Source organism: Toxotes jaculatrix, chromosome 21 (assembly GCF_017976425.1).
Source record: "Toxotes jaculatrix isolate fToxJac2 chromosome 21, fToxJac2.pri, whole genome shotgun sequence".
NCBI classification, from domain to species: domain Eukaryota; kingdom Metazoa; phylum Chordata; class Actinopteri; family Toxotidae; genus Toxotes; species Toxotes jaculatrix.
In genome coordinates this window covers 9,755,963-9,828,051 of record NC_054414.1, presented here as the reverse complement: position 1 = coordinate 9,828,051, position 72,089 = coordinate 9,755,963, and the positions used below count along the sequence as shown (strand labels likewise).

At 43.4% G+C, this 72,089-nt stretch overlaps 1 protein-coding gene across 1 annotated transcript; it reads left to right on the top strand.

The window, feature by feature from the left end:
- The first annotated feature begins 37,901 nt into the window (after positions 1 to 37,901).
- On the top strand, positions 37,902 to 66,487 carry LOC121175444 (ankyrin repeat and fibronectin type-III domain-containing protein 1). The gene is made up of 15 exons (XM_041029212.1): positions 37,902 to 37,942; positions 50,285 to 50,504; positions 50,795 to 51,002; positions 54,090 to 54,287; positions 55,080 to 55,193; positions 55,341 to 55,438; positions 56,623 to 56,713; positions 59,865 to 59,972; positions 62,434 to 62,533; positions 62,874 to 63,006; positions 63,241 to 63,360; positions 63,583 to 63,798; positions 64,873 to 65,039; positions 65,225 to 65,375; positions 66,311 to 66,487. The coding sequence occupies exons 2-15, from the start codon at positions 50,301 to 50,303 to the stop codon at positions 66,485 to 66,487; spliced, it is 2,085 nt and encodes a 694-aa protein (XP_040885146.1). The 5' UTR covers positions 37,902 to 37,942; positions 50,285 to 50,300.
- Positions 66,488 to 72,089: the final 5,602 nt, after the last annotated feature.

Genomic DNA, 72,089 nt, shown 5'->3' with positions numbered 1-72,089 from the left:
GGCACATAAGCTCCCATTAATACAGGAATGAGTTGAATTTAGCTCCGTCTGCCTGCACGGCTGGCCTGGCCAGCCCCCCTGGCTTTCCATGAAGTGTGGGGTGCAACACTTACTGAAAAGCTCTGCGCTGCGCTCCGGCATGCCACACCCTCCTGACACCCCCAGCGCTCTCCTTTGTTCTCTAACTATAGCTGCAGCCGTGCCAAGGCCCCCCGACTTAAATATTCCACTATAAAACAAGTGATAATGAACATGAAAAGCGCCCAGTGCTGGTAGTTGACTGAGCCGCTAAGCACATGCAGCCGTGTGCATACACGCATACGCAATCAGTGTTACATGTATGTGCACGCGAAAAGATACCTTAAAGGTATACACATACATACACACACACTTGTGCTACGCAGGTGTAGAATCAAAAAGGAAAAAGGAATGTGTGGAGAGAGGGGATGAGAGGTGTAGAGACCTGGGAGTGGAAAATGATTGATCCGTTTTAAGGGTCCTATAAATCCACCAGCTGATGTGGGTATAAATGGGGGCACGGATGTCTTTCCTACCTGGCAACCCATCTCACCATCACAACAGGGATATTTATACTGTCCATCCTACCGTAAGACCTTGACAAACCCTTCACATGTCAGGACCTACCACGGACTTTCCTAGTGACAGTTATGGTCCAGGTCCTTGGTGCTTTGTTAGTTAATGTGAAGCGTGTTTGTTGGTAAAAAAAATAATGTGCTGATTCATGAATGTTACTATTATTGTCTGTGTGTTTGGGTGTGAGTATGGCTATTGATGAGTGGCAGGGGCTTTTACAGTAAACTGTATGTAACTGACTGTGGAGCGTCTGTACTGAGGGAGCCTCCATGTAAAGGTTGCCTGTCTCTGGAGCTCCCTGGAGTGCCCAGGCAGCCAGGCACCTTTGACCAGGGCTAGGCCCCCTCAGGCCTTCGCACACGCACACACACACACCTCTCTGTGTGCCCCCCACTCTCCCTTGGGTGAGATGAGCCCACCAAGGCCCCTCCTGGAGCTGTTCCCCCAGCAGCCCTGGATCTCCACCTCCCTTACCAACCGCTCCACACAGACGTGGCCAAAAGCCAGAGGACGCCACTGTCGGGATCAGGGGTTGAGGGTGGTGGAAGATATGTGTGTGTATGCATGCATGCATGCATGCATGTGTGTGTAAGTGTGCACGTGCTTATATATGTGCATGTGCGAGTGTGTTTTTGCGTGTGTATATGCCTAGAAGGGGGGTCTATCCCCAGACACAAGTTGCTCAGTTTTTTGGAAAGTCTCTGGCCCACCCAAGAGGAAAGAGTAGGAGGAGGAGGTGGTGGGGGGGAGGGGACCGAGGCCTTGGGGGAACAAAGCCTTATTTCAAACTTGCCGAAAACAGGGGTCTTTATGCTGTGATGCTGGGGCCCCCTCCTATGTAGGGAGATGTTATCGCAAAGATGCAATATCCACCTCGGCATAAGGCTGGGGGGGCAGTTGCATAGGCCTCCAGTGTTACACTAAGTACCCTGGGGCACTGACCTCACTAATGAAGTCTCCCTTGGCTGCTGCTACCCACTACTGTACCCTCCTTTGTCTTTCACACGGGGATCTCTCACTCTGTTTGTCTGTCTGCCTCTCTGTCAGCCTGCCTGGCTGGCTGCTAAACAGCTGTGTGTGTGTGTTTGTGCGTGTGTGTGACCGTTGGTCATATTTTGTCTACTTTGACAGTTTGCCTATAGAGCTTATTGTTACTCTGTTTTGTCCTCGCATGGTGATGTTTGTTTGTTTTCTCTGCCATCTTGAATTGCTCCACGGTTTTTCTCTTTGAGTCTGAACTGTCTTTTTTTGCAGTTCGTCTATCTGCATGGCTGTCTCCATAGCTTGCTTTGAAGTGTCTTCCTGATTTACTGTCCGGCTGTCTCATATAGTCCTTTTGACTTTGAAGCTTTTAGTTATCTAACCATCGAAGCCTCCACTTTTAAGCTCACTATGACTTTTATATGTGGCTTTGAGTTGCATTTAAAGATGTTACACCAAGCTCTTCAGGGAATCCACAAGTGGGAAAAGGGAAATTTGATTTTGCAAGATGGGGATCGGGAGAAAAGCACAATTAAAGTGGACGCCCCACATTCCTGTGTGGAGCCAGTGGCCTGGGGATAGGATTTGCTCAGTTTTCCTGACAGCTTTGGAAATCCCACCACTCCATGGCTTGATCCTCGTCTCAACTTGCATCTTCTGTCCCAACCCAAAATTTAAGGAGGGAAAATGATATTTATTTAGACGAGAGACAGAAGTGAGCTGTAAGGAGTTTGTGCAAGCTGCAGAGACACTGAGGACTTGGAAGCTGTCAGCTTGGTTTCACTGTAACATTAATAATTCTGATGTTTCCATACAAAGTCTGTATTTAACATACATCAGGGAATCATATGAGGGACAGGCGTTAGCAGTCACCTATTTCTAAACCTGAGCCATCTTATTGTAAACTTATTAATGATAAAATACAAACTGTGCTATAACACTATTTTAAATTATCTGGATGTTTTATCCTGGTGGGCTTTATACAGTCATCATATAGGACTGATCCTGCAGCCTCCTGTTGATGCTGTTAAGCTGTCACTGGTCTCTGAATCCACCAATCAGTCAAGGGGTGTGGCACCCCTTCTTTGAGGCACCGAGCAAAGAGAGTAGGTCTCTCTGCAATTCCACAATGCCCAGCCCCTAGAGAGCCAAAGTGGAAAGTTTGCTTTAGCACCCGCTGAGTTAGAAGATGAAAGAGCTTTGGGATGACATGGGTCTATGGTTGGGGGGATGAGGGGGAGCACTGAGCACGGGGGAAGCTTATATCTCTTTATCCCGTCTGGCGTGCTGTGGCTATGCTCGACCCACATCAGCTGTCCACTTTTCTCTGGCTGCCAGTCTCCGTGCAGTCCAAAGCTGGCCTGTCTGCTGATGGATTACCTGGGCGAATGAGTGTACCCCTTCATCCCCCTTTTGCTCTGAATATACAGCTCACCCTACCCCGCCTAAAAGTCCTTACCTGAGCACCCCTGCATGGCCCTGGGGTGCAGTTATAAAAAGATGAAGGGGTCTGGGGCTTGGGTGGGGTGGGGCTGGACTAGGGCATTGGCAGGGGTTTGTGGGGGACTGCTGTAGTGGTGTTTATGGGGGCTAGCCAGGATTAGTTGGCGGCTGGTGGTTATTGATTCAATTTCAGATGCTTTTTTATCTGCAAGCCTCCTGAGGCCAGCGCACATGCTAGTTTCCTCCAATGGGCCCTAATCCCTGCTGGTTATAAAAGGAATATGCCTTTGGTGGTGGAGGAGATGCTCTGAATGCCTGCGCTGCAGCAGAGGAGGCATCTGTCATGTGTGTGTTTGGTTGAGCCGGCACTGGGATCAGGGGGGCTCGGCATGCTGGCTGCAGGTTTTAGCTGGTGCTGAGAGCTAGAGTAGAGAGTGAGTTGGCGTACTTTTGGTATGCACTCACAATTTGTGCTGCTCTTGGTATCCGTCTCTCCAACATTAACATGCATGCATGTTGTAAGTTTAACGTGCAGCTTAGGAGATCCGTGAACCACATTTTTACCTCAGCCTCACAAATGTGTGATTCAGTGATGTTATTAAATTGTGATTAAAGTAAAAAAAGTGGACTGGGATGCTAGAGACTGCTTGTTATAAAAGATAATTCCATAAAATATCTTCTCAATCTTATTGTGAAAGTACAAATAGCCTCATATCTTGACCAAAGTAGGAGAATGAGTAAAAAGACTGACAATGAGTGACAGGTACCAGAAGAGAGTGAGGGGCAGACACCAGAGGTTAATGAGAAGACCAGCAGAGGCTGACGGATGATGAAAGAGTGATTCAGCTCTTTTTTTCCTCCCCTCCCTCACTTGTGTGTTTATTCTGAGATTGTCATTTGTCATTGGTGGAGGGCCTTTCTTTCTCTCCCGCGACAGCCAGCTCCAAATCATGCGCAGACAGATGGAGAGGCCAGCAACTCAAATAGAGATGGGGCTGGGAGGGGGGGCCAAGGCCAGCATCCCATGTTTGATGTCTCTCCCCTGGGCCTCATCCGCTCTGTCACCCCCCTGGATGGTGCTGACAGATGGAACTTCGAGACACTAACCCACTGGGGACAGTGACACAGAAGTATGAAACAGAAGGAGGGATGAGTGTGAGAGATGAATGGCTTGATGAATGCAAGTTGATGTACGAAACAATGTGAAAGGCAACAGAATCTCACCATTCTAGCCTTTCATCATGCATGATGCGCAACTCAAGTTTCATGTACCTCCGTAACTATTGTGTTAATCAATAACACATTTTCACTTACAGAAGTAATTGTCAAGGAAGAATGTCACTGAACTCAGAGGTTCCCTGTCTTGTCCAGCAGGTACCACTGTATTATTGGTTTATTTCTGGCCTCCTAATGGGAATGATTTATACTTAAAATGCAGTTAAAAGACTGAGGTAAATAACAAGGTAAATAACAAATGTAATAGAAAACCATCAGTGCTACAGAGATTTAAGAATACGATTCTTAATCACTGGTCTAACCAGTTCTGTTTTGCCTCATTACCGTTGACTACCCATTCCTGGTGCACTTCTGATCATTTGAAATATGTTAGTATGCAGCATACAATGTATAATTTGTCATTTGTGTAGGCAGCAATGGAGCCACAACAAATGGGTGTTGATGCATGCTGCAGTGTCAGTTGTTGCTGTTATACAGAGTTGATAGTTCTACAGGTAACCACTAGAGGCTGACAAACTGCTGTGACCAGCCACAGTTTGCCCCAGCTATTGGTGACTATTGTATGTTGCAGTGCCACGCAAATTAATAGCAAAAAAGATAATCCAGATAAATAATGAGCATCCATTCTCATGCAAACAAACTGCTCACAAGCTTAAAGCAAGATGTAAAGTGAAAAGCCCTAATTTCCACTCTGGACCAATTTCAGGCTTGACTGTCAGTCTGTTTGTCTGACTCTCTAGGAAGACAAAAGACATCCACAGATACACATGTATAGCTGCGTAGCTCTACAGTCATGAGGAGGATGTCAGTCATATCATTTATTTTTCTCCATTTTACTACTCTGCTCAGAACAATGAACAGGATTTCCTGAATTCGCAGTAAGGGATGATGTAAGGTGATTGCATTCATCAAATCAACTTACTTATCCACGGTAGCTGCCAGAAGCCAGAACTCAGCTCTGTTCAGTTTTCACCTTCCATTCATGTCTGTGGTGCCAAAGAAGTGCCAGCATCATGCCAGTATGAATGGATAATTGTTGTTGTGTCTACCTCTTGCCCAATACGGAATTTGAGAAGCTGGATGCTGTACAGGGGACAGTGGCGGTGCCAGCTATCTGGGGCTTTCACCTGCCACCCTGCCCATGAGGCAGGCAGGAGACCTGGATGTTAGGGGTCTGAGGTACTGGGGCCAGCTGCCTGGAACAAACTTCAATTCAGCCATTCTCATTTCCACCTGTGTAGTTGCAGGAACCAAACAGGTTTTGGTTTCCTCTGTGGCTTAGATGTCAAGGAATCACACGCAGAGAAACTTGATGTGTGAAATTTTCTGCCTTTTAGTAGACGGTAGATGTTTTTGGGAACAGATGCACAATTAAGATAAGAATTTCACGTTATCTCAGCATAAATATTGATGTTTTCTCATTCAAACAGAACTGAACAGTCCCTGAGTTCCTGCCTCTAACAGCCTTCCCTCTCACAACTACCATGCAACCCAGAATCTGCTTCTTTTGTTTTTCTATGAACTTAAATTGTTTTTTTCAGTGACAGCTACAAGAAAACCCAGCAAGATGCTTAGAGAATAGGAAAGTCATGGGACTGGCATCTTAAATAAATTTGGGGAAATATTTAGGTACCGCTGTACATGCACACACTCAAACAACTTGCTCAGCTGACCTTGATATTGGCCTGAAATTCTATAGGCCAGCCCTATGTTTCCCACGTTTTTAAGCTTTATTTTGTATTATATATTTTAGTCTGTTTTGCTTTCCTGTGCACATTGAAATGCTCATATTTGCCCATCATCACCGTCAACAGATTATACAGATTATATCTGTTAAGAGTTGACATGTTTGCATTACTCAAGTAAAGAGAAGGTAAAGCCTGTACCTTTTATGTACTGCACCATGTATCGATTGGATGAAATGGGTGGGGGATGTACTCCTCAGTGAAAGAAAGACTGTGCCCCTATCCATGTGGTGGAAATCAGGATGCCTGGCAGCTGTGTTCATGCTGGGGCCAAGGGGCAGGTCAAGTTTAGCTTCCCTGGCCTTTGCAGCCTGGAGCTCATTTAGCCCCCCTGTATTATGTACTGTATTTATCTGGCCTTTCTGATTGCTGCTGCAAGCCCAGAGGAATGTAGAGCACTTATGTACAGTTGTCATTGCAGTCTCATTCCAGAAACTGCATTCAATGGGGACATGTAGGGGTGTGTGTGCATGTCCCTGTGTATGTGTTTACATGTCACATCCACTTTGACAAGAGCATTGAGTTAAAGGGTGCTGTACTCTTTTAAATTGAAGTCTCAGACCAGCAATTTGTTTTTCTTCTTAGTAGGTGAATTTCTGAGAGGAAACACAGAGCAGTCAGAAAAATCTCGAGATATGGCGAGAAAGTTTTTACATCTGACTGTGGTGGAAAAGTTGGTGTGTTGATAAAAGCAAAATGCGATAAAATGCAATTGCAATAGCAAATGCTTCATGACGTACATGAAGCATGTGACTTAAACGTCCGCTGAGGCTTCCGCTTCACTGAAGAGACTGAAAATAGCAACAGACGAAAACCTCAGATGTGGAGTGATAAGCACTCTGTTCCTCAGACACATGAAACTTATTAATACGCAAAACAAACGTTTTACTGATTTGAATTATGATTGAATTATTACATCTCACTGTGCCCCACTTCTTTTGCAATAGTTTGAGGGCACCCAACTGGAAAATTAGCACCACCAGCTGTTCATCTGGACAAACCAACTGCTATTATTTGCAGAACAGTAGTGAATGGAAACACACATTAATTAGTATTTTATTTTGTTTTAAACTTTCACTACATTTGGATGGAAACCTAGCTAATGGCTCCCTCTGTTTCTCCCATTCCTCTGTCTCTCATCCATCAAGATTTTCCCATGTCTCCTTTACTTTCTCTGTCTTTCCATTATGCCAGGCTTGTTTAAACCAGGACCTGTTTTCCATAGTCATAGTCAGCTAGACCCTTGTCTAGCCTATAAACATTCCTTGTTTTGAAAGTCATGGACCAGACATGAATAAATGAAAGTGTTTGCATCTCATGTAATGGGAAAAACTCCCAGCTATTACAGCCGTTCTCTTGCACTTCTTTAATTTTCTTCAAACCTTAACATTAGAGAGCTTATAAACAGTAAATTCAGTTATTTACATTAAATCAGAAACAAACATAGACACAAATGCATGTGAGATCAACTAGATCTAGACATACAGTAAGTTGTTAGGATGTATATTGAATGAACTTTATTAATTCCCCCTGCAAGAGGTGATGGTTGTAGTGCTGGGTGAAGCAGGTATGGATGGCAAGGGAGTGAAAAGAGAGAAAAAAGAGAGTGAAGAAGTTATTACATTTCCTCTTTACCTCAACCTTTACACATGTACCCCAGTCCCTCGCCCGGGCAATATGCAGTAAGTAGTACTCCAGTGATGATGCAAGAGCAGGCTTGGATGCCCCCTTTCCCTCCTCCCCTCTTCTGCCCTCCCTTTCCTCGCCTCACTCTTTCCTCTCTCCCAGCCCCCCCTTAAATCCCTCCCCCTGAACTGACATGGCACCCACCAGGCCGGGGACCAGGCTGGGGATTCTGAGGTGGCGCCCAGACTCAGATTATTTACAAGAGCTGTAGCACTGCAGAGACTGTGGTATTTCTTCTTTCAAATGCCTGGGATGGAAAGGCATGTTATGGGGGAACACAGAAGGATCTATTAGGCCCTTTACTCTGCCTGACTCTGTGTCTTCCTTCTTTCTGTTGCTCTCTCCACTCAGTCTGTTTTCTGCAGCGTAGGAGGACTTGTCACACTGACACAGTCTGAGTCACTCACGCAGTCTCACATACTTGTAATCATGAAAAACACTCATATGCTTTTTATTTAAACACACTCCAACAACTTAATAGTTTCTGTTTTGAGATCAAGATGGAACATGAGGAATAAGAGCACATGAGATGCCTTCTTGTCTGAAACATATCAATCTAGACCACCACGCGGGGTCATTACCATTGACCACGAGATACCAGTGCTTCCACAGCTCCTGGTATCACTTGTTTAGCCCTTTGTGACAAAGCAAAATCTTCTCTAGACTCTTTGACTGCTAGTGGGCTAGACACCTGAGCCAGCTTCTGCAGGGAATGGTGAGTGTGGTATGGTAGTGGGGTGCAAATAGGGGAAATTGCATGGATGTGATCCGGCATTGATGCCATGTTCCACATGCCCAGAATAGCCAGCCGTTCACGGATATCTCAGTACGCACAAACACTGTAAATTAGAGGCCTGCAGGTGGCAAAAAGGGTTATGAAGGGAATGGGGTTGGGGGGTGGAGTGGGGGCACTGGGGTTTGGAGGGAGAGGGTTGTTGGGATTTGAGGCTAACTGTGGGGTGGGGGTTGTTTCTGGGGGAGTGTGAGGCAGTGTAGAGTCAGCAGGGGTCAGGTTTGCTGTCTTGAGTATCAGCATCCGGACACGGACGCCAAAACAGCACAAACTGGAGAAACGATTAAATGAAAGAGAGAGGGGGAGAGATGGAGAAACCTCCAGTGTGGGTCACGCTGTTTCACGGCTACTGTAGCCCCCCGGAGAGATGAAGACATGGCAAAAAGGGGAAAGGAAGGGGGGCTGGAGAATGAGACAGCAAAGAGGAAGGAGAAAGGCTTGGCGTCAGTCGGGGGTTAGGGAGGGGTGTGTTATGACATGGAAATCCCAGCCTGTTGGTCATGCTGGCCTGTGTGGGGCTTTGAGCGGCGGGAAGGCCTCAGAGTCCAGCCTGGCTGCCTCCTACCTGGCGCTGGTTGGAGCCAGGATACAAGGAATGAACCTGTCACTGACTCCTGCTTGTAAACAAACCAAATACCGTGGGAAAGATGAGGTGTGAAGCAGAGGATGCTGCTGTCTCCATGCCCTGTCTCTCTCTCTCTCCCTCTTGCGCTCGCTCATCAACCCCCAACTTTTTCCTCTTGTGTCAGCGAGAAATCAAATACCACCCCCTTCCTTCACTGATGGCCTGAACTCATGAACTTTCTGAAAACCATGTGCCGTTTTATTTGTTTGCCACGTGAACCTTTGAGTTGAGCCAAAAGCTGGAGTTCAGCTCAATGTCTGAAAGAGGCCCCCAAAAAGACTCTTCAATTCAAGAGCTCATTAACCACACAAAAACATCCAATTGTTGGCTGCCGGTCCTAATGATACATTTATGGATATTAATAACTAATACAGTTTCTGTAATTCCCACATTTCACCTTGTGTCCCACAGTTTTAGATGTTTCCTTCCCTGGTGGAGATAAATATAGATTCTGTCCTCAATTCATCATGTTTGAGTTTTAGAGTTCCAGCTACTACTTTACTCTTTTAATAATAAACCAGCATACCAGAGTAGGCAATATTGTGGGTCTTAATGGCAACCACAGGCTTTGCATATGAGAGATAGAGAGCATGGCCATCGGCAGCCAGGCAGGCAGGTGGACATTTTTAACCTTGACATTTTTGGAGAGATACCATTACAAGTTAGTCCAAGACTTCCCATTGCCAACCCAGCCATGAAACCCACTCTCAATGTTCTTTCCAGTTTTGGATACATGTCTTTCCCCCCCCTCCTCCTCCTCATCCTCCTCTCCCTGACAGGTCTCACAAACACAGCCTGTCATTTTTAATAAATGCTTGAAACTAAGCACTGGTTTTTGTCCTGGAGGATCTAGAAATGACTAAGCAATGGCTGGTTGCAAATACTCTCTGGAGAGGCCCTAGGGTGAGGGAATGGAGCTGGAAGGAGGAGCTGGCCCCCGAGACGCCTGCAAGCCGTCGGGATACACACTGGCCTGGCCACAAAAATGAGCCTCTGGCCAGTGTTGGCCGCCCCTCTGGCTTTGCACAAATACACTCTCACTGACACACGCACACACCAGTGGAAAAGTGTGACTGGAGGTGGCTGAGGAGTGTGTAGAGAGGAAGAAAGATGATGGGAGAATTTGGGAATAGGGGGCAGAAGCAGAGGGTTGGGGTGTTGTAAATTCATTCATATTTCTCCCCCTCCCTGTACGAGCAAGCCAAACCTCACTGGGTGAATCAGTGTTCCTCGTAAACAAGCCGCAAGCACACAATGGCGCCTCCAATTCTAGCGAGTCAGAGAGAGAAATGGGTGCAATGAGAAAATAAAAGAGACGACAAGAGTGACAGTGAAAGAAAGCATGCCAACCTCCGCACTGAGCAGAACATCCAACAAAACAAAAATAAATAAAACAGCAGTTAAGTAAAGAAGTTGTCCAGGATAATATGAGGAGGCTTGGACAAGCTGGTGCAAAGTCTGCAGCGGGATCATAAATGATCCTGATCCCTATCGATAAAGGCTGTGGATATCATGTCTGCACTGGGGGCTCTCCTCTTAGCCAACAGTCACCTTCAATCTCAGATTGTCTTTAGTGTTTTGCCAGTATTCATTATTTCCAGAAAACCACTTTTCCAGCAATCACATTTTTTTATTTGCAGCCCATTTTTTTTATGTGATGTCCATATATTTTGCGGCTTTACAACGCACTGCAATTGTACTGACTTTGCTGTGGTCAAAAACACTTTCTCACATGTGACAAGAGTCACATATGTTACATATGCTCATGAGAATCCAATTAAGCAGAATAAACATACACTGAAATTGCATGTGCGATGTCGTTGTGCAGTGTATTGCAACACTGAATGTATATTTCATGAGCCAAACGTCATACACCCTTCTTACCATCGTATTTTAGTCCTCGAGCTCTACCATGATTGCACACAAAAGCAACAGGGCTCTCTCAGGACTAATGTATTCAGATTACAGGCAATTATGGCTTATTACCATTTTGTGGGGGAAGCGGGGCTCATTTGCAGTATTTGTTCAGTGAATGTCTAATAGCGGGAAGGGGAGGGAGCCTTGTGTTTCCTGCTGTGTGAGCTGTGATACTGCAGGAGAACTGTAGCGTAGCACAAATATTAACGACTCATTTCCCCCTCACCTGGAAGACGAAAGTGGAGCTAATCCAGATACATCAGTGCTAATAGCCCAAATAAATCACTTGTAAGCTCACTTTGTGGCTTGCTGTCTTTTGGAGGAACAGATATGGAAAATCAAGCCATGGTCTGTTACTCATGAAAGGACCAGAATTTTCTTATGTTTGAACTTCTTTTAAACTATCTCTTTGTTGCTACAACGTATAAACTCTGATTAAACATATAAGTTTTTGTTCTGAGTGGTAATGGTTTACAGGAAGGCTCGGTTCTCGATATGTCAACAAACGCCGCGCCATCAGCTTTTGTGTCACATTCCTTTGGCACGACTTCCATGTTCCTTTGCTGCAATTACACACACATGCTCAAATAGACCCCTGTTCCCCACCCTTTTGCTTCTGATTCTTTTTGTTGTTAGTGCAGTGATTCTGCAAGCAATCACAGTGCTGTTGTGTCTCTTTGGTGGTGAGTGGTGAGGCTAAAGAAGGTCAATATTTAGATTTTAAACTACCATGGCTGTGTGCTATTTACACAAGGAATGCTGTCATCTTAGATATTCAGATTTGTGAAATCATTGCTCCAATCAAATGTTAAATATCTGGCTGCAGGGGCTAACTTTATTGCTTGCCCAGTTAAGTGTAAGAGCAGCCAAATCAATGTCACTCTGGTCCAATTCACCAAAAAAACTAGCCAAACAGCATTTAAGTGTTAATTGGCTTTTGGAAACTTAGGCACCAAGAGGTTTTGAGACAGATTTCTTCCACTGACGAGAGCTTCGTCATTTCCTTTAATATTGAGAAGCTTTATCGGGAAGAAAGAGGCCATGCTGCTGTTGTGGAGCCGTTTTTGGTGTAGATCCTAAATGAGCGTAGAAAAATTCTGGCCGGACGGGATCAGCAAACTTCCCCTTTTACCTCTACGTCAGTGCCGCTAATTTGCCTTTACCGCCTTACCAAAAAACTGCCAAATGACAGTCACTGCCTGGCTAATACACCATGTTGTCAAACTCAGCATCCTTCCAGCGAAATCTTTTGCCACACCAAATGTGAAGCATGAAAGGGTTGCTGTGTAGCGCTCTTCCTTTCCTCTGGACTCTCCATTTCTGCTGCTGTGTGATGGAGTCTGTGGCAGTATATTTAGGTGTACGGTTTGGGACAGGAAGAGGGGAAGCGCTGAGGTTATATGATTGGTTCATTATGGTCATATATATGGCCATATATTTATATATACTTTGTTATGTATGTCATTACATGTACACTAGTGAGTGTTTGTTTGTTTGCGTCCATGTGCTTGTGTGTCTGTATGTGTGTGTGTATGTGTGTGTGTGTGTGTGTGTGTGTGTGTGTGTGTGTGTGTGTGTGTGTGTGTGTGTGGCTGAGTAAAGAGGGCTCAGTGTTTGGACCACCCTGCGAGCTGGGCTGAGTGACAGCATGGGCCTCAAGACTCTCGCAGTGCACACACTCACACGGACGCACACACACACACACACACACACACTCAAGCACATACAGTACTCAAACACACACGTCAGCGAGCTCATTTTTCAACATGTTTTCTACTCTATTAATGTCTCATGACCAAATACATATCATGCTCCAAAGCAAACATGGTGTATTAAAATGGAATAAATCACTTTGGGATCAGGAGAGAACACACTCTCTCTGGTACAACACCGTACCACCCAGTAGTATCACAGCGAATATACACCAATCTACCTGCTGTTTTAACCCTACACCTCTACACTATATTTCTCAACACCTGGTTTGAAAAAACAGGTCACACATTATTAAGGTGCTTTAAAAAATAATATTTTCTCTCCCACTGAAAAAGTGAGAAATGAAGTAAAAGCAGTGACGACAAAAAAGCTGAGTCGAAATGAATTGTTACTTATTTTCAGACTGTTTTGACTGTGATTTCCCATTAGTCACCACTTGTTTCTCTTTATTACGGTGTTTCACTTGTAATGAATGGAGGCACGAGTCCAGCCATCGACCACAATGAAGTGCTATCGTTGCCAGCAGTCATTTCTTATTAGCTGTTGGACTAGTGTCTGTGGCCCGACCCCCTGTTATCATGTAGAACATGCACACATGGTTTTTCTATACCCTTGAAGACGCTGTACAGACAAATATTTATTTCATGGAAACTTACACAAGTGGAATACATCAGTTCATCAAACAACCATAAATAATTCCCTGAAAGAAACTCAAAATAAATGTCATAACTGATGCAGCCGGCTGAAATCAAAGCAGAGTCAGAGGTGTATCTTCAAGTATCGCCTCTTGGCATTTAATGAAGCTGATTCCTGAGTGGACTTCTATGAACCTTTTGGTGCAGTCAGTTGGTCACTTAAGGACACCATTCTCACCAAAGCTTTATTCTGTGGATGTCTGGGTAGGAAAAAGGTTTTAAACGTTAATACACGTATTTTAGTAGTCAATAGTCTCTGACAATGACATCATTGAAGAGTCATGAGCTGTCATACAAAGATAGTTATCTGGTAGTTATCAAAAGAAAGAACATTATTAACAAAAAATCAAACAGAACATCTTCAAATCAGAGCAAACATCTGTTCCTTTCATTCTAGCGCAGTTTAATATCTGCAAACCACAAAAATAATTACAATTCCCAACACAATAAATGTTTTGTTTGACCTTTGAACCTCTCATTTAAGACATTTTTGCTATTAGACAGACAGATAACTGTACTAATACTGATACTGATACTGAGCCTCAGTCTCAGTCTCAGTCTCAGTGCTTGCAGTTTAATAATATTATTGCATAGCGGAAGTCCTAAAAATAAAACTGCTGACTGGCAGCTAATCTAGCGACCAGCCACCTCAAATGAGAGGCCAGCCTCGGTCAATGAGAAGCGGATGGGAACTTTCTCTTATTACAATCGTACAGTAGGTCCTTGCTATCGCTATTGCTGTCCATCTAGATCAGCAAACACGTAAATGACAATACAGTAAAAAAGCACCCAAGCTTGACTAACAATGTCATAATTCATACTTTGGTGCTGGGTAAGGACTTTACAAATCTTTGATTAACCCTTCACATTAGTGAAGCATTTCATTTTTAAATATGTGTATTTTAGTCACGTGTGCTGCAGCAGTCTGTTTCTGGTGTCTCTCTTTTTTTCTAAAAGATCGTACAGTACGTTTTGTAGACACACAACATTTTATATAAATATTTCTCTCCTTCTCATCTCAATACACTTTAAGTCCCAGTAATTAAAAAGAGATCTGAATACTTATTATGGCATTTTGATGGATGTATGACTCAATCTGAAAACAGCTTTGCAAAGTGCAGCAGAGTGGGCTGCTGTTCGCGGTAGCAGAAAGGGAAGGGAGGAGAGACGTTGGCTCGCTGGTTGGCTGGCGGACTGGCAATGGACATCAAAGAGGACGAAGCCAGCGCTGAGCTGAGCTCTCTTCAATGATTAAAAGCAGGGGCCACAGTAACGTCTGGATGGGCCATTTAAAACTAATGAGGGAAAATAAATAGAGCCATGGCCATTGGCATGTGTAGGTGGAGTGAATATATGTGTGTGTGTGTGTGTTTCCATTTGTGTCTGTGTGTATGTCAGTCTGATTGTCGAGCAACAAATAACACGTGTGTGAAAGTTACTGTTAGTACAGGAACGTCATGACTTATGTGAATTGCGTGAATCCCGTTAAATCTAGAATTTGACACAAAATGCGGACAGGAGAGATCAGCCTCCTCACTGATGTGTCACCGCCTGTGGATTTGTTCCCAACCCCTGACTTGATCTGTAGAGTCATATGCTGATAATCACCGTCGTCAGATCTTACATCAAAATCGGTCCACCCTGTGTGGCTGTGAGCGTCTGTTTATAGTAATGTGTGTGGTACAGTATGCCCTGGAGGATGTAGGCAGGAGGTATTTGATTTTTATGAATGAGTCATGTCAGTGCGTATCATTTGTCCTTTCCTCACACTGTTGTGACATGCACAGATAGGAACATGCGCACGGAGTGAGGCAGATGACAGTAAGTGGAAGTGAAGGGCTGACACAGACACATCAATTTACAAGAAAATACGGGCCTGACAACAAAACCATGCGTTCTGATTCATACCAGGTGAAAGTTGTTGTTGCTGGTGTCTATAAGTAAACTGTGTGCGTCATGAGTGACATCAGTACCGGATGCATTGCAGGCATCTGTTAGTCATCGTAATTGCCTTCATTTACTTTTCAATACGAAATGCAATTCTTATTTTTCTTCCGTTTCTTTCCCAATCTACCAATTTTTTTTTTCACTATTCTGCTTCTGTTTCTTTTACTACGTTTTTCAGTTTCTTCTACAATATTTTATTCTTGCCTGTCAGTCTTATTTTCTAATTTGCAGTTCTCTTTTTCTTTGTCTTCTTTTTCCCTTGTTGTCATCATCTTTTCCATGTTCAAAGCACGGCTTAAGCAAAGGCACAGACTGCAGAGCTCCTACAACAAGCCACAGTTTGCTTTGTTGATAATCCAAGTGCTTGGCTGGATGATAGTACAAAAAGCCAGCCCATCTTAACGGATTCCAGGCCTCTTTCACAATGTGACTTTTTTATTATTACAAGTTGCATTTAGCGTCAGAGTGGAGTTATTTCTCAATCCAGTGCTCTTCCAAGATCTAATGGGCAATTATCTGTGGAGGAGAAGTTAATGGGTGTCCCATTTCACAAAGTCCTCAGTTATTTATGTCAATGAGCGCCATTGTGTGGAAACGTGGCAGACCCGTGCTAACCGCTTGACTTGTTTAGATTTTCTCTATGGAATCCCACACCCATTGTAAGCCAGCGCTAACCACAAGGCCAGTGTGTGTGTGCGTGCATCTGTATGTCAGTGTGTGTTAGGTCCAGTCTGGGATGTACAATACCTGTGTGTGTGTGTGTGTGTGTGTGTGTGTGTGTGTGTGTGTGTGTGTATGTGTTTATGTGAGTGTGTATAGACCAATGTAACATGTACATAAGTGCAGAGACATGATGAAAGTATATACTGACAGACAAATACGCACCCACACATTGGCCACCCCAGTACACACAAATCCATATAAACAGACATCCCACCTCCCACATACACCACACACACACACACACACACACACACACACTTACCACAGACACTTACACAAGCACAGCCGTAGGCCGACCACCACATACTCAGACACCCCCCCTCCCCTACATACACGTGCACATACATGCACATATCAAGAGACCCACAGCCACATATGCAGGCATACCCCCCAATACACACACACAGAACCAGAGACCCACCACCAACATTAACACCCACAGGCTCAGGCTTGGTGACATCATGGCTTGGATGACAGCACGTCTTCCAGCCCCATTAGTCTGATTGTAGGTGGCTCCGCCGCAGTGATTTATGGGTAAATATCCATAGTCTCTCTCTCTGCTGCGTTGATTTATGAGCCATGTTTTGGTCCCTTTGGTCCCCAGACCACAAGACTTGGGAGGGGGAATCCTGTACAAATAATGACATTGTAAAACTGGAGACATTTAGACAGAGGGATAGAAGACCCACCCTGTCACTCTCTCATCACCCAGTGCTGTTGACATGTTTTGATTGGTCAGTGAAATCAGGAAGCACAACACATGCACGTGTGATGCCAACTAAAGCGTTCTCTTTCAGTCATCTTGTAGTTGTCCCTCTTTGTGTACACCTGCACATGTACCTGTCTGACTTGCCATCTCCCTTTTCATATTTCTTCCTGGTGAGCCATCCTGTCTTTCTGTCCATTTGTTCTTCTGTTGATGTAATATATCTGTCTGTCAGTCCCCCTCGTCCCTTGTCATCTGTTTTCTCACCCTCTTTTTTTTTCCTGTGCCTCAGAAGTGTCTGAGTTTTTAAGAGCCCTATTAATCCTGTCTAACACCAGAGTGGAAAACCGATTAATGCAAGAAAGAAAGAAAGGAAGAAAGACAGAGAGAAAGAAAGACAGACCACACTGTTTACATCCTTTGTAAGCTCCACATCATTCTTGCGTTTTTTGTTTGACATTTATTGAGCACATTACTGTTTGTATTCTGTTTGCACAGTAAATTATTTGAACACTTTGGCTTAAGAAACATTTGTATAAACCCAGAAATACCTATTGGTGATTTTTGAAATTTTTTTTTTTTTATGTCGGGATATAATTATACCAAGAAGCACTGTTCTGTACATGCATACTTAATTTCAACCTAACTGGCTTCTTTTTACCACTGTTCCTTTCTTTCTCCCGTTTGACTCCAGCTTATTTCTTTTTGAACTGTTTCCTTTTTCTTTTTACCTCCCCCTCTTTTTCACCTTCTTGTCCTTCTTTTTCTTTCTGCCAACCCAGATGCGTAGGCCCTTAGTTGAGTGCTATGAGATGTTGTTTCTAATTGGGTTGTGCTTTGTTACCACAGCATTCAGAGCGTTGCCCTCAGTCCAAACAAATCTGGGAATCCATTAAGCAGTAGAAATGCTCTGACCTCGATGATGTAACAGCTACCAAAAGGAACAGCAGATAGCCGTAAATGTCATCAAGGTCACAGTTTGGCTAATTTACTGGCCAATAATTGTTTGTTGGGCGCAGTGTTGGAGGAGTTGTATCTCAAAACTGCTTCATTTTTTTAGTCTAAATAGCACAGTCGAACATCTAACACTTGTCTGTAAGTTACTGTATATTTCAGAATATTCACAATGAATCACACTTTTGGTCTAACCGTAGTTAAATGACTACAACTTCACCTAAATAGTTGTAATTATTATTATTATAAGTAGTAGTAATATTGTTGTTATTTGGAGGCTTGCCAGTGCAAAGTGTGTTACCTGATGCCAGCTGTCACACTCTTATCCCAGGAGCCTGTGTAAGAAGGATACACTGAAAGGCCACTAGGAACCCACTGAGAGACCTTCAAGGAGGTTGCTAAATATGTATGTGGAGACGTGCGTGTGTGTGAGTGTGTATTTGCATGCATCGGGCCGTGTGTGTAATTGTGTGTGAGATATAATTAGAAAATCTTCTCCTGACTGACAGGTGTTCGGACGACCTGCTGCGGCCCCCTCAGAGGTGCATGCTGGGTGCTTGCATCTCCTCTAGTCTCAGCCCTGGGCAGGTGGATTTTATTGTTTAGGAAAGCAAGGGTGGGCGGAGGGATGGATGGACATAAGTAGGAATGGGAGGGTAAAAAAAGAAAGCATGACAGTATTTCCTGTGTATCCTTTCAGAGCAATGCCAGCATGTTTGACATTTCCACCAGCTATGAGTAATGTTCTCTATACCAGTCTGTGCTCAGGCTGCACAGTACTCACTGGACAATGAGGTGGCAGAGATTTGTGTGTGCCCACAGCCAGACAACATGCAGTGAGTCAGAATACATCATACACTCACATATGGTCTGTCATACATACACATATACACACAGAGCCTTACCCACAGCAGTCACCCACTGTCACGCTAAAGGTCACCAGCCACTAAGCACAATGTGGATTTCATTGCTAAATTGATTTATACTGACGCGCACCAGAGCTAAAAGGTCTGAGTGTGTGGGCTGTTACTGTAAGAAGAAGCATGATTTGCTTGCTGGTGGTAACCAATGCTCTCCACATGTGCTGCCTGGATGCAGGTCTTCGTGTGTCTAACGCTCCTTTTAAACTCAACATGTGGGTCAAGAACTCGTCATTACGTGCCCAGCAGCCAGCACAGACAGTGCACCTTTAGGTCACTGCCTGACAGCAGGCACCTGGTGAAAACACTTTACAGCATAAGCATGTTGTGATCCATTTGCCATTGTGAAAATACTCTACTAGAATTTTATTCCCTCTGCACAGCTGCTAGATGTTGCTACAACTTAGATGTTGCTCATTTACATCTTTTGTTGCTAAAGGTGTGTGTTTTACCAGTTTCATCTCTGCATCTGTACTCTGACGCAGAAATGTTACTCATGCTGCAGTGGGTGTAATCGCTTTTGTTGTGGGAAAAGAATTCTGCTTCGATCTAATATCAATTTGACAGATCATTTACATGTTGAAATGATTGAACTCATCCACTCTCACTGTGCCTTTGACGGTCAGAAGTATAGTTCAGAACAAATCTTTTGGCTTTTCATGAGATTATCAACATATATTTAAACAATGACATATTGGAATCATGTTAAAATATTACTTTTTATTATCAGCCACTGTTTGCTGAGGACTAACTGCCAAATTTTTGTTCTTGCATACTTTATATAAATGCTCATCATTCTAACAACTATACCAGTGGTGTGAGATTCCATTCAAAGTAAACCTTATAGTACATGGATAATTTAATATACACAAAAAGCTAATTTGGGCAGTTCGTCAGCTTTAGACACATGTACATGAAAGACAGTAATTAGCCCCACTGAGCTGTGGCAAAGTGTGCAAATAGCTAATTAGCTAAGTGTTTATTTACTGCTGACTCTAGATCTTGGTGGGTTACAAAACAGTTCTGTAGTCTCAATTTTTTTCTATATATACTGAGCATAAAACCAAGACCAACCCAAACAAACAAAAAAAAAATTACATATAAAAAGTCATCTGAGCCACAGAAATGTGTGTGTATAGAGATGTTTTAAATGCTTGTCCATTTAAAGCACTTAATGTCAAATTCTCTAAGTGTGCTGTTGCACCAGCTTAAGTGCTCTAAGTTGCATAAGGTGGTCCCCAGAGTAACAACAAGGAAGTGCACCTGCTATGAGGTCCTCTCACCTCCATCTGTCCATGTCTCTCATCTGCACAACTTCTTCTTCCCCTCCTGTAAACCTTCCCCCTCCTTCCCGCCGATCATTCTCTTCAGGCTACTGCGTCTATAATGAGCATTTCCTCCTACCCCCCGCCACCCCCCCCACCACCACCACCCACCCCCCGTCTCTCCTGTCCTCCCCTTCTCACTGTGTGCAGAATTGGAGAAGCTTATCGCCTAGCAACCACAATTAAAGTACAACAAGTCAGTGGCGGTAGCAGCCACCATCGGAGCAAGCTTCGCAAAACCTTCGTGTGACCAACAGCTTTGGATAGAAAGAGAGTAAAATAGAGAGTTAGACAGGCAGGGAGGGAAACAGAGCTAAAGATCAGAAGTTGGACAGGTGAACAGCAATTAGAGCTGTCGCTGAAACACCACAGTGAGGACTCTGGGCTTTGGAAGCAAGAGGGAAAAAGAAGACAGGGAGAGTGGAGTAACGTTCTCCGACTGGGTTCACTGGGTTGCACTCCACAGGTATGTGTGAGTGCTGGAATTAATGGATGCAAAGTGAAGGTATTTAGCAGATATAATGGTGTTTTTGTGTGTGTTAGTGCTTGTGTTGTTTTGGGTTTTTTTTTAATTTGCTCATGAGTCAGTATTTGAAGAAACACATGTTAAGGGGATTATGCTTTTGAGGGATTTGGCAAGAATACAGCATATATTGTCACCGTAATTTCAAAGCTGTGAGGGAATGCCAAGTTGGTGTTTTTTTTTTTTTTTGGTACCTGCTGTAAAGGCATGCATTCACTCACACACCTGCTTCCATTTACACACACTCTAAGAAAGATGCGAACTTACCTAAGCCTGTGGGTAAAACTGAAATCTGATGAATGATTTGAGTTTGACTAACTAAATGATTGATTCTTACATATTTATTATTATTGGACAAATTAAATCCCTTCCATGTCACTCTTTTTTAAAATTTTGTTTGCACAACACATATCCCTACTTATCTTTGTAACACCAAAAATTTAAGCTGTTGTCGTCTACTGTACAGCTTGACAGAAACATGTCCTACACTTATCATTTAATGCCATGTAACTGTCTTCCATGCGTTCCCCCCATCATTAAGATAATTGAGTAAGGTGTTAGGAAAAGCTCTGTTAGTCATCAGGTGTGATATTTCGTGCTACCATTATCTATGGAAACATGCTTTTTGTTTTGTCTCAGGTTAGTATAAAGACTGAGTACTGCTACAGAAATTATGCAAGATTCGTGATGAGGGAAAGGTTTTGTATGAGCGGCGAAGGTTACACATGAGCCATTAGTCCTGATTTGAATTTTCCTCCTATTCTAGTCTGATTGTTAGCTGTGCTTTGAAAGGGTAGAGGTGGATGGAGGCGAGAGAGTGCAGATGACAAGGTGAACAAACACCGTGAACCAAGTTTGTGAGAAGCTGGTGTATGTACGAACAAAACACTGTCAATTAATGATCAGATCCAGAGAAACGGATTGATGGGCGATGAAAGTCACATGGCAACAGAAGCTGTCATTGTTATAATACAGGTTACTTTCAATGGATGCACTGTGAACTAGAAATGTACAATTTTCTAGAAAACCTAATGGATTTTCAATTTGGACCTGACTGGGAAAAACTTAAAATCTCATATACATACATATACTTGTTTTTGACTCATATGTTTTCTGTATGTAATTGATATTGATATTTGAAGAAGGAGAAAGTTATTGTAACTGATTATTTGGCATAGTAATGTTGTTAAGCCACAATTGTCTGGCTTAGATTGCTCTGAAATAGTTATGAAACACCATACAAGCACCGCCACCTCACCCACAGACCTACCTTTCAAATGAAGAACACCCACCTGCTCCTGGCAGGGTGGCACTACTTGAGGGCACTGTGGGGGAGCTGGAAGGTGGAAGGTCAGTCACTCTGTATGCCAAATCCTGTCCCCACCAGGAGGATGAAACCCGTATGCAAACGTATACACACAGTGAAGTCAATCGCTGGTCAAAATGTCACTGCACTGCACACATAAAAGCACGTGCACACACACACACACACACTCCAAACGTCAGAGTAGAGGTGTCACTTGCTGGTCAAAATGTCACTGTGCCTCTCACATAAAAGCACACTCACACACGCATGCACACACACTCGTGCTCAAAACAGCAGTTCCCTCTGATGTTTGGTTTGAGATTCAAAAGGAGGGAATGCCTTTTTCTCACTTCTTTTTCAGCATGCACTCACACTCGCACTGTCCCACTCAAATACTTTGACGGTCATGGAAGTCACAGAAAAGCATTAGACACATGTAATGCCTGCACCCACGTCCCCCAGTAACAGAGCTTAAATGTGAGGGGATTTGGACGTTGTGGCCACAGTCAGTTGCAGGTCATGTGACACTTGTCATACACAGTCATTACAAATAGCTGTAAAGTGATAATGCATTTTTCCAAGCTTCAGAAAACACAAACAAAAATACAGAGGCCTGAAAACGTTTGCATGATGAGCAGCTTTCCTTTTAATGAATGTTCACCATCTTGAAATCCAGGCATCCAGGCCTGAGCCACTATCTCACAGAGGGTTCTGGGCTGACCAAGCTGGGGCCACATAATGTAATAGCAACCTGTCTACAGTAAACCAATGCATTCAGCGACAGGATTTAATCAGGAAAATAGATTCAGTCAATCTACTCTTTAGAAGGTTTATGTGATTCTGTATCACATTGCATTTACTTTTGTTTAGCATGAGTTTAAGATGGATTTCATGAATTAAAGCCAATTTGCACCTCTTATAAATTACTCACCTGGATTATATTTTTGGGTTAAATGAGCCAACCAGTCACTACCTCTAGACAAGTACTCACTCTAGTTTATAGCACAGAGAATACTTACATCAGATTTTCATCAGATTTACTGGTAAGTGCATGCAATGGGGTACACTAAGTTACAAGTAGATAATGTTGTCAAATGACTGACAGCAGTGGTTTGGCCCAGTCACAAAGAGGTTCAGGCGCTTCTTTGCGTCCCAAGGTGCTGCTGGTGATGGAGCATGGTGGGGGGTGGCCCCTCATTTAAGTAGCTTGAATTAGCCTCCGTGGCAAAGATGAAAATGCAAAACAGCAACACAGTTTCACTCCAAAAATGTCTCCAGCCTCAGGCCAGTTGCGGGTGTGCGCTTGTATTTATCTATGTGTGTGTATGTGTTGGGTGTCCATGTGTGTTACGTGCCCACTTCTGTCTGTCTCAGCATGTGTCACCTCTGAGAGCTATACACCTCCAGAAGTTGTGGACAACAGGGGGATACCATGTGTATGTGTGTGTGTGCTCTTGTGTGTTTTTGTGTCTGTGTGTGTGTGTGCACGTTGTGCATGTGTGCCTCTGCCGGAAGGATGTATTCAAACGTCCCCTGTTGAGCAGCGCTGGCAGGAAAGTATTATTTTTGCACTTGAGTTTGTGAACTCAGTTGACTTCATCATCAGGGAAATGGCTTTTACTGGTACACTCGTCTCATGCTCACTTTCTCATTCAGTGCATTCACATGCACACAGACATCACATTTTGATGAATGCATGTGAATAAAGTAAATCCACTGGATAATTGTTTGTAATTGTAGCTAGGGAGCAAATTATTTTTCACTGGAGACAAGGTTATTACCCATGTAATTGTCTCTTACAGGGTCACATTGATCATTTGATTGGTGCTGCCTTGAAGGTAAATGTCCAGATTAGCGGGCACATTGAGAATACTTTAACTGTGGGTCACCTCAACTGTAATAAACCAAACTCAATAAAGGGAGAAAGCAGGAAATCTCTGTCTTTTTGTTTGTGTAACTGGATTGTTTTTCATGTTAATCAACTTGCCGAGTTGGGCAGTGCGTTTTGCAGACCCTTAACTAAATGTTTCTTGTTAGAGGCTCACACAGAATTTTCTGCCTGTAATAACTTCTCATTATTATTATTATTATTATACTAATTAGAGATTGTTTTTTTTCCTTAATTCAAATCTCAGTTGTTTACCAGATATGCAGTGCCCGCCAGTCTTATTGTGGGACATTTTTAGGTGGCTGGAAAAAGCCATCTGAGGCTTTTTGTTCAGCCGAGCCTACATGGGTGTAAATAAATACAAGAAGAATTGTGTCATACGTGTACATGTATACTGCATATGTCCTGTGACCAATCCCAAGTTAAGCCATGAATTGACTGTATGTTTTTCTTTTCATTATTTACAGAGTCTGGGTTCTGCTGACCGGAAGGAGAATCAGCACAAGAAGTAAGTCCCACCTGTTCACCCTCCTATACATCCTCCCATCCATCCTTTCTTTCTTCTCTTTTGTCTATATTTAATTTCCCCTCCTAATTTTAGTTTAGGAAAAGAGACCAAAGATGTGGACATGACTGAAAATCACTGGCTCCCAGAGAGTTTGTGTAATGCCACACTTGGCTGCAAAAACAACTAAACTCATTGTTCCATTAAGTTTGTTTTGGTTGTTTTTTTGTTGCAACAGCAAATTGCAAGTTTCCTAATTCTAATCTTGAGTTATGTAAGACAAATACAGTATGTTGCCATGAAAATCGAACCCATTAATTGGCTTACTTACCTCATTAGCTTAACTGATTGTGTCTAATGTGTCATTGTGGTTAGAGAAGAACACCAGGTAGCTCAGTTTTCAGTAGTTTTTCAAGGTAACCCAAGTTCTTAAAGAGTTTGACCTGATTCATCTGTGTTTAGACGCCAGCGAATTCCAATGTGTGTGTGCATGTGTTTGAAAAGCAAGTTAAGTCTGTCTAAGCCTGACCCATAATCTGTTCCATAACAGTAATACTTCTCAGTCATTCCAGTTTTTTTCAGCATGGCACTTTTTGCATTGGTCAGAATAGGAATCTGCTTTCATTTGCCACATGGGACAAAAGCACTCCCAGGCATTGTTCTACTGAAAATCAGTTCTGTGAAATCGTGACAGAAGTTTGGTTCCTCTGTGGAGGTAAAAAGGAATTTGTTTGTCTTGTCTGTGCCCCCGGGTGCTTCTGGGTGCCTCTAGAAAGTGATACCTTGACCATGACACATTTTGTGGATTTGTGAGTCACACCTAGGACCTTCTTGCTATGTGAGATTAACTTCAACAAAACACACTAATAGATGAAGATTGCTTGGTCAATATAACAGCAAGAGAGGATGAGGTCTTTATTTGAGATATATCTTTATTTCCTCCATTCTATATTTAGTTTAGTGAGAGGCTTCTCTGTTTGCTAATCTGCTAGTAGCCGTTAATGCAAAGGTACAAACAAGCCACTGAGAGTATATACTCTCAGCCTCTCAGTGACTATTAGCTTTACTAATTTTACTATTTGTGCTTGTCAGTAACATCTCTTATTGTAGTATGCTGGGGCCAATAATAGGATCAGATACATACAAAGCCTTTTAAAGGAAAATGTGTCTTTTTTTTGCACATCTGGGATCACAGTGTAAAAAATATATAAACTAATCCAACATTTGAGGTGCATTGCATATCACTCTGAAGTCACGATGGGCGCATTGTGAAAGACAAGTGGGGCGGGAACTTAAACAAAAATAGCTGTATATTTTAGTTGCTCAGCAACCAAAACCATGGACACCCATACTTATCTTCACCACGTATCTATCTCCTGTTTGTTTCTTCCTAACAGCAGTGCAGAGTTTTCTTGTGTGAATTGTTTATCTCAGTCCAGGACATTTCAGGATGCCTCACCTCAGAGCAGTTAGCCAGTTAACCAATTAGAAGATTTTATGTTAGGTGTCTGCCTTTTAAAGCTACACTATTGCTTTGAATTGAAGCTTCTTTCAAATCAATAGTGTAATCTTGATTATTTTCCCCTTGAGTGCATTCAAGTTGTCTCAGACACCCAGGTACCCTTTAAACCGTCGATTGTTTAACTTCGTGCAAGCCCTCTCAGATGTGATCATATGTTTTCTTGAGTAAAATACAGCTCTCAGCTGTGCATTTAATCTGTCTGTGCTCACATGGTTTCATAGCAACAGGCCTTTCCCAACAAAACGTGGAGGCTCGTATGAGTGTGTATGCGCAACATGTGAGATTTGTGTGTGTGTCTGTGTGTGTTGTCCTAAACCCAGCTGCATTTTTGGGGACGTGGATCTTTAACAAACAAAAAATAGAAAAACGTAATCAGTCTGAGTCAAAGTAATAGTGAAAATCACAACGGTTGGACACTGTCCGTGTGGGTGTGAGTGCGCACACTGTGTGTTTGTCCAGTAATCACTAACAGTGGGACATGTTCTCCATCATAGATTTATCATATACGTATCTGAAGTATCTGATATGCCAGGTGTGCTGGCACAGTGAGTGCTCAGTGTGCCATAATGGGAGACATCGGTTGCCAGGAGACAAGCATCTGTACTGAAGACCCAGTGGAGTCATCATGGGATGTCAAGTAATGAGAGTCGGCCAGAGAAGGAGCGAAAGAGGAGTGTTCAGTATACTCAGCCACACGTTGATTTATGGCAGCAGAAACGTGAACAAGTATAAGTGAGCGGATACAGTGGGGTAAACAGCAAACAGGATGCACACACACACATATAGTTTTCATCTCAGAATCAGTGTGTGTGTGTGTGTTTGCCTCTATGACTGAGTATTAGTGCATGTTCTGTAATATCCCATCTGTATTATCTCCTCCACCACTTTATTAACAATCACTTCCGCTCTGTCCTGGCTCTTATTCTGCCTTTTGTTCTGCGTTCCGTAGGTATATCCTATCTTTAATATGTCAAATACATTTAGTTATGCTCAGCCTCAAAATGTCAACAGAGTGATTTTATATGGTTGCTTAAATTCCATAAAAGATTCAGTCATTTCCTGCATCCTATTGCGGATGAAATGATGCCAGTGCTCATTTGTGCCCCTGTCAGGCTATTTCCCTTATTGCTATCAAGGACTTGATTTGCTTCTCTTCTTAGTAATGAAGGAATATTGCTGGTTCATTGTTCCATTTTGTTCCTTTGCAACTTTCATTTATTGTGCCTTAGCAGGAAATCGCTGGATCATTCACAAATGACATGTCTAAATAAATTTTCATCAAGACAGAGATTTTTTGATTATCGTTTTATATCTTTCTTGCTGTTGTTGTCGTTTATGAATTTATTTTGTCAGTTTTCATCATTTAAATTAACATTTAAACTAAACAGCTTGCTAGTTGTTCATTGCTCCAGCTTTGAAATAGCTTTAAGACCAAAGCTGACTTTACTTTTGAAGTTGTGGCTCTTAAACTCTCTCTCTCTCTTTGGAATTAAGACCTTTGTAAACACACTGGGGACACCCCTTAAAAAGCAGCTCAAAACCCGTAAGTTAAAGTTGCCTTTGAATAGTTATGTAATTACATCTGCGGTTTTGCACTTGTTTTATTTCTCATGATCACCTCATCAGCACTGTGCTGTAGTAAAGGCAAACTTTTCTTTCCTAACTTTATCTCATCTCTCTCACTTCGTCTTTCCTGCTCATGCTGGGTGCAGACGGTACAGGAAGGAAGGAATAATGGAAGGATGGGGTACTGTCTTTGGAAGCGAGGGGATGCTTTTCTTTTTTCATGGAGCAAGGGATTTAGGTACGGATGTCAGGGAAGAGAGAACTTGATTAGACTAATTTATTCACGGGAGCAGACCATGTAATTGTTCTCATATGGGGGTGACGTAGGTGTGTGTGTGTGTGTGTATGTGTATGTGAGATAGAACAACTTAAAGTGAGTAATAGGGGATATTTGTTCACCAACTATGTGCCTTGCTATGTTTTGTATATCTATACATCTATATTCTAGTTCAGTGTAATTTATTAGTTGCTTTACGGTAAAATACCTAGAAACCTGCAGAGGCATCTGGGAAATGTTGTCTACATTATATATTATCCATAGTGTTGAATAAAGTGAACCTGCAGACACTTCCAAAGAGATGAAGAATAACTTTCCCAGCAGTTAAAGGAAAACATATTCACACTGCTTGAAAAAAAAACTTTTAACGCATTAGTGGATTTAATGGATCAGTTTATCAATCAATCAGTAAAATTAATCACTGAATCAAGTGTTTCTTTGTCTAATATTAGATTGAATATTTATGCAAGAAAAGGCGTCTCTGGAAAGAGGTATACATCCGTCATTTTCTAAAAATCTTTAGTATATTTTCAAAATTTGTCATGAAAACCCCTTAGCTTCGAAGCATAAGACTTATCTTGTCTTCTTTTAACACCTCACATCACCACCCTGATATTTCATGACCCCCTGCATTGCTGAGCTAACACTCAGACTCTCACCTCAGTTCCTTCAGTTCCCCTCACTCTTTTTACTGCGCCCCAGACCCTGTTGCTGTTGTTTTACTGCCACGCTCCCCACAGTTGAAGGACTTTGCCTCCCAGCAGTCGCTGCTTGTTGCCGTGGTTACAGGTGCCGCAGGATTTAATTCACGGCCCGGTGCTGATGACATCACAGGTTTTATTAATTTCATTCAGCTTACGGTACAGACTGGCCTGAATGGGGCTGATCAAACACAGTGTCTCATGTCTCCGGTCAGAGGACAAGAGATGAGAGAGAAAAAAGAAGAAGGAATTAGTCATTTAAACTATGAATATCTTGAACATGTTGAAACTGTCCTTTGCAAACTAATTCAGACTCTTTGAAACCCTGGTGTGATGCCATTAAAAGTAATTTTGTATAAGAAGAGAATTAACATATATTCAGAAGAGAAATTGTAATTTTAATCACTCTCAATAAATTTAGTCAGCTTTTCCCTTGTGTCTTTCTGTCCCTGCTTTTTGCATCAGCTGGAAATAAAGAGAAAGTGACAAACAGAGAGAAAAGAGATTGCACAGATACAGAGAGAAGACCCACCGCACTACTCTATCTCATCCCCCAGAGGAACAATCCAAGGCAAATTCTAGCAGAACGATAATAAGGACTGAGGGTTTCTGTTGTCTGACCGACGTGAAACACATTCCTTCATTTTTCCAGCCGTTTTTTTTCCTTTTCACCTCATTTTTTTTCCAGAGGTCTAAAATCCCAGTGTAAATACATATTGAGGGGTATTTACAATAGTGGTAATGGTGGTAGGAGAGGGAGCTAACTCAGCGGGCCCGACGGAGACTGCTGCTGGCTCACTAACTGAGTGTGTGACTATTTGTACAGTTGATCTAGTGTGTTTGCGTGCATGCATGTTCTCAACAGCAGAGTGTGTGTTTGTACCCATGCTGTTGATCCAGTGTGTGTTTCACAACATGAAAAGTGTACACTTGTGTGAATGTTAGCGGCATTTATGCCTCTATCCATGTGTGTGTGTGCTTATTTGATGTGGTTTGGCTGCAGAGATGTTGGGTTGTTTGAGAACTTCCCAAGAGCAGGCTGCCAGGCCAAAGAACTGAGCAGGCAGAGACAGCCATTGTTTTGGTAAGGCATCCTGGCCATAATTGTGTGTGTGCATGCATAAGTGTGTGTGTGTTTGTACGAGAGAGAGAGATGCAAAGGGAGAAAGAGAGCTTAATTTGGAGTACTTGAACACAGTTATTCTGTGAAGCATAGCCTTTTCCATTCTGACTTAAAATGCAAAAACATGCACACACACACACACACACGCACACATGTAACAACATAACATACAAACACTCCATCTTCACAACCACATGAGCTGAGGGAGTTCTCGGGGAAAATGTCTTTCTATTATGTTGCACAACAAGTTGAATCCTTTACCAAACCTCTCCCTCCAGTTTGAAACCACACATCAAAATTTGATCAGTTTTCCCAAAAACATCTCAACACTCTGGAGTTTGCTGGCTTACAATATTACAAATATGATTTCAGGATTATATTGATCTTGGTACAAACAAGTCAACTCAGCATTTCAACCGCAATCACCATTCTAAGGTCCCATGTAGATATTTTGGATTTAAGTTTGCTGTTTTTCCTCACCAAGTGATTCCACAGCATTGTCCTCCACTTAACCTAAAAAATGTTACTGGTGCTGCTCAGCAGGATCCATGGTGGTGGCCAGCTTCAGTTTCTGCGTTTACTGCAGTTCTAAATTCCCATTACAGTAGCAAGTAAGACGAACCTCCATCTCTCTCCCAAATGAGACAATCTGCAAAGGATTCAACATGGCATCATGGCACCATTACTTCCTGCCCTTAGCCTCAGCAAGACCATAACAAATGCTACATAAAGGCCTTCCTCGTAAACCGTCAAGTGAGAAATGTGTGTTTACAACATTACAACATTTTTTAGTGCTCCCTGAAATGACATTAAAACCTCCTCAGCAACATTAAACTGAAGTCCCAGTCCGAATATAATGCAGGTTCAAACCACCTCATTTTTGCTGTGTGAATGGGGTATTTGTTTGTATGGATGTGGATGTGAATGTGTATTTCCTAGCTTCTACTGCCCAACACCAACTACTTAACCTTAACGCTTTCCCGCACCTCAACCGAGTCCGAGCAACTTAAACCGTGAACCCAAGGTTTAACCATTAATTAGCTTTTTAAATGGTGACTGGAAAAATTTTCAATTTGGGGAATTTTCCTCAACTTCCTAACCTTAAGTTAGAATCTTAGGTTCTCATAAGTATAGAAATGTGAGCAACACGCACACATCTCTCTCCCTCCTCGAGGTTCCCTTCTCCTTTCCAGCATAAATAATCCCCTCAGTCTGCTGGCTCAACCCTGATTGGAATCTCGACGCCGTGCTCAATTGTGGGTTGATGGGGGAACGCGGGGTGCCCTGTGTGTGCATGTGTGTGTGTGTGTCTGTGTTTAAAGCTGTTTCAAGGCCATAAACATAATACCAGAGGGGTGTCCACCTCTGTCAGGCCAGGCCTCTAAAAGCCTCAGTTTAGAACTAAGGCTGGCACACAGATCCACAACCGTGGACTCACATAAGCTGTTCAGACTCATTCACTTAAATGATAGCACATTTACTGCAAATTACAAAGAGATGTGCTCAGACTGGCACACATGCACACTCTCATATTCACTGCTTTGCCTTCCATTCACCCTTTAGCCAAGCAAACATTGAGGCATGAACCCTTACAGGCCAACAATAGTGCTGCAATACTAAGTATACCAATACAGGGGGTTAAGAGCCAGGCTCCACAAGGTTTTATCAGCTTTTCTGTGTCCTAGAGGAGGCCAGCTGGAGTCTTATGTGGAGTTTTATGTGGAGATTCGGTGGTGAATTATGAGATTGTGTGCAGAATTATTAGTGGGTTACAATGTCATGTGATGTGCTGTGGTGACTGGTGACTGTTGTAAGGATAGTGTAAATTTCTGACAGTAGAAGGTTTGAGTTTATTCAGATAAATTCAGGTTTATTCAGATAAATTCAGCTCCCCAGACACCTGGACATTATACTGTCGCTGGCCTATTAATAAACCTATGAGTCAATGCCTCTGCTCATCTTGGATTTTGGGAAGTACGGGACATTATAGTGTGTGTGCCGTCACACTGTAGGTGTGTCGTGCTGGCACTATATTGTACACAGTGCTGTATGTTCAGTTGGGTGTTACCGTATCTCCCGAGGGTGATAGTTAGTAAATTACCCCACATCTGTTCCCTGCAAATTACATTCACATTATTATCTCATCCCACCTAACCGAAAGCGAGTGGAAAGAGAAAACTGTCTGTGGCACAGCTCACATTGCCCCTCCTCTCTTAGTGGTATGGTACTCCAGCTACAGACTCTAATAGTTCGCTGGCTTCCATGCGTTTGTCAGCTCAATTCAAGATTAATTTGAGTGCAGATCCATCATCGGTTTGTCTCACTGTGTTGAGTCAGCCTTATGCCACACATCAAACACAGAGGGGGGACACAGAGGGAATGGTATCAAACCCAACACCACTGGGGAGCCAACCAAAGTGAAAAAAAAAAGGCATCAAATTCCTGCCTCATTTTTGTCTCCCTGACAAATTCTGTATGTGCCGACTCCATGGAAAACAGGAGTGAGAGAGTAATAAAAGGGAGACATTTGAAAAAATAAAAGAAGATGAAACGATGAGTGTGACTCAGAGACGTGCAAATGAAGGGATGGAGGGAAAGGAGAGCAGAGAAAGAAATATCTCTGTTTACCATGGTGGGTGGATGGGCAGCATATGAAGAGATGCGTGTAGGGTGATAACAGAGTCCCTTCCTTTGGCAAGCAGCAAAATGATTAGATCATGAGCACTTGAAGTTGAGACTTATTGTTAAGATTTATTTGTCAAGGCAGTGAGCTGGCTGTTAAATGTCTCCCCTCTCCTTTGGTCCCATATGGGCTCTAGAAGAATTATCCTGCCTCATCAACATATTTGCTCGGTGTTGACTTGCTTTTAGTCATGCACTGTATAGTTTTGATGCATTATTTTCACTGTTTTATTGTAAGAAGAAGCAAGCCAAATTCATTTGACTCCAGAGTGCATGAGGTATTGTGCAACAGACTGCTGTGATATTGCTGCTCATTTATTGACCCCCACTGCTACCAACGATTAAACATTACACTTTTGAGCAAATCAGATAATGTAATCGTATCACAACTGAAGGAAAAGCTTGTTAGTTTGAAGAAATATCAGTATGTTTTATTAGTAAAACCTCAGTCCAAGTGAAATAAAAGCAGCCTCCACCATGTAGAGAGACGTACACACAGACATGGGTTTGGATGGAGATGGTGAGTGGAAAACAAGGCTTTCTTTGAGCAGATTTTAATTAGCAATGTTCATAGCTTGGCTGCGTCCTTTTATGATTGGTCCACTGAAAGCCTTTTTGTTTGCCTAATGAAACACATTGAGGGGTATGTTCCTGAATTAAACTGCGTTTGTGAATGCATGCGTGTGCGCACTCTTGCAAGCATGTGCGCTCGCATCCATTGCATTTGCATGTATCTGTTTTATGGGCGGGTGCCCACATTCTTTTTGGAGTATTAGAGTTCCACTGGCAGGGATAAGAAGCCATAGCAGGAGACAGAGATGAAAGAAATCCTAGGACTTTGTTTTCTCTCCTTTACAAAATAGTTGTTTTAGGTAGGCAGCCATTGGCCATAATTGCTGAAACAAGGTCAGGTATTTGTCTGTCTTGCTTATGATTTACTATAGTGTCTGTGCCTTGGTAATCTGAAATAAGATCTGTGGTTGAGGGCGGCCCGACCTCAGACAGACCACATAGATTGTGTAATGCATAGCATTCTGCTGGCTGCAGTGGGATCCCTTTTTATGAACACGTTTCACACAGATCCTTCGGTATGATCTGAGAGGCTATATAGAACGTGCTTGTCATATTAATCAAGTATATAAATATAATGTATGGTTTCATCCTTGGGGGTGGGGTGCAAAACATAGTATTAAATAATCATAGTTGTGCATTCAGTACAAGAAAATTTTTAGCTCCAAATAACAGGGTTTCTCATTAATTCAGGATTCAAATTATGGTAATTTGAAAATGCTAATGATGTAATGCTAAAATTATATTTGTGTCAGTCATTTACAAAGAAATTACTTTAACAACTTTGGACGTACTTTGCAATAATAAATTGAATAATTAGCACCTTGGGGAATGGGACTTGTTAATATCCATTTATAATTTATAAATATTTATAATTTTGTAGTAATAGTACATAAAAACAGATTGTTTTCTACACTGTAAATAAGCTTTAACGTCTTTGAGCTCCACTGGTCTTGCTAGAATTCCACGCAGTCTTAGCTCTGCCCTCAGATGGCAGTGGGTTACTGAGGCTGTGAGCGGGGTCAAAGTGCACAGTCGATACCTTTGTGTACCGCGAGTGAGAACAATACGTTCTTTAGCAGGGCTGCTGCACATTAATACCTCTGAACAGTTAATTGCTGCCATGGCAACAGAACATAGGGAGGGAAAGTGACATTAGGTGAGCTGTTTGCAAGAAAGAGATCCTTCGCATTGACAGTGTGAACGTGTGTGTGAGGGCTTGAAATGTGTCTGCGAGCGTAGGTCAACATTTTCTCCGTATCACCGCACAAGCCATTCAGTGCTGACAAAAGCACTCTTGTGCTGCAGGATTGGGGAAAGTTACTAATGCTGGCAAGATCATAATCTAAGTCACATTGCAGCGGGGCAGTGGTGAGCTTTCACATTGGAAGGATATATTAGAAACAGGTATCATATCTTGTAGTGACTCGGACTATAAAACGGAAGACATGGGATTTTATGATAAATAAAACAACATATTTTATATGTTGTTTTATGATGTTTTATGAAAAAGGATGAGATCGGACTTTTATGTCCAGTTAACCAATATAAAAATATGCTATGAAATTCTTTCCAGGTGGTTAACATCACAATAAAAATAAATATCTTTAGGTTTTAAGGGTAAAACTGATTCCAGTAAAATAAGATAAAAGAGATAAAAAGGCAGCTCACATATAATTAGCCATGAGCATAAGCTCTCAGGTGGAAGTGAGATGATAAAGTCTGCACATATATTACTTCAGAGGTTTTTTTTTTCTTTCACATTATAACTATGAACTTTATACATGAGAGACAAATAGAAAAGAGACAGAAGACATAGCTCCCACGGCAGGGCAGCTGTCCGTTGTGCACACATGCTGTGCAGCTTCGCTCAGCAAGGGATCTGCATCCGTTCTGCATGTGGTCTGAAATGGCTCAATAGCCTTTGTCTGTGTTCATTGAAAGCAGGGCAAAGCGGCTGAGGTGTGAGATGGAAACTGACAAGGGACTGACACATACAGGTATGCCCTACACTGGCCTTGTAGGCCCATGGGATTTTTCTTCTAAGAGCGCAGGGCAGCTCAGCAGGTGCCCTTGCCTGGTGATTGTATAGGTTAAAAGCTTCTTTGGTTGTGTCTATAGGATCACAAGGCTTCAAGGTCGTATTTGGCTTGATGCTCCCCCCTCCAGCTTCAATTCTGTGAGGAAAAACTATCAATCAAATGTCGGATTTCTTAAACTGTAATCAACACCAGGGAAATGAAAGAGAAAATATGATTCTGATGAGAGGATTATCGACCGGGATATCCTGAGTGGGCCTCCAAGGGGACTGCGTCATCACAGTGTGCCTGCTGTGATGATGTTATCAGGGACAGCTGCATGGGGTGGAGCCAGGGTTGAACCAAGAGGCAGCCAGTTGCCAGCAGATCCCCTCTACTGAGACCCACCTGCTTCGCATGTCCAGTTTTCCTCTAAACCCCTCAAAGGGATTCCCTGAGTCCTCTTCTATGTCCACTGGCCCCCATGTCTTTGAAGTCATGATCCTATGTGTTTTCATGGCATTGAAGCCATTATCCTATGGTCATGTTGTGTCACGTGTTTGATCTGAAGGTTCGTTTGAAGTTTTACATGGAACTTTTAATGTAAGTATTGGTCACAGGCCAAACGTATTAGATCTATATAAACAAAAGCAATTATTAACTACCCGTGATGATGAACAATCACCCCTGCAGGCTATTTGTGAATTGGAATTTCTCAGACCAGTGAAGTCGACAGTTTATGTAAAGGGACATCAGCATCAATGGTTGGCAGTGGCTGGCGTGCACAGGGCAGTGGTACTAATTTAATTAAAAGCCCTTGAAGAAGAAGAAGCCCAGCCTAGCTTAATACCATCAATTAGGGGTTACTCCGCCATCTGACTAAAATCCCACACCCCATTTGTGTGATTCATACAGGAAAATATGCCTCTTTGTCTTCATAGTCAACCAACTCTTTGGAGAAGCTGGCGCGGGGTCAGGAAACAGTAGCTGAGGGTGTAGGAGTGGGAACGAAGGCAGTAGGGTTGGGGGTAGATAAGCCATAGCATGAGGTCATTTTGAATGAGAACTCATGTATTTTCATCTCCGCCTTTGGAAATGTCTTTATAGCGGAGCAGCTGGTGTTAAGAGGAATCTGTTGCAGAGCATGAGAGAATATTTTCAAGGGTTGATTTCAATCAGGAAAAAAAGTGCTTGCAGATTTTATATTGATAGAAAAGCTTTTCTTAGAAATATTTGTTGTGAAGTGTGATCATAAAATCAATCAATATACTCATTTTTTGTCTTTGTTTTCTTTTTTTTTTAGTTGGTGTTCAGAGCACATTGATTTATAATGCCTGTCAAGGATGTGGATTCAGCCCATTTTGAGAGAGGGATGAGATAAAATTTTGGCGGTGAATCAACCTCATTTTGTTTATATTGCCTTTTAAAAACAGAAAGGAGGATGCTCTAAGCAGTGTACCAGAATGCCCAGCTGGCACGGATCTGTAACTTTTAAAAGGGTTTCACTTTAATTTCCAAGGTCACAGCAGTCTTTTACTCACCCCACTGGGAATGTTTACAAGTCTATGATGCAATAAATGTCTTGATCCAATTTTATCTTTTCGCGTGATCATTCTCTCAGATCTGATTGGTCTCTCAAAGAAGCATTAGACTTGACAGGACGCTCTCAGTAAAGCAGTGTCCGTGACAAGAATGTATAAATTACTATTATACAAGGTTCTGAGATGATGTGACATCATGCCAGTTTGACAATTGAATCAGACGCCACGGGCCACATCAGCACACTGTCATTTGTCCATGTCATTGCTCAGAAATTAAAGTAATGGCATGAACTATTGTGTACGATCTCATTGATCGTGTTTTATCAAGGCCTTATGTGAACTGTTATTCCTGCAGCATCTCACATAAACTAATGACAGCGATGGCAGACACAGGCTTTGTGTTTGAGTGACAGGGTGCACCCCGGTAGACTGTGCTATCCTCAATTCAACCATCCCTGCAGTTTGTCTCCAACAGAGCTCACCATGGAGACTAAAACGCTTTTTGGCTCAGGTTGAGAGGAGATCTATGTATGTGTGTGAGTATGTATGAGTCATTATTAGGGATGTTTTATCATTTCATAATGAAACTGCAGCAGCATGTGTTTGAGATTAGGTGAGCAAAAAATTCTGCATTACTTGGACATCATTTTATGAAATCATCTGTAATTAAAAAAAAAAATCCTCATGGCAAGACCAGTATGAAATTCCTTCAATTATACAGTTTAATTTTTTTTGTACAATGCATTGGCTTACCACAGATTTTTATCTAGTTTGGCTGCAGTTATATAGGCCTCTCCTTTGTAAGTCTTGTGTATTTTTACATCACATACACTTCTGTGCTCCAGCAGTGTTCCTCTGTGAGCCTGGCTCTTTGATAGAGAATATTATTACATTTTGATTAGTCCCCACTGTTACCACAGCAATATTGCAATGCTGAGTCTCATCAAATGTGTCCCAGGCTGGAATGGAAGAAATATTACATTTCCTGTTTTTAATTTTGAGAGAAAAGTTGAACTGGGACATTGGCAGCCCAGTAGAGGAGATTAAAATGTGTGTGACTTCACGTTTTTGTTTTTTTTGTTTTTTTCTGTGAAAAAGATTTGGAGAAAATTTAGGCAGGAAGTATGCGGCTTTCCCTGAAACCTAATGTTTCCTGTGGGAACTGCATTGTTACACTGTTTATCAGCTTCATGGGCTACATTTCCACTGAGTATTGTGATTTCTGCAGAACTGAGTTTAGTTTCAGGCATAAGAAAATCCATTTTACTAACATATTTGTGTTTTCCTGCTATATTTAACCTTGGATGAATATTTACATTTCTACAGAAGTACTGCGGATTATAAGCCCACTAATGTCAGTCCCTCTGTGTGTTTTCTTATTAGCAGTTATTTATAATGAGAACTGAGAAACTGCTATGACAGTAATGTCTTAGCAGACAAGTCTGTGACATAACTGGATGTTAACGTCTCCTGAACTCCTTTGCAAGAACATTACATGATGAAAGAATATGGTGCAAACAGTTGGCCAAGCTCCACATGTAAACCAATCAACAGATTCATATTCTGGTCCATTTTTTCTTCTTCTGTCCCACAGGTTAGAATCAGGGATCTCAAAATTCACCCATCGTCTATCCCTTAAAGAGCGTCCGGCCAAAACAGAGAAGACGTCCTCAGACAGACCTTCAGCCTACAGGCGGCGATCTCTTAGTGTGGACTGGTAAGACCAAAGACTTTCTCTTAATCTGCTTATGATTCCTAAACATCAAAGGCTGTGATAGAGTACTTGACCTTCATTACTTATTCTCATAAGACAAATGGGAGAATTTTTCACTCATCACAGTAGAAATGCAAAAAGTAACGCCTAACAAGAGAGAGACAACTGCAACTAAGACCTTGCTATGATGTGTCTGTGTACAAAGTCACGGGCTTGAGGTTGATGAGGAATGGGGGCTGGTGTTTGGGGCGGGGGCAGGGAGTGGGTGGAGTGGCGATAGGGTCCTGCTCTGTCTCTGCGTCTGGGTTTCGTTGAAGAGCGCCAAGCAGCTCCAGTGGCGCCGGCTCATCTTGCTCTTGTAAAGCTCCAGTCCTCAGGCAGCCGATGAAAGGAGTTTGAAAGCTTTCCATCACGAGGCTGCCTTCCCGTCCCCACCCATGGGAATCCATCCCAGTCTCCCCTCTTGTTGCCTGGCCTCCACTCGTTTATCTACCCATCCATCCTGCCGTCTGTCCATCTGGCATCCCCCCTGAGCTTCCTGCTATGTACTCTTGGCTATTCCTTTATACTTCTCTCACTATTGGGGAAAAAAGCCCCGGGTTAAAGCGGATCTTACACTTCCTTTGCACTTAATTTTTTCAAGTAAAAAATGTCCAAACAGTCACGGGTCTAAACAGCTTCCAGGTTTCTAATTGCAGCACAGGGACTACAGTAGCTTTTCAGTAGAGTTACTTTGTGGTTTGTGGAGTTACAGGTGTGGGATTCTCTGAGGTCCTATCGAATCATGCTAGGGTTGGGTGTGAGGTCTTACGAGGTCTTTTGTCAGCCTTATGAGACCTACTGTGTGGTCTTGGACTGATGTTGCGATGTGTGGTCCGCCAGCAGAAATGTGGTGTTAAGCGTATGAGTGTCGGAGTGTATGTGCAGTGTGAGGTCCTTTACTTTAACAGCTCCATGTTTTTCTCCTATGTTGCTGGAGAGGGGACCTGGCCTTTAAAGTTCAGGCCCTGATTGATGTGGTCTGGTTTTAATGAAACACAGTGGGTAGATTGGACATGCTCATTTACAAGAGTGATGGGGGGGTGGCTCGGCTACAGCTGGATTCTGACTTTCTTCAGGGCGAGCCACCGTTACGGGAGTGTGACTGGCTTTTTGTGACATAATAAACAAGGGACCCCGGTAGGAGAGGTTCAGGGTTGAAGGCTGAGTCATGCTACTGGGAGGTGAAACAAGGTCGGTCCAGCTTCTGACGAGACCAGCACGGCTTCTCTGGAATGCTCAGTCATCAACGCGCTCAGAAGGAAAACACGTGTGAGCATCTCCTGAAACCATCCCATGAGTTAATTGCATTTTTGGAATTGTTTGACATTTATCGCTTCTCGTTGTTTTTTCTGAGACTTTTTCAGAAGCAATTGAGACGTATTTTTCTTTGTAGTGTACTTGTCAAATACATAGTGTTGCAGTGTGATTTTTAAGTGCCCTCAGGCCTGACTTTGTATGTTGATAAAAAATGAGTATACTTAGAAATTATGGATCACACAGATCTAAGTACACTCATTTTGTCTTGTCTAAGCCACTGGGTGAATTTTCAGTGTCCTGAGACAGAGGCTGTAAAACAGTTAAAGAAAGCATTGGATTGTGTTTGCCTGTAATGAAAGTAAAATGTGGAAATGTAGGGTTATCCATCAATAAATGCTTTTAAATTAACTTTTAATTATGTTTATATCCCCCCCCCTTCTCAATCCTCACACTCTCTGAATCAAAACTTTAAAGTGAGACAAGGATTATATAAAATACCAAGCTGGAAAACTACCAGCAGCCCTCCGCAGTAAAGCAGTCTCAGGTAGCTTAACACTTTACTATCTATTTAGTGGACCATTGCCGTTTATGTCGATTCAAGTCAGATACCCAAACAAACTGTGACTATTAAGGGAATTCTGAGCCAAGGCAGCTCCATATACAAGCCTGAAACAGGAGCTGTTTTGTAGCTTTATCAAAGTCTGAGAGAGCTGGCAGGGCCTTGGGAAAATGCGATAATAAAAGATAATGGCAGTGTTATTGTTATTGGTAATCATAGTAAATGGGCTCTAGGGGTGGAGAAAAGAGTCGAAAGAGGGGGAGAGAGAGGGTTTGAGGGACTGTTAGAGGGGAAATAAAAGGGTATTTGCTACGCTATTTAAGATGGCTGAAAAATATTGACACGTGTTTTTTTTTTCCAGGAAAACTTCATTGTTAATGATTATAATTTACATCAGTGACATCCTTGGCTAAACATCGTGGCCTTTTGAGATTCTGAACAAAAAATAAAAATCATTTTTTACTTCTAGCTCTCTAAATCCATTTATCCCATGCTGATACCATGTGTCACAAAGGAAATGTGTAGCATTATGAGAAAATACAGTGAGTTCAATACCTAAACTAAAACACTCAGCCTAACATAGATTTGTTTCCTACTGGCACATACATTTGCTGCCTTGTTTCCTGTGCATGACGTGGACACAGGAGACATCCAGAGTGTCTGAGAGTCAATACTGGGACTATAAAGAGACACTGGTTCTGTTCCAGCACACAGCCAGTAAATAAGTCTTTATTTCCATATCCTCTCATGGTGACAGAGAGGCAGTTCCAGCCCTTTGCCAAAACCCCTGAGTACAATGGAGAGGCAGCGGTGCATGTCGGCCAAGCAGTTTTTATTTCCCATAACAGTTCCTTAAGTACTTAAACATCAACGTGTAGTGTAGCATTCTCGACTCTCTATATCCACTTCATAAATAAAAGTTGTGATGTGAAAGAATGCAGTTGGTACCGCACCAGTGAGTGTTCGATTGTGATGTGTGTGTGGCTATTCTGTCTACACTGGATGGTTTAAATCCCCTCCATCCCCTGAGGGCCCCTCTGCTCTGTCTGGTGCCACCCTGTCTTCAGGGATAACTCGAAGCTGACAGCGCTCTTAGGATGACGTCTTAACTTCAGTGTCAGGAAAGAAACCAGCCTCTCCTTCCCGTAGTCAATATATTAACACACACACACACAGAATGGCAGGAACTCATATCTGCATGCCTGATTTTCCCCTTGATATTCATGCTCACACACATACATGAGCAAACACACATTGTAGTAGTTAGCACAGAGTTGATTTGGGTGTGTAAGGGGGGAATGGGGGTTACCAAGTGCTAATCCCTATGAACTGTGCACAAAGGGAATAAAAAAAGAACACAGAGAAATCACCAAAGTCTTAGTGGAAAAAGAAGGGCAATGCTCAAAGGGCCTGGGTGTAAAGTGGTTTTGGACAGTGTGCCACTTGCCTCATTTGGTTCTAATTTGATTTAATATTCCCTGCTCTTTCTTTTTCGTTCTCTCTTTAGGTTTTTCTACTTTCTTCTGTAGGCTGAGAGCTGTCAGTTCAAACGGGTTGGACAAATGAGGAGATTGTAGATGCCTGTAATTTTTCTCTTTAGAAATTCTGATCAGAACTTACTGTTAAAGTTCACTACAAAACGGGGCTGATTCCTGCTGTGGCTGGAACACTTTCATTTCTGCTTTGTGGCTGCATTAAAAGGAACATTATTCTTAAACACTAGAACAAGTGGCATAAATCCCTATGTGAACAAATTGTAGTTCAAGATAATATTCAAACTTGATGCAGTACTCAGCTAGAAAATACATGTGGTGTTTTTTTAATTTTATTTTTTTATGTATCACTGAAAATATATGTTTTTGTTGCCATATTATTATCTAACTTTACTTTTTGTGTTGCCATAGATGGTCACTGCTCTGTGCAGAGACTGTTCTTGATGATTTTAGCTTTGAAAGTGACATGGACAGTGAAGTGCCCCGAAAAAACAACAACAACAAAAAAACTGCAACTTCATTACGGCTGGGCAAACTGCATCTGCTCATGAAGGTCATGCAATTTGATTGAAAGCTCCAGAACAGATACAGTACTAAATGGAACTTAGCAAAAAGGACCTAAAAAAAGACACTTCTAGACCAGAGTTGAGTTTTTATTGAAAAGCTCTTGAGGATGAGGGAAACATTTTTCTCTGAACAAAACAGTTTATTCACACAGTTTCAGGTGTTCTGTTAAGTTTGTACTTCTTCTTGGCCTGCAATATTAATTTGTTGAGACTGGGCTGCTGGCGAGATCAGAGCCTATAGATCCCAGTCCACATGAGGGAGCAAAATTTCTGCTTACATCTCCGCTTTTGGACAGGCCCTGGGCTATTCTGTCTAACACACACACATACTCACACAGATTAATACTCTACACATACCTAGGCATACATAAAAAACAAACGCATGCACAGCCTCAGACATGCATGCACACAAATACACGCACTTAAATACTTCTGTATGTACACACACTCACGCACACTGTGTTCTTGACTCTGGATGCTGTGGGCTGCACTAAGGGAGATTTATGAGGCTGGCTCCCTCTTGTCCTGTGTGTCTCCGACTTGATACTCTGGTTTCCACTCCAAACCTCAACTCAGCACACAGACACAGAGAGACAGGGGGTGGGGATGGAGGGCAGCGAGAGGGAGGGAGGGAAGTAGACTGAAAGAGAGAAGTTGGGGGCGGTGGGTGTCCGAGAAGACTGAAATAGGTAAGAAGAGGAGGAAGGAGAGAAGAGGAGGGGCGGAGGAGGAGAGAGTGAGAATGATTGAGACTGAAGTAGATGAAAAGACAGATTGAAAAGATGATGAGGGAGACAGCAAGAGAGAGTGATGAAGCGCTCTGAAAACTGAACTGCAATTTTGGAAAGAGGGAGCAGTGGGAGAAGTTACGAAATAAAGAGTATGGGAGAAAAGAGCTGTGCAGTTAATGTGGTGTGTCAGTGTGTGTTTGTTTCTGTTATTGCGTGTGTGTGCAAAAGACAGACAGCCAGTGGGTCAGAGGGTTAGCGTGGCTCCATGTGTTGCTTATAAGCTGATAAAAGACAACCGGGGCTGGGGGACCTATACCCCTCTGCCTACTTTCTGTGAGTGTTTGAGGGTTGTATTCAGGGTCAGAGGCAGAAAGAAAATCAGCTGGGGGACCCAAGAGGCTTGTGGTTTGAAACTAGTCTCGGAAAATGGTTAACAGATTGAGATAGGAAGCTCAGGTAGTACAGACGTCCACACCCACGTCAGTGTACGCTGGAATGGAACAGATGCTGTGAGAGCCAGTGAAAGGTTTTACTTACTGTCAATCCAGAGGAATACTTTGCACTTTTGCTGTCTTAAGTTTTCCTTTTCCCACTTCTAACTCAATCAGCTGACAGACAGCGGTTGCCCCATTTACTTCAACAAGTCGGATTTTGCCACAACTTCTGTTGGCCAGTCTAAGTGCTGTCCACTTCCAGAGCTGGACCTAAAGTGTGTCCAGCTCAGGATCCAGTGAGTGCATTAGGAAACCCACTCAGTTTTCTCAACTCTGTCTGTGAATGTTCCTATGTGGCTCATGGCATGACAGGCTGGTGAGTGCCACGTTTGCCATCCTTTAAAGTGTACACATGCACATACATATACACACATACACAGAGATGTCAGATGAGTTTGTGTTACCGTTCTTTCCTTTCTCTCTATTATCCATCTATAGATCCAGTCAGGAGTAGTATGCATGTTATCATTTTTACAAAGGATCCATCACAGTCAGGAGAGAGTGCCCCCCCCCCCCCCCACTCCCCTTACCCAGCCAATCAACCAACTCCCTCCATCCCTAACCCAGATAAACATGGCGCCCGGCCGGCGTGTGACTGAGAGAATGGGCCAACTGGTGGCTTCAGTGGCCAGGGGTCGCCCCCGCCTCTCTCTTCTCACCGGCTGGGTGGGTGGCATATGGCGGCCTAGACAGGGACCCCTTTGGTGTGACACACACACACACACTGAGAGACACACAGAAGGCCTGGAGCCACCCAGGCTGGGCCCACGATCGCCGTGGGAGACATGGTGTCACCAAGCCTCTGACAGAGGAGGGGTTGTATGTATGTTTGTGTGTGTGATCCTACCTTGGAAGCACCCCACCCTCCCACCCCCCTCCTGAGAACATCGGCCGCTGCCCGCCACCACATCCCCCCTCATCAAAATTAGAGAGATTTACCTCTGCGTGCACACACAACACATGGACACACACAGAGCCAACAGGTGGCAGGCCTTGCTCGGCACAGCGGGCCCACTTCAAAGGTTAAACATACAGCGGACCGCCCACTCTTTCTCTGCCGTTCTCCCAAGGGAGAGAGACAGAAAGTGAGAAGAAGAGGACAAGATAAAAGGAGCGTCAGAAAAAAAAAGACTGTGTAAATAGGAGAGTGATAAAGGGCATGAGCATGTTCATGTGGGAGCATGCAGTATACCTGGTGTCCACGGTTTGTTCCGACTCCCCAATTATGCGCACGGCTCGCACTTCAAAGTGAGTCACGTATGAGTTAAAAGCATAAGTAAAAGCAGAAAGCCTACAGGGGTTTTCCAGTTCAGTTACTTTTTGACTAACTGTGACTTCTAACAGATGTGTACAAACCTACTCGGGTACCAGTGATCTTAGCGCTGACTTTAGCGTGTCAAAGCAAAACCAAGTTTCTGGGATTTTGCCGCGTGCATCACGCACAGATGAAAGACGTCACAAGAGACTCATATCACGTATCTGCCTGTCGCTGCTGTGTCACCTCAGAACAACAGTGACATGCAGAGAACTGATTCAGCACACCCAGCTTATCAAAAAGAAGAAGTTGAGGTTATAGTGGCCAATAGATTACCAAAACTGGATGACTCAACAGTGGAAAAAATATTGTCTAGATGGTGTAAATGTGCTGCTTGGTATCAAAAGAACATAATCTGAATACAGCAGTCGATGTTAATTATGTTGCTGATCAGGTATGTTACTTGTAGGCCAGTCTATCACTTTTAAAACACACATCTGGTAGGATAATCCATCCGCATCTGACTTTGTTGACACTTTGGGAATAAAGTGAAAGGGGATGTTTTTAGCAAATGTGTACCACTGAAACAATAACACGCTCATGCGCACACCTGATACATCCCTCAGTGAAATCCTGTCCATAAAATGTGACCCTGAAGAGCCTTAAGAGTCACTCTGATTGTATTGTTGGCTATAAAATCATGTGAAATGTCATCACAATGCTGCACATGTGGATGCGTATGTATGCTTTTGCTTTTGTGTGTGTGTGTGTGTATGAGAGTGTATGTCTGCATTTGTTGTGTTGCCCTGCCAACTAGTGTGAGTGAGGGGCTGCAGGTCACAGTGCTGGTGTGGCCTCATGTTGCCTATAAGCTGATAAGAGCCAAACAGAGGGTACAGCTATATAAATTCTAGTAATACTGGCCCCCCTCATCCACTCTCTCCCTCTCTCTCCCTCTCTCTCTCTCTCTCTCTCCCTCTGTGCGTCCAGCAGCCTGCCTGCTTCCAGCCTGTCTGGTGCCAAGACTCAGATTTCAGAATTTCCTTCTACAAGCCACATTTAGAGCAGCCAGCGTACTCTGTGTGTGTGTGTGTGAGAGTGTGAGTGTGTGTGTGTGTGTGTGTGTGTGTGTGTGTGTGTGTGAGTGAGTTTGTGCAACTTTCTCCTCTCACTGTCTGCCTCTCTGACCCCCTCCAATGTGTTTTCAGTGAGCACTGTCCTTCTGGTGCCGCTCTTTGCCTTTTCTGTGTCTCTCTGTATCCATCCACCTACCTCCAGTTCTTTGTTTAGTTTTTGTGGGACTTGACCTACGCAGACAACCGATGCAATGCACGTCAACTAATATGAATGGTCATTTGTGCCCATGTGTAATAAACACAATTAGACACAGTAACGTGCAGCAGAGATTTATGTGTTCCCCGTGGCGGTAGACTAGCCCTGGGTTTGGAAACTGGGGGGGGGGGGCTGTCAGCACGCAGCTGACAGTGTGACACACTGGGATGGGATGTCTTAGGATGGAGTTGAGGGGTGAGGTGGAGCAGAGGCAAGGTCACAAGGGGAAGGTGGTGGGGAAGAAGGTGAGAGAAGGAAAATGGGAAAAAGACAGAAACCAGAAAGACACAGGACCAGAAAGACGTGGGAGGTGTTAAGGAAGAAAAGAAAACAGAAGGAATGGAGTTGATTTTGGCTGCAAATGTGCGTTGTTATAAACTGTTTCTTTTAAGGAATAATCTACTCAGCTTCATGCCTTGAAGCCCTTTGGGACAAATATGGCTTTGTAGTTGTCCATATATAGTTGCATTGTGTGCTTTTGTCACTTCAACACAATTGTATCATTGCTCCTTACCAATAAAATATATTCTTTGCGCTCCTGTAGTCAATTTGGCACCATGCACATATGCACGCCATACACATACACACACACACACACACACACATAAACACATGCCAGTAGATACCCAACTATGCAAGAAAATGTGTAGCTTTGTGACTCTGTGCCTGCGTGTGCTGTTAAAGAAATTTTCCATTGTTTATAATTTAGATTAACGTTATCTATATTTAGAGAAGCAGAAAGCGCTGGCCAAGAACATTTTTCTGCTTACGTTCAAGTTCCCATTTGTCTTACCCGTTCCTACGTCACCCGGCAGGGATGAACAAATAATTGTAGTAAAACCGAGATTTCAGATACACAAGCTCATTCTTACCTGACGGCAGTTCTGCTGGATTTACATTGGCAAGGAGATCCATTGCTCTTAATTTTTCCCTGAGTTCCCTGAGAGAGAGAGAGAGAGAGAGAGAGAGATGAGAAGAGAAAAAGAAAAAAGGGAGGAAGAGCAACAAAAAAAGTTAAGAAAATTAGTCTGTTGCAAACTGTTGGTTGTGGTGAGAGAAAAATTGAATCTGATCCCAACCCTGGACCACCAGAACAGTACGGCTTTCCAGTACCTGTTGATGATTTAATTGCTAACCCATGAAGATGCTCAAATCTAAATGTGGGAATATTCTTGACAATTGAGTCAGATGTGTGTGTTTATATGTGTGTGTGGTTACTCCTGCACTGTTGACAGCAGGTTGGATGAATGCATTCTCACTTACTGTTCTGACCATTTACTGTATGTGTTGCAACACGAACTGGGATTCGTCAGACCGAGCAACATTTTCCACTCTGCTGCCAGTTTGCAGATTTGAGATGTTCTTCAGCCCACCGCTGTTATGAACTGTTATGTGCATACTTGTGGCTACCGTTTAGCTTGCACAAAAATCTCAGAAACTTAGCAATTTCTGCAGCGCTGGAACCAACAATTATTTATCATTTTCCTAAATCATGGGTCTTTCCCATCTTGACTTTCAGTCAAACAGTAAGCGAATGTCTAGACTGTCTCTGCGTATTTTATAAGTAGCCTTTGTTTACACGTGACTCACTGTCTGGAGGACTGAGCTGTTTGTGTAAACAGGCTGATATAACTAATAAAGCAGATGCTGTGTGAACGCGTGTTAGCAGCTTGGGGGTGTTGATTGTTTAAGGGGCTGATCCAGTCTCACTGTAGCAGGCTGGGTGTATTTGATGTGGGATTGATCAGGGGCCAAACATGGAGCCTGGCTTTTGGTAGAGACTTTTCGTTTCCTAGAACAACTGCCTCCTGCTTCCCAAAACTGGTAAAACTGTAGGAAATTGTGCGACATGGACTCTGTCTGTTTAAGTTCAAGTGAGTTCAGGTGTGTGTGTTATCAGTGTGAGTTTTTGCATCTCTGATTGTTTTTGTTTTTATTTGTTTTATTGGAGCAGCAGACATCTTGGCCTACGAGCAGTGTCCTGAAGGTGGTGAGGACGTTGCTGAGATTAAAGGCGTGTTTGGTGAGAGAAGATGTGCGTATGGATTTCAGCCAACGCCAGCTGTCAGTTTTCCTTCAGTTCTGATGTTTGAGCCATTGCTTTGGTGGAGCACAGTTTTTATATGCCTTCTCAAACGCTGGGGTAGGTTTGCCCTTTTAGCAGAGCTGTGGAATCCCAGCACGTGCTCCTGTTCAATCACCACTGAGGCCATTGACTGGATGAGGTAACAAAAGCATGCAGTCATCATAATGGTCCTCAGTTAACAGTATGAATAAACTGGTGGCTGAAAAGCAGTGTTGAAATCCTTGCATTCATTTCTTATCGTACATTCTTCTTCTCAGACACTTGCTTGTTACGGTAGCGTTTTTTTTTTTTTTTTAAATATCTCAGTTTATTATGTACCGTCTTTTATCTTTCTGTAGGGTAGGGGGCATGTCATTGGGGAATGACATCCCAATCTCACGTGTAGGATGCAGCATCTCTTTGAAAGCACACACACACCACACCACGTTACACACTCCCTAATGTCGTCAGAGAGTGATGGGGCACCGTCCTGCCGACAGAAAAAAGTCGTCTGTTCCATCTCAGGCAAATAACAATAAGCCTGGGGCTGGATTCCAATGGGCTTTCTCTTTGAAATGGGATACCGGCACACGCATTACAAATATATCTCTTGTTTTATCTTCCGGGCCAGACCCATGGAAAAATTATTCCAAATACCTGCCGCGCTTTATCTGGAACCCTGGAATAGGTTAGACCCAGCCGGGAACACGAGGATGTCTAAAATAAGGTCTCTATTACGGGATGGAGTGGAGATGGATGGGACGGAGCGGGAAGGGACGGGGATCGGGGGTATTTTAGGTGTATCGGCCCTGTGAAAAAGGGCTTGTTGCAGGGGCTTGGAGCTGCTTTAAAGTCTACAATGTGGGCCGCTGTCAGCTGTTGGGGGAGGGTTTGTGTGTGTGTATATGTGTGTGTGTGCATGCTCATGTGGGCTCACACGTCCATAGCGGAGCGGGAGTATAAATAACATTTTTCCTACAGATGTTCTCACCTTGACAAATCTGTTCTTGGCCTGTGTGATACTTCTTGGCATATGTCACGATGGCCCAAACTAATTCAACTTTTATTTACTTTCCTCAACCTGTCCCTGCTCCCGTTCAAACCATTGCTTTTTAAGAACAACATTTACATTTGTGGTATTTAACTGATGATGTTTTCTAGAGATGACTTCTAGAAATGGTATCAAAGTAAAGTGAGTATGGAGGCTCCCAGTGGGTTGTGACACTACAATAACTGTATCTATTTCAGAGAGATTGTTTGTTTATAGTTATACTGCAATAAAATGGGGATTCAGAGTTGAATCAAGGCAAGAGGAGAGGTGTTAGGGAGAGAGAAGAAGGGAAATAAGCTGGCAATAAGGAGATAAAGGGAAAGAGTGAAAGGCCAGGAGCAAGGGGAAGGAGAGGAGAAGAAAAACAGAGGGGCAAGTTGGCGATAAAAAGAGAAACAAGTTCACAAGATGTTTGGAGGGAGAGGGAGGAACTGAAGGAGAGAAAGGTGTTGAAAGTGCGCCCTTTAGGAATTCATTTATCTCACTGCTTCTGTTTGGTGGGCCCTGTCACAGAGTCTGTCACCATCGCCTGTAGAGTCCTGCTGACATTTCCTTCAGCAGTTGAGCGTGTGTGAACACCACGTACCAGACTCACCCTAGAAACTCACCATCATCTACACAGTTCCCATGGCAGAATGGAGAGGGGCAGCATAGTCATCATACCAGTGATGCCAAGATGCCAGTGACACAAGATGCTGATCTTTTGAAACTCATAAAAAATAAAAAATAAAAAAAAACAGATGATGTTACAGAACAGTACTGGCAGACTGGCTACCAGGCTGACATTGCCATTGCAGGATGACTCATATGGCAACTGTGAGTGAGAACTGATCATGCCAACATGGTGTCCATCTGGCAGATCAGCGTAATTTATCACCATTCCATAGATCAGTGGTCCTCAGCCAGGTGTTGAGACCTGCCTCCCAAGGGGCTGAAGATAATTTTTTGTGGTTGTGGTATTAATGGGATTAAAGAAACAATTTTTGAAGGATGTAAATGTGTTATTCCTTTGATAACATGTTCTGGATTTCTGTCTTTTTCCTGCATTATCTCAGAAAAACTAAAAAGGCAAAATCAGGCTTAGATTAGATGTTCACCATTCGTCTTTGTACACAGTTTGTGATAGGAAGTCCTGTGTGAACATTGCTTTGCTTAAAGGGGTTACAATCCAAAAATCTTGACTGGCACTGCCATACATACTGTTACATCAACACTAGGTATTAAATATGTTTCAACACCTGGTATTTGGAGCTGATATATAGTACAATGTGAGTCATGTAAGACCCCAGTGCCTTGGCTCTTTAAAACAGTGTTGCCACATTTCAGAGCTTTCTTCTGTTCTCAGTTGATTTTTGGTGCTCTTACACTTTAGCATTTGGTCATGAGCCGTGTAATTGCGAGATGAAAACTCTGGATGGACGAGAAGTGATCACATGGTCAATATGCTGTTTGAAATGTCATATTTCACTCCTTTCTCTTGCCCACCTGTCTTTCTTCCAGGGCTGACTCTGCCAAGATGACGCAGCCCATGAGGGGGGACCAGGCCCACCAGCCGGCCCCAGCCCGCAAGTCAGCCAGCCTGTCCTCGCCAAGCGCGGCTCGCCGCCTATACCGCAACTTGTCTGGAAAGTTCCGTGTGGGCACCAACCCCCCTGCCCTTGAGGACAGCATGGTGTCAGGACGGGGAGGAGACAAGGAGAGGCTGCGCAAAACCACCATAGTAAGTCAGAGAGAGAGAAAAGGAAAAAATAATAAGCCCAGGAACATTGTAGTCTAAAAATAGTCAGGGAAAACATATAGACTTGGGTAGTAAGAGAACCTCATGTAGTACCCCTCTAACTATTGTAGAGCAAGAGAGAAAGTATACACAAAGAGGCATGACACACACAGCTTTTATCAGTGACTCTTTGTGTGTGTGTGTGTGTGTGTGTGTGAGAGACATAATATGAGCTTTCCCATTCAGTAGTTTGTTGTTTCAACTCCATGTGTGTAACTGTCTTTGTGTCACAGTTCCAGAGTAATGAAGCTTTGTTCGAGGCAGTGGAGCACCAGGAGCTGGACTTGGTACAGCTGCTTCTCTCTCAGTACAGTCTGGAGGAGCTGGACCTCAACACCCCAAACAGCGAGGGCCTCCTGCCCCTCGATATCGCCATCATGACCAACAACGTGCCCATGGCCAAGCTGCTCCTGAGAGCTGGTGCTAAGGAGAGTCCCCACTGTGAGTAGAGGATCGTATCATATCATAGCACAAACGCCTGCTTGCTGGAATAAACAATGGAATAAAATCCGACACGTATTTTAAAGGGAGGTCACACAAAGTCCCCAAAGCTCCTATTAAGCCTATTATAACAGTCCATACAACTATTCAGAGATAATCATTGCATAAAATTGAGTACAGTTGCTCTATTTATCTTTTTTCCTGTAGGAAATATAACAAAATCTCTTCTAGGGTTAGCACCACATAATCTCTGCACTAATAAGAGCAGTGCTTCTCTCATGTATTCAAGTCTCTTGTACTTAATATTTTTCCTTGTAAATTTTGACAGGCGTTCACTTGTGTTAATATAACTTTGGCTTGCTTACAGGTGAGTCACACCATAGCAAATGCTACTTTGGCTTTCAGCAGGAAGCTTGTTGATTCGCCTGATCCTAAAGCCAATCGAATCTTGTGCGATATGTGGAAAAAGCCAAAGTTAGTTGTCTTCTGCCAATCACAACTTGTGCCCTTTACAAGCTAATGATGGAAGTGAGGCCCAAAACCACATCTGTTACTTACTAACAGAACTCTAATCATTTTCCCCCTTTTGTAGACTTCAGTCTTAAGCGTAGCTCAGACCTGATACCAGAAACAGTTTGTTTGGGCTTCAGCAGCCACTCTGAGGGAGCCTACAACTGTCGTCGTGGAAGCCAGAGCCGCTGTCACACCAACATCGGCTGAAACCAAAGCTGCCACAGGTGTTGCCCGAAGCAACGGCACACACATAACTCCCAATCTCCTACCATACACACCAGGAATGCATTCACTCGCACACTATTGACAAACTCACACATCTCTTTCTGTTTTCTGCTGGCAGCGAAAACATATTAAAGGCGATGAAGGGGTGGTAATCATGATGCAATATTAGTCATCTTCGTAAGCACTTTTCACTGTCTGTGATCTGCTGAGCCTCCGCTCCCTTCTTCTGTTAATGATTAGAACTCGCCAGTAAGGCTCCTAGGCTGTTTGTGTTTGTACTTGTGCGAGTGCACACATACTCAGTTATACACACACACACACACACTCCTCTAGAGCTGCGCCAGACGTCTTATAAAGGTATCATTAAATTGAAAACACTTGAATGGAAAGTGGTGTTTACTGAAGTTTGCTCTTTGATTGTACTCTCTCTCTCTCTCTCTCTCTCTCTCTCTCTCTCAAATAGCTCATGAGAGAGTGTGAGTCGTGTGTGTGCGCGCAAAAGACTGAAACAGGAAAGTATAGTAAGGAAAGTAAAGGCTTGCCTTCTGTTTTTATAAGCATGTACTAATCAAACTCCATCTGAGGAGCATTGACATCAAAGACGCTGCAGACTTTTCCTTAAGCTTTGAAAGCAATTGATTTTGATGCTTATTGATATTGCCGTGCTTGACTTCACAGCGTGTGGTTACCAGAGAGACAAGGGCAGACAAAGACAATCAAACAAATCTCTAAAGCAACTTCACATCCACATTATAAATCCTTTGACGGCTCTCAACAGGACAAAGCCACTTTAATGTGCTGCTGAGCATCCCAGCCTTGATGTGAAATAAGGACAAATCAAGACACACGTACACACTGGTGACAGCATCTGGACCAGTTTCTAGGCCTGGGAGGGCTGGAAATGTAAATCAAAATGGACTTTCAACAGTTATCCGTCCAATGATCCTCAGAAAATAATCCTAAATTAAACCCTAACCTTAAAACTCAACCCCGATCCTCGCTCTGCCTCCTCTAAAAGTGACAAACGACCTCCTGGTCTTCACACGAGTGACCGAAGAGAACAACAAATCTGACACCCAGAGAAGACACTCAGATTCAAAGAGAAGCTCCCAGCCACTGAGGAGACACAGAGAGAGCCGCAGAATTAAACACCCAGATGGACATTTTGACACGGAGCTTTAAACTTACTGTCAACAGTGGAATCTAACGCTCAACAGTGGAATCTACAATGAACAAACACAGACCACACAGACTAAACACAGACACACACCAGTCCCAAACACTCCAAGAATGACCAGCCACCAAAGAAGAAGTACAGTATGCTACTGTCCTTTGTGACCTTAACAGCTTTACATTATACCTGTTCTATAGTTTTATTTAGAGGGATCTGTATGCGTTTGCAATTGCAGTGTTTGATCTTTGTGTTATGCCGCCACCAGCCACTATTGCTAACCACTCAGCCATGATTAGAATATTTTCATTGGGTGTTACATCTCATCTACTGTAGTGATGTGTTTTTTGTTTAAGTAAACATCATTGTTCACATTGTTTTAGTAACACCCTACCCCCTTTGAGAAAAACATTCCTCTGATGGAGGCAGCGTGAGGCTGTGGTATACGATATAAATAGATCAGTTATACACATTTTTCCACGGCTTTTGCAGAAAAATAGCTTTTACAATGGCAGTTTAAAATGATGTCTATGCGTGTTCCCACCATTTTGTGTTCCCTTATAACCGCATATGAAGAACACTCCTCCCTCTCACACTCCTCTCACTTTCATTGCCCCATTTTCTGTGTCATTTTCTAGGTGATGTCATCTCTAAAGAGGGACCGCGTAGTTACATTAAATGAAGTTTATTGAAGAATCTGCCACAGCATTCTGGCAAACAAAGACATTAAAAAGAGCCGCCTGCAAAAGCAATTTGCAACATTGCAGGCAATGCCTTGCAATATCAGCATGGCCATGTGCAGCGTTGAAGCACCTGATAAAAGTAAAACCAACACAACACTGACTTTATTAATTAAGCTTGTGAATTATATTGCGATTAGTTTGTTCTATCAGATGAAATTACGTACGAGAGAATTTTCTTTCACCATCGTTGGTTCGCATTCACTGTATTTTGCGTTTTCTCTTTGAGTCTTTGTTGGAGAAACTGCCCACTCAAAGTTCAGCACTGCTCAGCTTTGACCTGTGTTTACCAACTGTATAATACCAACAAGTATTTTTATGGATGTCATTTTAAAAGTCACTTTAACATGTGCCGAGGGGTAATGAAACACTTCTTTTAATTATGTATGCATGTACTGACTTCTCACTCTATCATTGTCTCTCCCATGTGTTTCTTAGTTGTGAGTCTGGAAGGCCGAGCAGTGCATTTGGCCACACTGGTGCAGGAGGCTGAGCAGCGGGTGTCGGAGCTTCAGGCCCAGGTTCGGAGCGAGGGTCCCTGTGAGCGGGAGGGATCTGACCGGGAAAGGCAGCTAAAAGCCTGGGAATGGAGGCTCCGGCTCTTCCGACGCATGCAGACGGGCTTCGAGCACGCCAGTAAGGCTTCAGGGCAGCTTTGATGTTCCAGAGATTTTTTCACATGTTGAACAGTTGAAGGAAGTTTGCCGCTCAGATCATTGCAAGCAGTCCACCAGTCGTCTTTGGTTTTCATTTTCGCACCCTTTTTCTCGGCTGGCATTCTGTCTGGGCTGAGTTAAATGCTTCCACACTGGGATGCCTAGCAGACAACTGTGTGTGTGTGTGTGTGTGTGTGTGTGTGTGTGTGCAAACATAACGCGCCTGTGTTCCTGCTTTAATTTTTTATAGGCACTTCATGACACGCTTAGTGGCAGGGTAGACAGCCACCCCGTGAAAGCAGACACACTCACACGCACACACTCCTCCTCTTCCACCCAAACCAATCTGCACTTTGATGCATAAAAGATCTTTCCCAATCTATAATTCCACATACTCATGTAATTTGATAGGTTCGTTGTGCGAACATGGATGGAAATTATCCACCACATGTCAAAATGATGTTTATGGAGTTAGATTCACAATCACAGTCAATGACATCCTCGCTTCTTCTCCGTGGTGATTGAGATGACATTAATTTGTGAGGATGGCAGATTACAGACGTGGCGTTATTGTCATTTCCATCCATTACTGACTGTAAATTGCTTAAATTTCACAAGCTTCCACTGCTTGACACTTTTTCCACTTCTGAAATTGAAACCTCTTCGTTACAGTGGTTATAGTATGTGATATTTTATCTCAGTCTGCTTGTGTTTACCTGTCTGTCTCTCTGCTTATCTACTTGGCCATCAACCTATCTATCTGCCTCCTCAGACCCTCCAGACGCTCCCAGTGTGGTTCGCCTGTCTGTCAGCAGCGGCACCAGTCTAAGGGTGGACTTCCAGGAACCTCTCTGTGTCAATTCTGCTGTGGTTACCAAGTACAAAGGTCAGTCACTGTGCACGTCACATTTAGAACGCACAAGTCCTTCTGAGCAGTGTTCAAAACTAATGTACATTTTTTTATTCTTAAGGTGCAGATAAGTTATAAAAGTGTGTTGGTTGGGGTTGTATGTGTATTTGTGTGTATTTGCAGTGAGCTGGAGCAGTGCTCCATCTTTCAGTCCTTTGCTGGGTGAGATGATGGTGGAGGACACCACTCTGCTACAGTGCAACATCACTGGACTCACGTCTGTAAGTTTTGCCAGAATTTCTGTTTTGTTTCAGATGATCCTGGAGAGGATTTTTTTTGTTTCACATGTGTAGAAATCTCATAAATGTGGTGTTGTCAAGAGGTAACACCAGAAGCTGCTCTTCTGAAAATAAATTTGCTTACTGTGAAGGTTTCCTGGAGACAGCATCTATCCATGTGTATTTATCCTCCACGACACCCCTGCACATAAAACCATTTTCACATGAAGCTAGTCACATAGGCTTACACCAATCAGTGTATTTCCTCTGTTCCCACCTTAGTCTTAAAGAACCGCTAGATAAAAAGGATAAGTATCTTGATTTATATGGTAGTTTATGGGTGACACAGCAACACAAAGAGCTGCAAAACTCTAGCTTCTCCAGCTGTTGGTATAAAATTTAGAAGCTATTCTCCCACATGAAGGCCCCCGATATTATTTACATGCAAGCTTGAGGTAGGTTTGCTTAGGCGACATTTGAAGGCATTTCCCTGGTGACTCTTTATTACATACATCAAACCCCACACACAAGTTGCAGCCACCATCAATCCTGAACGATGGGGGTGAAAGACTTATGGCCCTGCTGAAAACACAATTGGAAAACATGGTTTATTTGTTTTTTGAAAGTCTTAGCTCCTGACCATTCATAAGCAACAGTTGCAAAACAGCCTCCAAAATGATAAAAAGAGCAGCTTGGTTGCCTGCCACCTGATTTATGTTTGGCATTTTTAAGTGGGCATGTAGACAAATGGACACTCCGCTGGTTGTTTGTTATTGTGTGGGAGAAACCCCTTCCACCCCCCCCAACACTTTAAGACCCCTGCTGCCAGCCAAAGCTCCCTCCTGTCACATGACAGGGGTCAAGGCGAGGTCAGGAAGTGTCGGCGGCTGGTTTGATTGATCTGGCTGAGAAAGGAGAGACATAGGCCTGCTGTCTGCACACTGGGCACAGAGACAGACAGAGCTTCTTGATAGACCCTTCACCCTTCAAGCACATAGACACACACACACACACACACACTCTAATATGAAGACAAACAGGGACCTAGCCAGAGACAGTTTCACTTAACCACGCATATGCATATATGGTTTTACACCTAGACGCACATTTACAGATGCACTATTCTTTTCCTTTTAGCTGTGAGCACCTAAAGTTTCCCTTAACTGTCATATGTCCTGTCCTTTCAGGGGACCTATTACTATGTCCAGGTGTCAGCCTACAACATGAAGGGCTGGGGGCCTCCACTAGTTTCCACCCCTGCCTGCGCTGCGCCTTCCAGTAAGTCTCCATTATGTGAACGTGTATCTCTTTGTACATGTGTGCCTACATTTTACTTAAAGCAAAGCATAAAACTTCCAGTTAACAACAGCTCCAAAGAACTGCCCCCTGAAGGGTTTTGGCTGCCCTCACAAAATTAACACCACTGCAAAGTAGTTTTCACACAGGGCATGGCTGCGAAATGTGCGTGTGTGGTTTTTTGTGTGCGTCCTGCATGAATGATACGATCTCTCATAGCTTTCCCACACATAACGGGGGTTTGGACATCGCATCATTTCACATCCGCTCAATTGATTTGGTTATTCCAACGTCATTCCAATGTTGCTTTGACGATATTTGGGGGGGGGGGTGACAGCTGGGCCCTCCTCTGCCAGCAGGCTGGGTGGGTTTTGGGACCCCCACTGCGGACGTCAGTGAGTGTAACCATAGCCTCAGGATGGTGTTTGGGGCTGGCGGGCAGAAGAAGCTGCCTGGGTTCAGCCAAGAAGTTAACCGTGAAGTCATGTGCAGCAACAGCTGAGGTGTTGACTCACCACAGCAGCTCTGACCCTCTTTCTCCCTTCCATCTGTATCTATCTATCTATCTATATCTATCCATCCATCCAACCATCCATCCATCCATCCATCCATCCATCCATGTTTGAGGTTCTCAAATAAATTACAAAAGGACAGACTGGGGACTTAAACATTTTTGCTTTTGAATATCTGTAGTTTTAATGTTTGGCCAAATACTATAAGATTACATTTGTTGGTTTGTAAGTAAATTAATAAATTGATGTAAAATAATAAATTCAGTGTATTCAGGATTTATGAAATGATTCTCATGGTTGCTGTTTGTCTGCAGCTTGTAAAGTCTGTACAGTTGGTACACACCTCCTGTAAGAGAGAGAACATAGGTAGTGTGATTGTGGGCGTGTTGGCACGCTCATGGCACATCTGGGGAACACATGGACATGTTTGTCCTCATCAGCACACCATGTTTTTCAGTAACTGTGTGTGTGTGTGTGTATGTGCGTCTTCATTTTAAGAAACTGGGCTTTCCCTCTCTTTTTTTTTTCTACTGTCCACCTCCCTCCCCTCCCACCTCCCTCCCTCTCTCAGAGCTAATTTCGATGTTGCGTGTTTGTGTTTTCCATTTGGGCCTACCACTGGAAATATTTGCATGTCTGTGCTGTAGCGCGCGGCGCGGCCCCAACAGTGGGGGCCTTATACCGGCCCATGGACGCCCATTAAAGGGCCCGCTTGTCCTGTCGGGACAGGCACCTTTCCGGGAATAGAGCTCACCGTGTTTCAGCCCCACGCGCCCTCCGGGGGGCTCCAGGAGAGGGAGTTGGGGTGGGGTGATGGGGGGTGGGTGGCGGGTGATGTTGGTGGGTTGGGGGTGGGAATGGGGGGGGGTTATCGCTGACACATCCTCCAGTGAGCAGCAAGGATGCTGGCTCGCTAACACAGAAGCCAGAATGTTTTGAAGGCTCATTTTCTGCAGAGCCAGTAACCTGTGAGAAGGGAAAGTGTTGTGTGTCTGTGAGTGTTTTTATGAGGGAAGTGTGTTTGTATGATTGACAAAGAGGATCACAAAACACAGGAGGACACAAAGACGAACTGAAGGAATCAGAGAAAGAGTTTGCATTACAATAATTGTGCACTCAATGTCTTTTGCTTTTGGAGGCAGTAGCGCAATGTGTGTTACTTTCCCTACTCTCTGTTACTGGGCCAGCCACACTGTGTTTGTGTGTTGGCGTACATGTGTGTATGTGTGTGTGTGTGTGTGTGTGTGTGTATACTGACATCTCAGCCCAAATATGTGCAGGGCAGCCAGTTGCAGTGGTGCTCAGTGGGTCTGTCTGTCAGCCAACCACAGCTTTCTCACACTGGGGTGGGTGCTGTTTCCTATAGTACACACACTAGACCTGTTTGAGAAGCGGTCCGTCTCACACACCTCACACTCCTACTATTGGAAGCCTCAGGAACAGGGCCAGCCCAAGAATGTTTGGGGTCCCAAGCCGAATTTGATTAACCCCCTCCCAAACCCCTGACTGACCTCAGTTGGATTCCCACTGATGAATGTGTCAACACGGTACAGTCATACAATAGTGAAAGTGTCAAATCAGCCAAGTATAATCTAGATGACTGCTATTTTTACTATAATGAAAATCACTAAAAGAAAGAAAATATATGAACATGTATTTTGAGTATTAAGTAGTAACTTAAATAGTCTCTGGGAGCTTGTTGCTGAGTAATGTGATTCTGACGCATGCTTCAGATGAACAAGTTTTCCATTAAAGTTCAAACAAGGAGTCAAGTTTATTTTCATCTCAGCAAAGTTATTGCTCCACGGTCCATAGATCCAGGTTCACCAGTTTCACATAAACCAAATGATGGTGATGTATTCAAACATTCCACTGTGAGCACAATCCCAGCCAAAACCTGTATTCTTCCCCCAGTAGCAACCTGTCTGTAATACAAATCTTGAAAACCTCACACACCAAAAAACAAGGAAAGGACTGGCAGTAGTCAACACTGGCTAATGGAGCACGGTTCCAAACTGATTCACAATCAAATGAAGACTGTTGGTCAAAAGTAAAGAATAGAGCAAAGATGGACATCTCACTACATCCCAGCTCAGTTCAAATTCCATTTGGGACTATTAGAAGTTTCATGATAAACACTGATATTTCTGATAATTCTTGATATACTTAAATACCTAATCTGTAGGATCAACTCTACAAATAAGTCCTGTATGTCAACTCATCTCCCCATACACACGTAAAAAATGTCTTTAAGCATGTACAGTGTGGCTTAAAAACACAGCTGAGACTGAGGGGAATCCCGTTCTGCAAAGATCCATCCAAAGTATTAGACAAGTTCAATTTTGACCTGAGGATGGTGCTACATGAAAAGTGAAGGGATAAACAATGTCATTACAATTCAACATAAGGTGAACATGAATGTCAGTAAGAAAAATTATGACAATCCATCTGATAGTTGTCAAGACATTTCACTAAAACATTTTAGAAAAATATCAGTCTCGTGGGCGTAAAAACACAAAGAGTGTGTCTGGAGATTCTATTTCTGCACTATGAATCTTGGTTAATACAGATCATTGCATAGTCACTTTGCTGATATTTTCTTTCTTAACCTACGTCTGCAGGTTGGAGGGACATCGATGGCCGCGCTCCACGACAGAGAGGCCAGAAGGAGGCGTTAGACCAGCTACTCGGACAGATAAAAGAAGCTCACCGCCACTGTGTCTGCCATGGTATCAACAACTTTTTGATCGATTTGATGAGCATGTTTACCTACAAGACTGAACAGTAATATGAGAACTTTAATGGTTTGCGTGACGGTTTGTTGACCCCAAGTGAAACCCAGACCCTCAAACCTGATAGTGATAGTGACTTGATGTACTCAGTGAACTAAATATGACCACATGTTACCTCTTCTTTACTATATGTTTCAAACTACCAATGGGTTTAACTATGGAATTACATGCAGTAAATTCTTAGGTAGAATAACAACTTGAGACTACATGACTACAAATACACTTGACCCTGACCTTAAGATCAGCACTGGTATCAGTTGAAGTGAAGTTGAAGCTGAAGTGAAATGTACCCTGAACTGTGGTATGAGCTTCTGACATTAACCTGAGCTTCTGTCGTTTTCACTACGCCTGTCACATTTTAAACAAACACATCTGAATTTTCAGCCACCGTCTAGTTCATGTTTCAGAAATATTCTCGGTGTAAACAAACACGAACATGAGCAATGGACTTTTCGGCTCGCAGGTGTAACACGTCTCACCAATTGCTGTGTTTCATCTCACCTTGACAGACACTTTACAATCTCAGGCATGACAAGTACTTCGGGGGGCCATACGCCCTAAGACAGCATGCCACCTCAAAAATAATACCCTCCCCTCTGTCTCAACAACCCACCCACAGCCCCCCCCCCCCACCTTATGCGTCTTTCCATGACTCAGCCCTTCCTCTGTTGAAAACTTCACTCTCTCTCTCTCTGACAAAATGCAGATCAACTTCTCTCACACTCAGACTGTTTATATCTCCAAACACTGCTCGCTGTAAGTTGGTCCCATAAGTGTCAAAACCTGTCCACGCTGACTCTTTAACATGACGGGAAACTGCATTTAGCATTGAGCAAGTTGTCTCTCTTTTTCTTTCACACCCAAATGGCCAGACACACTCACCCACTTACTATTGTCCACTGTGGCCAGACCATATTTGCAATAAGGCAAGACGTAGCATAATAGTCAGTATTGAGTAGCGCTTGGTTCTTCAGACGGCGACTGATTGAGCTTGAGAGTTCAGGCACGGTAGCCAAGGTGGCGTGTCCCGGGGTCATGTTTGTTATTCCTGTAAGAGACGAGTCTTGGGCTGGAGTCAGGAGAGGGCATAAATTAACACTGACTACTGCTGCCTCCCCCCTCCAGCCCCCACCCCCAACAGCACGCCAGTCGCCCTGTCTACTGTCCATACATATACACAGAGAAAGATAGACAGGCACGTACATAGATACACATGTACTTGAACAGACCCAAATATTCATGTACATGCTCGCTCTCAACGCTGTCCCTCTCCCACGTGACCATGAACGCACCCCTATCGCAGCCCGGCTCATAGCCCATGCCACCTTCTCCCTCTTGTCCAAACACTATTAATTAAACTTTGAAAGAGGCCTTGACTAACACAGGCACCCCAGCAGTCGGCCCTACTTGTCTGTCTTACTCAGTGTCAAACAGGGACTGAGGCCAGGAGGACTGGAGCTGAACAGACTCGCAAGTGGAGAGAAATTTGGGGAGGTGAGAGGGGTCGAGGGGTGCTGTTTTTTCTTGTTACTCCACCTCGACTCTTCCACCTGAAGAGAAAATTAGTTCTTTTCGGGTCCTGAATGGGGGGATTTATTGACTTTAAGTGGCCTGGGGCTGGAGTAAGATCACCTGGGAGGGGAGGGGAGGGGAGGGAGGGAATCTGTGAAGGGTTTGGGACTCAAGGTTTCTAATGAGTTGGGAGGTGCGTTATCTCACCAACAGGCGCCCACACAAACACACACATACATACATATATACACACACACCTCCCTCCCTCTCTCGCCTCCAACCCCCTCCAGGCCCACTAAAAATAAACATGTCCCCACAGACTTAACTGACCTCCCTGTCAGTGAGTGGCAAAGGGTTAAGACACATACAGACACACACACACACAAATTACTACAGCTCCTTGGCTCCACTCATATGGCTGTAGCTCAAGGCATGCCATGCTCCAGCAGCTATAGTATGTGCAGGTAAACACACACACACACAGACATACATATACACAAAGTTAGTGTTCCTCTGGGACCTGAGAGCTAGTGGTTCCCTCAAGGCCCATAGTCTGCTGTTGGCAGCCAGCATGACTGTCAAATGGTGCCGCGCCACTGGAGCGCATGAAATGTCGAAAAACATTCCCCTCCAGCCATGTTGTTGGACGTGTCAAGTTTGTTGTCAATTAAGTAACGACCTGTCACTGGAAGAGATATTTGTAGAGTTTGTCGGGACAGAGGTATTCGTTGGTGTTAGGAAGAAAATTGGACAGTTTGTCATAAGCCCTGGTTTTCAGCATCAAGAGCATCGGCATACTCACAGAAGAGAAGTAATCTGACTCAGTTAATTCTGTTGATATGGAATTAACTTAATCCTTTCTCTCTTCTCTGTCTTGTAAACACAGAACAGTGCAAAGCTCCACCACAAGGCAGGAAGCACTCAGTCTCCAAAAGCCTGCGCCACCTTTTTCAACCCACCAGCAAATTTGTGAAAAGCTTGAAAAGGTAGATCATCTTTCTGTCCAGCATTCATCCACGAATGTTAGACGTTAATATGAACGGAACTGTAAATACTTGTAAATGGCAAATTCATCTCATCAATTTATGTTTTCATTGAGGATTCTTTTTTTTTTCCAGAGCACATGATTTTCATTATTGAATATCAAAGATGCAGTGGCTTTGTGCTGTGAGCATGTCATTCTTTCCGTGTCAGCAGCTGGCTTTTTGGTCCAAATATCACATTTTTAATGATGTATATTAATTATATTTACTCCATTTGGTGCCATAAGGAATGCGTCTGTAGTGTTTCTAATGTGGCATGTGCTTTTCCTTTGTTACTTTCCAGAGGTCTCTATCTGACATCCATATTCTACAGAGACGACAACGTGTTGGTGACTCCAGAGGACCAGATTCCTATTGTGGAAGTTGAAGATTCCTACTCCAGTTCACTCATGCAGGACTTCCTTTGGTTTACCAAGGTAGACAGACAGACTCAAAGGAAGAGAGATTTAAAAAATTTTTAAAACAAATGTCAACAAAATTTGCTAGATTGTTGATGTCCCACAGCAAACCCGTTAACACAATCATCACATAACTGATAAAAACTATGGAAATTAGGTAATGAACTGATAATTATTTATTAACTATGATTATGCTAATGAATGTGTAGCAGTTGTTTAAGTTTTTTTATGTGCTTTCTGTCCCTGCACCAGGTGTCCTATCTGTGGGAGGAGATTCCCTGGCTGCAGCAGTGTCTCAGTCCGTCCCAGTCTTCCTGTTCCTGTACTCTGCAGACACGCCTCAAGATGCTGCAGGCTGTCTCCCATCTGCAGGTAGTACAATGCTCAGCAGACTCACCATCATGTTACACAATTTCTAATGGAAATTGTGAAATCGTGGCAGTTGTGGTAACTATGACCACATGATCTCATGGTCTGAGAAATTTTAGTGGATATAAACCCTCATTCTGTGATTTCATCTCTCCGCCCCCTCTGCTGTAAACAGGAAGTAGTAGTAGTAGTGCAGTGCAGTTATTATCACATGTCTTTTCTCAGGGAATGCTGGGAACCCAGGATCTCGGTCAGGTGTATCTTGAGCCAATCAAGGACAAGCATGGTAACGCCCTGCTGGTGCTCCTGAAGGACATGAATGCCTGTCCCAACCTGGATGGGGTACGCTGGACGCAGCTTTGCAAACTCCAGCTCCAACGCAAGTCCATCTCATCCCCTGAAGAGCCCACTGCCTTGGACATGCTCCTCATCACACTCCACGTGAGTCTTACAGGAAGAGAAGTTCAGTTTTGGAAAACTGGTTATTTTTGCTTTTGTTTTGGAGACAGGCTGCTTCCACAGCAGTTAGGGATGTCAGCAGTGGTTGTGGTTTTTATCGGGCTCATTCTTTGCATTTTTTGTTACCCGGAGATGAAACAGTGTAGGGTACGGCACTTTGTCAACAACAAAATGCCTCCAAATCACTGGAAAACATTTATTTATTGAAATTGCTGTAATGTTTTTCAACTCTCATTCACAGAAAACCAGTAAACAGGAGGCTCCGTGGCTGAAACAATGGGGACTGTAAATTGAAATGTGCTTCCAATTATGAGTGCTGCTTGTGCAGACACTCTTTATTTAGACAAACATTAATCATCATGACTCTCTGCTTCCATTTGCCACCTTCTTTGTGAGGACACATATTGAATTGACTCACCATCACATTAAGTAAAATGCCAGACCTTTCATTAACATGGATGTTAACCATCTAAAAGTCACTTTACTTTTAAAGCTGATAATATATGCACTATTTTTTTTATTATTTGAGTTTCAACATGATGGACATGATGATGATAATCTAGCTAATTGTTGTTGTTTTGTGTTTTGTAACTTACGCTGTGTTGCTGTTTTGTTCACAACGGCCACAATCTGGAACCAAACCACAAGTTGATTTTGTCTATGTAGCCCGGTAAACTTGATACCATTGTTGCAATGCTGTTTTGTCTCCAGTGTAAGTTGGTTTGTCCTTGTGGTTCCAAAACAATGGTGGAGACTCCCTTTGGCAAAACCACAGTTCACTGAAATATTTGTTTTGCGGCCAGTTATGAACAAATTGTATGATGAAATATGTAAAAATGTGCTGATGGGCTATTTTGCTGTGCTGATTTCCACTTTAAACATGTTTATACAACATTAGACTAAAGTCTCTCAAGGTCTAACAACAGGAAAACATGAAAACAGCTTCATTTAAATGAATGTTAGGATTCTAAGAGAGGCCAAATTTGAATCTGCATTCCCAGTCCAGCACTACTAGACCAACCTCTTACCTAGTTTCTGTCCATCTGTTATTCCCAGGAGAAGCTGGCGTATCACAGGCGGAGCAGAAAGCAATTGTCTCCAGGCTTATACCTGGGGTACCTGAAGCTGTGCACATCAGTGGAGCAGATTAGAGTGCTGGTGCCTCAGAAACTCCCCAACATCCTCTGTCACACAAAAATTCGGGACAACAGCAATGTGTCCAGGTGGGGAACAGTGGCTCAGTGTGCTCGGGATGGTCATGTGGTGCAGTGGGTTGAAATTGACTGTGTTTGTATTTGGCGAGACACCTGATTAAACTGGCAAAACAATGAAAAAGATACCTGTACAGGCAAATATGCACCTTTGTTGAATTCCTGTGAGTGTGTGTTTTATGTATGTGTTGGTTTAGGGAGGAGTGGCAATGGCTGCAGGCCCTCAGCTCTCTTGAGGAGTCGGTCGAAATGGACCATGATGTACAGAGTGCTCCACATCGCCTCCTACAGGACCTACGCAGCGCCATCAAGGACCTGATGGCCCACATCAATGTCCCTGGCAATCAGGTCGGAGTTAGGCCAGAGTCAAACTTAAAAAAAAAAAAAAAGTCAAACTGTGTGACTTCATTACAAAGTGTAATAAGGTTTTACAGTTAGAAGGCAAATTTTTGTACTCTGTGTAGAATAATTTTGACTGATACCATGGAACCAGTAGAAAGAAGCCAAGTTCCAGAGGCAGGCAGTAGCAAGAGCTCAAAGCAATGGAAATGATTCCAAAGGACATTCAGCCAGTGCTGGTTAGACCACTAATTCTACATGATTTCTGTAAAAGAACACGGTTTGAATTCCAGCACAATAGCAATCATTGTCCATTTGGCTTTAACCTTTTACCACCCACTGTTCCACCCATGGGACACAGCTTCCGTATACTGTGGAAAGTGAGATATAAATATGAATATACACAGTATGTTAATATATGTATCAGCATCTTATCAGAATGTAGAACTGAAACCTTAAATAAGTTGTTTCCAGATGGTAAAAACAACAAATATTACTTTAGCACTAAGATACTTTTACTCTTGACTTGTTCCACAATAGAGCCCAACAGTGTATTAGTGATATGCAATAACCTCTAATTATAGCAAACCATGCAGTTGCCATATTCCTTACTTCTCTCTCCACTATTCGAGTTTGAGCGTCTGGTTTTACTTTCAAGATACTTAAATGAGTGAAAACTGACTTCATGGTGGCCTAGAAGTCTATGATCCATACACTGTAACTGTGACATCTGCGGTTTGAGTACAAACAGGGGCTCAATCTTTACTACAGTCTATCAAATAAAGGCAGAAATGGCATAAACAATTTTAATCTTATTGTATGAAAATGGCCTATTTAGCTAAAGGTTAAGATCTCAATGGACACAATGTCGATATTTTGTCTCTGCTTTAAGGATGGGCAAATTTACATAGTCCCACTGAGATTGCATGTCTCTGTGTGTCTAGGCACAGGACTTCAGAATCTACAGCCAGGAGGTTTTAGAGTTTGGGGAGAAAGTGTCCTTCTTGCTCCTCCTGCCACCTTCAGATGAAGTGTGCACAGCCCCTGGTCAGAACAACCCATACTCCCCCCGCTCTGGCTTCCTCACCCTGCCCCTGCAGATCTTTGAACTGGGTCAGTAGACAAAATTATAAGCAGTTTTCTGCATTATATAAAAATTTTGACACCAACTGTATTTTTTTTTGGGTTCCCTTTCTCCCCCACAGTCCACTTTAATGCCTATTGCCCCAGTTTCATTGGCCAGTACTGCAGAGTGTCAGCTTTGCTGGAGCTGGAGTCGCTCATGTCCCAGCAGGCACTGAGGGAGGCCTTCTCTGAGGCCGAGCTCCTCGCTGCTAAGAAGAAACACCAGCAGGTCCAAGAACACATGCAGGTAGGAACCAGTCAGCCTGTAAGGACGCGTGAAGAGTAACACAACATACTTCTCTGAGGTCTAGCTTTGTGTAGGGATTATGTACTAAAGGACTGGTATTTAGGTTGGAATCAAATTAATCTGATAAAGGATCATTGTGGTTTACTGTAGTCTGTTGCTGAGATTAACTATTATGATCTCAATGACTGTACAACAGCAAATGGAGGAGGTGTGGCGGGATGCGAGGTGGATCATGGACGCCTTGCAGTATGCTCGCTACAAGCAGCCAACAGGAGGCATCTCCATAAGCTGGATAATTGACTTCTCCAAGGAAGTGATGCCTGACAAGCCTCCCTCCACCTCCTCTCAGCCAGACTTCATGCCCTCCCCCATGCCTTCACCCGAACCCTGCCGGAAGCACTCAGGTCAGAGCAACACAAATATGTTATATGGTACCATTATAAATATAGGATTTTATAGGCAATTTACAAAAATTATATTAAAATAAAAGATTTCAATACTCCAGTTTTGGTCAAATTGCCCAGTTAGTTATTTCTCTCACACCCTGCAGATTTTGCTGGACTATCAGACGAGGAGGGTTCGTCTGAGGTCTTCCTCACCACTGACAGTGACTATGACTCCAGTCGTGCTCAGAGCCCCCGTGAGCTGGACCTGCTGCCCCCCTCACCGCTCTCATCCTCAGCTCCCCTGGAGCCTCGTGGCTTCCTGCACAGCGATGGAAGCAGCTCAGGAGGAGGCATATGTCTTGGCGGGGGTGGACGTGGAGGGGGAGCACTTAGGGATTCCACGCCAGACGTCCTCCAGGCCTCAGAGCCGCAGCACGGGAGGGAGGGTGAGCGGTGCGGAGTAGGGGGAGGGGTTCGGTGTGGAGGAGAAAGGCGAAGGGGTGTCCCGGAGCTGTTTGACAGTGACTTCATCCTGCCCAGCAGGCAGATCGAGCTGTTGCACATCACAGAGAAGAGACAGGCCTTCTGTGTGAGAACCAGCAGCCTGGAGTTTCCTTCCACCACCTCAGCCCACCACCAGCCTTATTCCTACCACGCTACTTGCCCTTCACCCTCCACCTCACCTCAGCGAAGGTGGCACAGGCCCTCATCAGTGGACCGCTGCTGTTCTGCTGATCGCTGCTTACCACAGCTTCCACCAGCACGTACGTTATCGGAGGACAGCGGCACCCAGAGACTCTCCTCACCATCACCTGCTGCCCTCAGGAAAGGCTGCCATGCCACTCTCAGAGTGTATCCACAGTACCGCACAGGCCTGCCGAAGGAGACCAGTGTTAAGGTAATGATATGATTTGGTGAAGTAATTCTGTGTTGTGTTCGTAATATTCTGGCAAGAGCTGAATGGTTTCTTATCTCCCTGTGCTTCAGCTTTGTGTAACTCCAGGCACATCAGCACAGGAGATGGTCCAACTGGTGGTGCAGGAGATGAACATCGTGTCTCGGCGCATGCTCGGTAGCAGCGGCGAACAGGAGCAGTGTGTGTACTACAGTCCTGAACAGTTGAAGCACTTCGGCCTCGTGCTTGTTGTGGACAACAGAGAAAAGTGGCTTCAGGATGACTTCTGTCCCCTGGAGCTCCAGAACCCCTGGCTGAGGGGCAAACTGTGCGTTCGCATTAAGGAGTATTCACCACTAGCACTCAAACACAGCAGGGCCACCACAGTGTGATGCTTCAGAGAGAGAGAGAGAGAGAGAGAGAGAGAGAGAGAGAGAGAGAGAGAGAGAGAGAGAGAGAGAGAGAGAGAGAGAGAAAATGTTGAAGAGTCCATGTCATGTGCAGATTCTCTTTCGATAAATGCATATTGAAATTAAGGAACTGTTACATTTGTACAAACTGACCACAGACTCCTAAATTTTACTCTATTTTCTCTCTCAATGTGGTGTTTCCGTCCACAACTGCAGCTACAACATGTTGTGTTGTATTTTCTGCTGTGTTCTTGTAGTCTGAAATGCTACTCTGAGAATCTGTTTCCATGAAATGTGTTCTCCCGTACATGAGACCTTTTTTTTTTATGAACATCAGAGACCCTCATATGGACACCAAATGAACAATAACAAAATGGAACAAAGAGAAAATAGTTTTTTGTGCTGTCAGAAATCATTGGGGAAAAGGATTGTGACGCTGTGCGAGATTAATGGAGCGTCGCTTTGACTTCTGGCATGATTGACGCCGGCACATCGGGCCGTGCGCGTTGCCAAACTGACGTGGGCGGTATCTTCACCTCCCCAGCCGCACACGGACGCGGCTTTTCCTATGAACTCTCTCACTGTGTCATTCCCAGAGAGCTGTCGGCTGCAGCCGCCCGGCCCCATGTTCCCAGGATGTGGGCTCTGGATCTGGCCCAGAGGGCAGGAAGGAAGGGAGAAGTACAGAGGGGGGCTGGCGTCTCCACTTGGGGACGCAATCGCCCCAACGATTTGGCCCGTCAGCCTGTCACTCAACTGCTCTTGGCCACTGTACTGTCTGTTAGTGAAGCAGCCAAGCAAGGGAGAGAGCTTAACAGAGAATGAGAGAGAGAGAGAGAGAGAGAGGGCAAGGAGGAGGGTGGAGGCTGCATCTTATAGAACCTGGCACTGGCTCGCTGGTGCTCTTTTTCTCCCTTTTGCAGTAACAAATCCCCTGTATAGTCGACTCAGTCATAGTGTAGCTAACAAATATGATCATTTCATCTTGTGAAGTAACACAAAATAAAAACCAGCTAATTTGGATTTTCAAAACAGAGAAAAAAAAAACAAGCAATACTTGACTCTTTTTGTTTGTCTAATTGATGGAAAAAAGCATGTAAACCTTCCAGAATTTGTGCTGAGTACATCTGAAGTACTGTAGTCATGATGTGCTAAAAGTTAACCAGTTTAGTGCTTTGTTGTGTTTGGTTCAGTGGTATTCCCAGATGCACCAGAAAATGGTGCCCATCAGTCTAGGGCAGGGTCTCCCAAGGGATTCTAGTGTGAAAGGGGTGACTCAAGTTGTTAAGAAGCCAGGCATTTGTTGGCAAAGCCACACACTATATATTCCAAACTGTCTCTCAACCTGCATCAAATATATGAAAAGACTTAGCCGTAAGAAAATATTATGGCCCCAGTGACACACAGAAGACTCATGATAAACTGCTATGACCTGCAAGGTGGGGGGGTCATGTGACCAAGCTGTCAATAGGCTAGTTTTTGCTAGCCTTGTTAGCGTGTTTACTTGTCTTGTAAAAGAAGGAAAACAGTGAATAAGTGAACTCTTCTAGGAAAATAAGTTAAACTCTCCAAAGTAAAGGGACATTTTTAAAATATAACCTCAACAACCAGAATTCAGTACAATATTTTCCCCTGACTTGTGGTTTGCTTGCAGCAGTTTTTTACATGACCCTCACTTTGCTAGCTGTAACAGTTGGTAGAGTTTCCTGTGACACTTTCTGACTCTATTAAGTCAATAACCTCAGTTACCAACACTGATTAATTCTAACTACACAATAAATCGGGCCACTTAACAATCTAAACCATCCTTTTTAGCTGATTTTTGGGAGCCTGTGCCAAGTTTTGTTTCCTCTTTTCACACTGCGGTATACACTCTGTGACACCTCGTAACATACTTTTTTTCCCCATTGATTTCCACTTACGCTAACAGAAACTTCAGGCTGTTGTGTTTTATTTCTTTTTTTTCTGTCAGCTGTTTTTCAACATATGATTAATACTCTTTCCTGCTCTAAAAAGTCAGCAGCATCATGCCATTATAATAACTTGCAGCATTTCCAAATGTAGCACCAGAAAGGTCCAAAATAGGAGAGTTTAATGAGTGAGGTCAGTGGGCCTGGCCTCACTTACTGTAGCATTCCAGGTTTACAGGTTGATGTCGAACCTGTGACGGGGCGGGGGAGTTAGTGGTGTGTTTACAGAGTTTAGTTTCCTTACACCTTCAAAGATGTGTTTACGTGTAACTACTGTATAAAGATGTCTTAAGACAAACTAATGTTTTAAGTTGTAATTGGTTTTACTGATGGCTTGAACTTGTGTTAGAGCTTAGATGTCTTCTTTATTCACATTGTTAAAAGCGGTTTTTACGAGGGCCAACTGCAAAAACAAATCACACAACCAGAAACTGAAGCATGTACATAGACAAAACAGGACCAGGTGATGAATGTACTGTATCTGCCCGAAATGTGAAAGTAAGTGAATGTGGGGCTGTCGTCACTACAGAGGTCAAAGGTCAGTGAAGTTAGAGGCAAGAGTCTGTCTCTAGATTGTTCAGAAGGGGAAGAAGGGGGTTTAAATTCCCTTTCCAGTCAAAAAAATAAAATAAAGCCCCATGTTTACAAGGAGCTGTTGGCAGATCCATCAGGCCAAGACATGAAGGAGACATCACGTCACTTTTTTAAAATCTATTTTTAATGAACAATAAATGAATATTACAAAATAAAAGCCTTGGTTGTTTATGTGGGTTTTCTTTTCTCTTAGCCGATTGCTGCACATGAGTGTAGGAAGTTTCTAACCCTCATGTGTCTCCCTCTGAGCAATCTTTTATGAAATATTGACCTTTTTACACTTCCTGCTTGATAGATAAACCACTTCTAGTACTTCATTCATTAACTGCATTACACTGTCTTAGTTAAAGAGCTGGAAAGTCCATGAAGATCCATGATGTATTTTGGCACATCATCTATAAGGAACATAACAAGCTTATGTTTCAAGTGTGTGCAGATCTGATTCTCTTTGGGGCTTATCCTTTTAGTTTGGAGCTTCATCCACATGTATGATGCACTACCAAAAAGCCGTTCATTTATCTGATATGAGTGAGAGTAAAGGACAAATAGAGGGCACTTGTTCCTACAGATGCTATATTGCAATGACCTCATCAGTGTTGCCATCCAGTTGATGAAAACTGAATAGAGGCCAGCTGCAGACTGAATCTCACAGTATAAGTGGTGGGCACACATGAAGCCTGCAGCATACATTCACCAGTGATGAACAATGATGCTACTATTGCCTATGATGGGGGAGTGTATGTACCTTTCTCTTTTTTTGTGCGTTAGGTAGGTTTGAATAGAGTTTAGGTTTAGCATTAGGAAAATACATAATGTCACCGCCTCCACCAGTGTCAGGTTGATGCGCATTACATCAGTTTTACGCTCTCAATGTAGTACTGTAAAGATGAGATATGCATGTCTGTAGAGTTACACTAATACAGAAGAAAAAAAACAAAACAAATCAGGATGTTCTTTTTTCACCATATCCCAAAATCTAGTTATCCAAAATTTATATATTTCTTTGCTTGGTGGTACAAAGAAATAAAATATATATTTAAACTTTTAGTGGTGGAACTGAAAGCTGTCTGTGTGCAGCAGAGTATGCATCTTTGCA

Excerpts from the sequence above, each read along its gene's own strand:
- LOC121175444 (XM_041029212.1), top strand. The coding sequence starts at position 50,301 with ATGACGCAGCCCATGAGGGGGGACCAGGCCCACCAGCCGGCCCCAGCC. Across the intron at positions 56,714-59,864 it reads TGCCTGCGCTGCGCCTTCCA|GTTGGAGGGACATCGATGGC; the intron begins GTAAGTCTCCAT and ends CTACGTCTGCAG. Across the intron at positions 65,376-66,310 it reads TCAATGTCCCTGGCAATCAG|GCACAGGACTTCAGAATCTA; the intron begins GTCGGAGTTAGG and ends CTGTGTGTCTAG.